Source organism: Myxine glutinosa, chromosome 1 (genome assembly GCF_964187855.1).
Source record: "Myxine glutinosa chromosome 1, kmMyxGlut1.1, whole genome shotgun sequence".
NCBI classification, from domain to species: Eukaryota; Metazoa; Chordata; class Myxini; order Myxiniformes; family Myxinidae; genus Myxine; species Myxine glutinosa.
In genome coordinates, this window is record NC_136261.1 from 382,381,068 (window position 1) to 382,451,144 (window position 70,077).

Here is a 70,077-nt window from a genome sequence, read left to right on the forward strand (position 1 = left end):
TATTCAAATTCTTTATGCTTGAAACATAGGAAGTGGATTCTTATATAGATTGATCATGATGTTTATAGATGTACATTTTTATTCAGATTCTTTGTTCTTGAAAAATATACTTTATGGATGACTGTAACTATGTCTTGTCACATTTTTAGTATTCTAAGGTAGGGTGGGCCTCCACTACTGAAGGCTGCCCAAGGGCCTCCACATGTCTAAATCCGGCCCTGGTTGTTCTGGTGCAGCACCGGCCAAGGGCAAACACGAACTTATGTGATTGGGTATGTTCGTTCGTGGTTTTGTTTGGGGTGTTATTACTTTCACCACCGTACGGGGATGGAGGTTTTGTTTTCATTCCTTTGTCTGTGAACACGATATCTCAAAAAGTTTGGACGGATGAAAACAAAACTAGGCGGATGAGTTGGGTAAGTGACAAGAACAATCCGATTAGATTTTGTTTCCGGTCCGAATCCAGATCCGCCCATCAGTGGATACAAAGTGTAAACTGTTCAACATGGTGGAGGTTTGCACCCAATCAAGTGCTGTTCTTGTTGTGGAATGTGATTCATATTGTTGATGGGGTTTGTTTGGGTTTGTGGGGTGAATATGTGGGTGGTGAGGTGAGTTCATGTAGTGTCAGCAACCATGTCATCCCCATCCTGGACCTCAATCTTTTCATCTCCCCTTTCTCCTGATCCCCCCATAAACCCTCCTTAAACGAACCATTTTAATTACAGGTTACCGGGTTTCCTCACCTCCTCTGTCCCACTTTTTTGTTTGTTCATTTCCTTTGTTTGTGTCCAAATGTTATCCCACTGTCAGTATATTGTCCTTCTACCCTTTATCACCTCCCTCTTCCATGAACCTCCATCTTGTGCAGATAACAAATGAATGCATTTCTCACTGAACCCTGATCTTCATTTGACTCAATTTGACAATAATCTTCATCCATATTTATTTACTCCCAGCAGTTCAACTGTTACCCACAATCCCTCTGTTTTGCAATTCTCTCTTCCCATTAAAAGCAAGAGTTTCATGTTGATAATCCACCATGGCAAGGGGCACTTCCTGTCTATATCGATGATCCTGGAACCTTTTCTATTACATCATTCTTCCTTTTTAATCCATTTAACGTACACACATGTCCTGTCCTGTTCCTGAGTGCCCTGTACAGCCACACTGCTCCCACAGAGGGACCAAAGGTTAATAGTGCTCTCTCTGGTCCATGCAGCACCGATGTACACAAATGTCACCTCATCTGTGAGATCATTTTCAGATGTACTGTTGGATTATTCTCATCTAATAACTTGTTGCCTTCTGTCGACTATTTATCCATTTATTCCGAGGACCAAGGCAATCACACAAGCATGACAAGAAAACTCACATATTCAATCTCCACTCCCCCTGCATGTCGGGTTGAAATGTCCATTGTACCAATGTTATGATACCAGGTGTACCTTTAGAGCTTTGTTTTACTCACTCTCATTCAGTCATAGATCAGGTTGTGCACTCGTGAAATCACATTGTAATCTCTGTTTCTGTGTTTGTCGACACAAGTATATTGTCATGAGAACCTGGCACTCTGTTCTGTTACCTGTATTTGTTATGATCTAGTGCATCTTCTGATTGGCTTCTTATCCAGATTGTAGTTTAATTTACTTGGAGTGTAAATAATAAAGAGCAATAACCCTGAATGATTTTTCCAAACCAAATTGTTATTTTTGTTAATATACTTGCTCTCTCATTAATTTACGTTTTTCTAATTCTCGATCTCCATTTGCAGGTTTCAATTAAATTCTGCTTCACACTCTTCTCTGTCCCCAAGGAGATGGCTTCTTCTTATGATATTGGAGATATTTTGGAGATACTCACGTGCCCAGTGTGCTTTGACCTCTACAAGGAGCCCGTCGCTTTGCCATGCGGCCACTCGTTTTGTCGTGTGTGTTTAGAGACATCCTGGGAGAACGGGGAAGAAGACAAATGTTGTGTTTGTCCACATTGTCGTGAGGTTTTTCCACAAAAACCAAAACTCAAAAAGAATTTGATCATTGCCAACTTCGTGGAAAAGATGAAGTTTAAAAAGAGAAAGGTTGAGTTGGGGGTTGACGTCCGAGATACAGAACTTGGAGATGTGAATTCAGAGGGCCCTGAGAGTCACTGTCAGCTTTGTTATCGAGAGGCAGCCAAGAGGTGTGTACCTTGTGCGATCCTCTGCTGTGAGCAACACCTGAAGCCTCATAAACAGAAAAGGCACAAACTGGTGGATCCAGGAGTGAATATTGAGGAACTAAGATGCATTGAGTACGGAAAGCCAATCCAACTCTACTGTAAGGATGATGGGAGCTTGATATGTGTCACTCGCACGGGTGGAGAACATCAGAACCACAACGTTGTTGCTGTGGAGATTGCTCATACTGAACTAAAGGTGAGTAAATCAGTGAACGTGGTTATTGTTTGTATTGTGTCCATATAATTTTTATATATTACGTTTGTGGGGGTAGATTATGGAATCCCATCGTGCAGATAGGACTGCATAATTACAGCATGGACCGTGGATGCGTAGGAGAAATCTCGATGTATTTAAGTAGGGAAACTGTTGCTTAAGATTGTTTATTTGTCTCTACATGAGGGGTGAAGTTGTGATACATAGTAAGGGATTAAGGCTAGTTTCCCCAGTATGTGGTTTCCCTTTGTCACTTTCCCAACATTTTTACATTTACAAGGCCGGCCATAAAACTCCGTTACAACAACAACCCTCCCCTGCAAGTCAGGCAGAGCCGGTCGGCAACTAAACCCCGCCTCCAAAAGATTGTAACCGGCAGGCCATGACCCGGGCTTCGTCATTGGTTGAGGAGACATGGGAGATTCGATGGAGCCCGTCCATTGGACAGTGTGACATCAGGAGAGAAGCTTTGAGTAAGAGGAAGAAGAGCACGTCTCTTGGGTCTCTCTTGGTAGTTCTTTGGGGATATGCTCGAGGAAGAGGAGGGGGCACCATCTTTCTCTGTTCGTGTGCTGAGGTAGTTTTTGGTGTGCGCTTTTGAGAGCAAGGAGCTCTTAGCTGCGGTGGCGGCTATTGAAGGAGGTTTTGGAGATTGCTGGGCCCGTGGTGTACTGAAGGCCGTGTCATTCTGGGGAGAGATGCAGAGAGAACAAAAGAGGGTCATTTTCACAGCTTGCTCGATGGCTCTGTGCGTGTCGCCGTCGTTGACCGGCACCATTTTGGGTGCTTCGACGTGGGAGGCATTGGGACTGGACCTTCGCCATCACCTTTACAAAGGCTGCACAATATAGTGGCTGCACAATATAAAAAGAACATTTATTTTATTTTATCTTTACCCTTGTCCGTATTTGTGACTGATGGAGGATCCTCAGTGTAGGAATTGCAATTAGTTTACTTCAACATTTATTTCATTTTCACCTGTTTGTTCTATTTTTATTAAATCACTAGCTGAATGCACCTGACGTTGCCCGGGTTCTTATTGAATGAATTTAATCTTCTGTACATAGGTCTGACGCGAGCCGTCTGATAGGTCTGATGCTCCAGTATCAGTTAGTGCTCAACGATTCCTTGTTCTTTCTTCTGTCGGACCCCGTGAGAGAGTTCTGAAAGCATGTGTTGCAATCAGTCAGATATTCCTATTAAGTGCATGAGTTGTACTTCAAGATAATTTTGTAAGAAGAAGAAGATTTATTGCGAAATGGGCCCAGCCCGGCCAAGGCGGCCTCGACCGGCCACCTAGCCTATAACCTTCCCGGGCCCCATCCCGACATTTTTGGTTCTTGTTGAATGAATTTACTACTATAATTCAGCTTTTACTCGCAGCCATAGAAGATTGACTACTATAATTCAGCTCAGCTTTTAATTGCGAAATGGGACTAGCCCGGCCCAGGTGGGCCTCGACCGGCCTCGCCCCCTCGCCCCCTCGCCAATAACCTTCCTGGGGCCCGTCCCGACATTTTTTGTTTCAGAGGTTTCCTCCTACCTTTCACCGTTCAGGAGATTAGCGCATTCAGGAGATTAGCACATGCAGACAAACAAACAAACAAAAACTTTCTTTTATATATATAGATTATTGTGACATTTTTCATTTGTTGTGTTCATTTATTCATTGTGGGTTCAGGAATAAACCCGTGTGCTTTGTTCAGGTGAGCACTTTTCTGCCTTCCATACTGAGCGCGCCATAAAAATAACCGCCAAGAATTCAGTGTTTTCCTCGGGAGTAAAAACAATCGGTCATTCGTCACCCAGTGGTCTTAATTACTGGGTGACATGACAATATGTAGGAGCCTTGTGTACCGGCCTGAACTTTTTTCAAACTTCCGATGGGCAATTATCCATTTCTGATAAGCTTGTTACGTCATGGGAGCAAAATATTCCTCACAAATGTGAGATTTCTGGGAATGAGTGTCTCATCTGAATTATTTATCATGTGCTGTTGTTAATCATTCACCTGTAGAAACCGTGAAACCGTGAAACATGAATAAGCTTTTTCAATTGAACAATTGATAAAAAATAGGTAAAAAGTAAAAGATAATTTCCCAAAGGATTCAAAGGTATTTTTTGCATAAAAAGGTAATTTTACATCAACGTAATAAGAGTTCAAAGCCCACCAAAAGAAGTTTATTTTGGAATAAGGAAGAATGTTCATGGCCCTGAGATACTCAATCTTCGAACTTGTACACAAATGAAGGCTAAATCACCACGATTAATCATCAAGATTAATCACGGAATTTCATAAATGTAAAAAGGTGTTTTAATAAAGCAGAAGGATGCACTTACTCCCCTCCTCACTCGCCCCATCTACTCAAAAACACACACATAATTCTGTCCCCTCATGTTCATGTTCACGATTTTTCACTTCTGTTGTTTTTTTATTCTGTGCAGGGTGTTTTGGCTGCAAAGTATCCTCTTCTATCGGAGTCAATGCAGAGTGTTGCATCCCAATTACAGCAGGTTCAGGAAGAGGAACAGAAAACTGAGGTGGGGATCACCAAGGAATGGAAGTTCTTGGAAAAGGGTCATTGCCCCCCCCCCCCCCCCCCCCCACCCATTTCCATTTTTAAAAAAAGAATTCACTCGAGGAAGGTTCTCGCTTATGCCATTATGTTTCTCTTCTAATAAGTACAGTAATGGTTGTTTTGTGATTGGATGTACGATAACAAAAATTCTAGAAGTGAAGTCACTAACTCTGCAAACAAAATGAAGCAAGTAACGATTAATTAGTCAATTAATTCTATAAATAAACAACCTAACAACTCGACAATAGTATGTACATGGTATGCATGTTTGCATGTGTATTTCTGAGTCAACGACCTGGCCAATGTGTTCCTGCTCCAAGTTTTGCAGTTTTCTGAGACCCATGGGCAGATCATGTGTGAGAAAATAATTTCCCCAAATCCGTAGTAACCCCCCCCCCCCCCCCCCGGCCTCCCCCAACCTTACGTTGTCACACCACCCCCGAAGAACAGGAGACTACACCTAAGTTAGGGTGTTTATTATCATTCATTTCGCTTTGTGGGCACCTTTGTAGATATAATCACTTCTGTCTGAAAAGAAATCGCCCTGTAAAAATGCAAATTGCGAATAATAAATAATTTCACTAAAATAACAAATACACCAATTAATTAATTATATATGCAGTCGAAAGCCTCTATTCGCCGTTCTGTTCTGCTCGTCGTGGGTTCCGCGTATTCACGGTTGATAAAATGCGACCTGTTTCACTATTTGCGGTTCTTTTTTCTATTCACGGCTGTGTTCCGCAAGATCGTGTTTTTGTTTTCCTATTCGCGGCCGTGTTCCGCGAATGCGTGGTTTTTCAGGGGCGTAAAAAAAAATGAATGAGCCGCTAGCTTGACGAATTAATAAAACCCATCTTTCACCAGTCATGCATAAAGCAGCTGGACATACGCAAAATAAAGTCTTGTACGAGCCGCAAACTTGACCTGCTTATGCATTCGCTACCGTGTGCTCGTGTTTTCATGGCTTTCGCAGCCACGAGGTTTAGCTGCACTATAATCGAGAGTTTCATGGGATGTTCCACCAGCTGCATAAACAAGTCAACCCCATGAATGATAGAATGAAAACGCTTCATTAAATCTATTACAGTTTGTAATTTATGGTAAAGCATCATCAGAGATTTTGCTTGATGAAAATGCTTCAGGGGATGTTCCACCAGCTGCTGCATAAACAAGTCAACCTTGCGAATTACAGAATGAAAACTCTTCATTTAAATCTATTATTGAAATTATCAGATCGGCTCAATATGGCATCATCCGATAATATCCCCCACAAACAATGTGCAGAGTATTCACTCCTCCCACAGCTACCCACAATGCCCGCATTCCAACATATACAGACTGTGTCTTGGGCCTCAATCATTCTTCTCGTCCCGTTGCTTTGACCTGCGTTTTTGAGTCCTGCTCTGCTCCTCGTTTAATCATGGCTCCCAAGTGCAAGACCAATGCATGGCACAAGCAGAGCGAGTTCATTCACTGCAAGCAGGGGATGGTTCCATTGTTTCAAGGAGCAGTATGGTCTCAAAAATGTGAAGCTCACAGGGGAGCGTGCCTCCGTGGGCCACGAGGCGGCAAAAGCATCCCCTGCTCAACTCGCGAGGTTGATCGAAAAGAAGGGATACCTCCCAAAGCAGGTGTTCAACGCGGATGAGACCGGCCTCTTCTGGAAAAGATGCCCACGAGAACTTTCATCTCGAAGCGCGAGGACACAGCATCGGGATTCAAGGCTGCCAAGGACAGGGTATCCCTTCTCCTCTGCGCAAATGCAAAGGGGACTTCATGCTGAAACCCATGATGTTATGCCGTTCCCTGAACCCACGTGCCCTCAAGAGCAAGAAAATGAAAGCTCTGCCCAAAACATGGGGAGGGCCAACAGGAAAGCCTGGGTGATGGCAGCAATCGTCCTGGACTGGTTCCATATTTGTATCATCGCTCAGGCGGAGGGTACATGGCGGAACAAATCATTGCATTCAAGGTTCTCTTGATCCTGGACATTGCTCCTGGGCATCCCTCGGACCTGGACCTGGCTCACCCAAACGTCGTGGTGATCATCTTGCCACCCAAAAACACCTCCCTCATCCAGCCACTCGATCAAGGTGTGATTTCAATATTTAAAACATATTACACCCGTCGGAACTTTCGCTGCATTTTGGATGCGATGGAGTCTGACCCAGTGACCCAGGGCTCACCATCGGGCAGTGTTGGAAGGAATTCAACATTGCCCACTGCATCAGCGCCATCAACGAGTCACTGAATGAGGTGAGAGCCTCCACCATCAACGTGTGCTGGCACAACCTGTGGCCACAAGCAGTCAAAAACGTTACTGGCTTTCCCAATAACATGAAGGAGAGGCAGGAAATGGTCAGATTGGTACGGCAGGTGGGAGGGGAAGGGGTTGATGACATGCAGCCTGAGGAGTTGCAGGATCTCATTGCCTCACATGGCGACAACCTCACGGAGGAGGATTTGGAGGCCATTGTAACGGTTTCCAAGGAGGAGGTGGGCAGTGATAAGGAAGAAAGGCTGAGGTCCAACCTCACAGTCCAATTCCTGGGCGAGTTGCCGCAGGACATGCGGGTGATTGTCGACCGGTTGGAAGATGCTACCCAGTCATGGAGAGACACCAAGTTGAAGAGGGGCTTGGATGATTTGCTTCTCCCCTACAAAGAGCTGCATCAAAATCTGCGGCAATCTAAATCTCCATTAGCCATTTCTTTCACCCTGCTTCCTCCACATCAAGACGATTAGCATCAAGTCCTGCCACCCTCTCAGCATCCTCACCAACACCCTTAACTGCTCCCTCTCCTGCCTCGCCCTCAGTGCACGACGTTGCAGCACCATCATTTGGGTCATCCTCAGAGTTCAAGGAATTGATGAGATTTTAATTAATCACCATCATCATCATCATCATCATCATTTGAAAAGTTCCATGTGTTTGCAAAATAACAAGAGAAAAATGACCACAGTGTGGTCACCAGCTGCACGTGTGGAATCTTGAGGATATCTGTTGCAATATGCGCTACCAAATTCGACCAGTCATTAAATTAAACTCATGCACTAGCGTCTTTTTGTCTTTCAGTTCTGGTCTTGTCTTTTGTTTTGCCACGCAACATGCTTCATCAACTGATTACATATAATGTATGGACGTGAATGTTATTTCTGTTAATGTTAATGTTAATTCATTAATGTTATTTATTAATGTTAATTCTGGGTGGCAGAGGGATAATTTGAAACGGGCTTAGTGGGTAGGGGAAGTCCGAGTGTATGCACATACAACAACAACACAACAGGCATTTTAAGGCCATTTTCCCTGCAAGAGCGGGGGTTAGCCTTGCGGTCCCCATGACAATGTTCTCCATTTTGCCCTATTTTCTGCATTTTGCCCTATTTTCCGAGTGTATGCACATGTGCTATTCAAAAAGGCACCCCAACAACAAGAATAACAACGCGGTCCTCTCATAGAGCTGCTCGTCGCAGCTAAAAATGTGAAATGGTACATGATGGTGTTGTTTTTTTCTTTTTTTTTCTTTCATGGTGCAGTATGGTTAAGCTGGTGAAGCACTTTTAATAAACTGTAAGTGCATTCCTTCAATAAATGGGAAATAGTACCTGGTGTTGTCGTTTTTTTATTTGAAAGCATTTTTCATGAAACTGTAATCATGTGCATTTGCGGTCGAAAACATTTTAAAATTTAAAATTTTTCCTCTATGAATTGGGAACCACCAGTAACCTATCAGCTATCCCCCTGCAGTAATAATTGGCATCTACATTAAAAATAAATATGTTGTAATCCTTAAGTGTTAATTTTGACTTGTTGGAGGTTGAAATCTCCCATTGGATTCCATAAGCTTTGTCGATAAGAGTGCCCACTTAATTTCACCTTCAAACCCCACTCCTGGTACCAGTGATCTGATCCTATCCAGTCATAATCCATTGTACCTTTTGTTAGTTTCTACATTTTATCTGAAAATTTATTCTTGATTTTTGAATAATTCAAACAATGATTCCTCCCAGAATTCAGGCAGAGATGCTGAGGACAGGTTGGAGGGGAAGCGAAGGTTGGCGTGCCAATTTGTGAATGAATCTGTGGATCTGATGAAGAGTGAAATCAACAAGAGGAAAATGGAGAAGCTTTCAACTCTGGCCCACTGCAATCGGTGCTGGCGGTGTTGTCTGGTCAGGCGTGGCTTGCTCAGGAGACGCCTGGCACGATGGCCTGCTTGAACCAGTAGTTGGTTGACTAGCCTTCTGGATACAGGCACATTTGTCAGTTGCTGCCACTCATCCCAAAGCCGATTAGCTGACTTGGTACGGCCATTGTGGACTAACCGGTGCAGCTGGCGATCATCCCTCCTTGTAGTTCTGCGGGGACGTCCTGGCCTCGGTATTGGAGTAGGGACACCCCTCTGAGCATTTCGTTTCAGGATCTTTGACACCTGACCTTGAGTGATGCCATACTACCGAGCAATAGCACGCTGTTTCATGCCGTAATTTCGTAAAGCCACCACTCCATGACAAACAGCATTGTCGAGTTGACGGACCATCTCCAGAGGAAGCGGCAATGACTTTTGGGGACACGCAGCAGTTGTTTTCCACTAATACGGAACGCAACAACCCTTGTATACCCGACTGTGAAGCCAATCATCAAATGCACCTGTCAGTACATTTTGCCACGCCACCTGTGATTTCATCCTGTTGTTGACTTCTTGCTGCGACAGACAATCAGTGACATGGTTCTTTCAACAAATAAATCACCAAAGTGTACAAGAAACTCACCAGATTGATATACTGAGTTACGAAAGTAAACCAAAGTCAAGAAAAAAAAATTCCATATTAAATGCCAAGTCTGTATATATCGATGTATAGCATGAGGGCATGGCAAGTGTGAGGGTTCTGTATCAGGGGTGAAGAAGAAGCCACCATCTGGAAATGTACGATGCTGATTATCACTGTGTTATATGGTGATCAATAAAGCCTCCATCTTCTAAACTGTGACTCATCGTCATCTTATTGCAATGTATAAGAATGATGTATAAGACTGTTTCAGCAACAGGAAATCTCCGGATTTTTTTGCCGATCTTTAAAATCATTATTTTACTAAAAGTAAAGTGTGTAATATAACACAACATGGGGTATCCTGTTCTGTGAACTCTCTTGTGTTGTGAAACAGTGAAACATTCATTCATTCAAATATCTTAATCTTATCCTTTGTTTTCTTCCTTTTCAGGGTTCCAATGACCTGCTAAAAAGGTGAGACTGCACATACTGATGTTTTTACCCCAGTCGGGCTTTAAACATTTGAAGATATTTATAATCCTCACCTTGTGGAATTGTTTTCACTTCACGAAAATATATTCACAAAAAATGTCAAACTCAGTCCCCTTGATGTTTTTATGTCCCACTTTATGTGAGTGTACGTGGAATAATCACTGTGGCTTGAAGGAAAGAAAGTTTATTCAAATCTTAACGTTTGCACCCACTACCTATTCATATATTTATTTAAGATAGAGATTCTCCATAAAAGAACCTCCGCTTCTGGCTTCTCACAAGGCAGACAAGGCCCGCTTTGCTCCTACAAGACTAAAAGCCACTCGTCAGATTAGTCTGTCCATCTGTTGTTGTTGTTGTTCTATTTTCTGCTGTTGTTTTTTATTTTCTTTGCTTATAAATGCTGTGTTCATTGCTGTTCTTTCTGAGTCCTGAACGTCGACATATATATTTGTTTTTTTGGTATACATTCAAGACTCAGGGTGGAGCTAGAACAGAACAGACCAGGATGAAACAAAACAAAAGGAACTATTGTGTCTATTGGTCGAGATATATTGTGTTCATTGATACACTCGAAGGCTTGAACATCCTTGAATATTCTGTTCTGATAATTTCTCATGTTCAACCTGGTCTTATTGCTTCTTGTCTGCATGTCCATCTGTGCTCTCTGCTCACCTTCTTCTCCAAATCCTTTTTCTAATTATTCCTCATATTCCCTTCTGAACCATTTCCAAAGAGAGTTCACTGAACACTGAACATACACTACCAGTCAAAAGATTTAGAACACCTCTATTTTTCCAGTTTTTATTGAAATTTAAGCAATTCAAGTCCAGTGAATCACCTGAAATGGTACAAAGGTAAGCAGCAAACTGCTCAAGGTTAAAAAAAAGTTTAGGTTAGCAAAAACGAGAAAATAATGTAAATTGCACAGTTATATTGTAAAAAAAAGAAGAAAAAAGCTTTCTTCAGGGGACAAGTGATGGGTTAACAACTTACAGCTGTTCTGTAGCAATGTAAGTAAATGAAGCATTGAAAGTTGCAAACAATTCCTACAGGTGTCCCAACCTCTGCTGATTCCTTGATTACAAACGCTCTGTCTGTATAAAAGCAGTATTGGAACAGACTGTTATTACACCCTCTGAAGCATTATTTGGACAATATTGCACTGCAGGAAGTAGTATATTGCTATCATAATGGCGAGAAAAAGGCAATTAACAAAGGAAGACAGACAGACCATTATAACCCTTAAAAGTGTAGGTCTTTCCTTTAGAGAAATTGCAAAGAAAGCCAAGGTGTCAATGAGTACAGTTTCCTACACCATCAAAAGGCACTTGGAAACTGGAGGAAACTCTGACAGGAAGAGCTCTGGCAGACCCAAAGCCACAACAGAACCACAAGACAAGTTTCTGAGAGTCAACAGCTTGCATGATAGGCGGCTCACAGGACAACAGCTTCAAGCACAGCTTAACACTGGTCGAAGTAAGCAAGTCTCAGTTTCAACTGTGAAGAGAAGACTTCGAGCTGCAGGTTTGACAGGTCGAGTGGCAGTAAGAAAGCCATTGCTAAGATGGCAAAATAAGGAAAAGAGGCTTGCTTGGGGCATGAAGCACCACCAGTGGACGACTGACGACTGGAAGAAGGTCTTATGGACTGATGAATCAAAATTTGAAATCTTTGGTTCATCACGCAGGGTTTTTGTACGCCGTCGAGTAGGCGAAAGGATGGTTCCTCAGTGTGTGACACCAACTGTCAAACATATAGAGGAGGAAGCGTGATAGTCTGGGGCTCTTTTTCTGGATCCAGAGTCGGCGACTTGCACAGAGTGACTGGCACCCTGAACCAAAAGGGCTACCACAGCATTTTGCAGTGCCATGCAATAGTTGCAATACCCTCTGGTATACACCTAGTTGGTCAGGGGTTCATCCTACAGCAAGATAATGACCCTAAACACACCTCCAGGCTATGTCCAAAGAACTTTCGAGGAAAAGAACAAGACGGTAGGCTTCAAATCTTGGAATGGCCAGCACAGTCTCCAGACTTAAACCCCATCGAGCTGGTTTGGGATGAACTGGACAGAAGGGTGAAAGCAAAGCGACCTACAAATGCAACACATTTGTGGGAACTTCTGCAACAGTGTTGGGAAGAACTTCCCGAACAATATTTGATTTCCATTGTAGAAAGAATGCCATGAGTGTGTTCGGCAGTTCTATCTGCAAAAGGTGGCTACTTTGCTAAGTCAAAAATTTAAATTAAATTTGTTAAACAAAATGATTCGATGATTTCTTTTTTATCTCCAATTGTTTATTTGTTCTATGCTTAATTTCAGAGTACATTGAGACATTAAACTGCATAAACTTCAATAAAAACTGGAAAAATCGAGGTGTTCTAAAACTTTTGACCGGTCGTGTACCTTGAAATTGTATCTTGAAAAAGGACGTGAAGAGTCTTTTAAACTCTTTGTTGGCGTTTCCAAGCACAATCTATATTTCTTATGAGCCTTGATTTTGTCTGAATCTCGATATTTCCCAACTCTGAGAGCGCAAGCGGTAAATTTGATTGGTATATGTATAATTACGTTAGCATAAAATATATAGAACAAAGTGTGAGAAAAAATTTAAAATTTAACTTTCACACAGGTATATTGTCATTGAAGACTTCGCTCGCATGCCTGTCATCGCATACGTGTAGTCCAATACCCCCAATGCCAAGATTGTCACGATTGTGATGGATCTGAAATACCTCAAGCTGTAGCAGGTTTGCCGAAAGAGAACCACGTTTCCGTAACAGCTTCAGGGTGAACATGTCGAAATTATGTGTCGTTACTTTGAGATCGTCCATTGAAGAGAATAGCGGACTGAAAATATGGTTGACGATTCTGTTGCCGCGTATAGATGAGTGTCCTCTTTCTATGGTGGGTGTACCATTTAGTCCTACTCTTGGACGCGGTTGAACTACCTTGATGTTCCGCTCCAGCGTCCAAGTACGGCCGGCGGACCAACATCTGGGCCTCCATTCCCAACATGATGAACAAGCTCGTCAGCCTTGGCATAGCCCCTTTTGAATAAAAATACAGATCAACACAAAAATATATTCTATCTCTTTATTAGTCCCATACCCATGTACACAGGAGGGGACTAGAGGTTTTCACACCGCCCCTCCGTCTGTCCGTCTGTCCATCCGTCATGCAAAGAACAGTTTTCTGGACTTTTTTTTCTAAACTCTTAATGCTAATGATTTCAAACTTGGTACATGGTTTCCTCATGATAAGTTACAGATCAAGTTCGAACTTCACGACGTTTTGATCATTTTGGACAATGTTATGGCACTTTGAACTTTGGGAATTTCCCCAACGGTTTACCGGAATTACCGTGGGAGTTGTTGTATTACCGTGAGAGTTGTTGTATACCGTGGGAGTTGCTGTATGTAGATGATCAGGTGTTGATTGAGGAAAGTATGGATGCACTGAAGGAAAAAATGAACAAGTGGAAAGAATGTATGGAGAGAAAAGGTCTGAAGGTGAATATAGGAAAGACGAAGGTGATGGCAAGTGGTAAAGCATGTGGTGAGGTGGAAAGAACTGGGAAGTGGCCGTGTGCTGTGTGCAGGAAGGGTGTCGGAGTGAATTCCATTCAATGTACAATGTGTGCTGAGTGGGTTCATCAAAAATGTAGCGGTCTGAGAGGGTCATTAACCAGTGTGGCAGCTACATTCAAATGTAAGGTGTGCACAGAGGGAGCTGCAGATGGAGGAAATGTTGAGTTGGATCTTGGAGGCGGCATGTAGCTGGAAGGTGTGAAAACATTTTGTTACCTAGGAGACATGCTGAATGGAGAAGGTGGATCACACTCGGCAACGGTTGCTCGAGTGAGATGTGCATGGAAGAAGTTTCGGGAACTGAGTGGCGTGCTGACGAGGAGGGGTGTGTCGTTGAAGGTGAAGGAAAAGGTGTATGCTGCATGTGTGAGAAGTGTTATGATTTATGGGAGCGAGACATGGGTCATGAATGTGGAGAAGCAACGAAGGCTGGAAAGGGTGGAAATGCGAATGGTTCGGTGGATGTGCGGAGTATCGTTGAGAGAGAGGAAGACAAATGATGAATTGCGAAAGATGATGGGAATAGAGCCTGTGATTGATGCTGTGAAGAGGAACAGGTTGAGATGGTTTGGTCATGTGTTGAGGAAGGATGAAAGTGACTGGTTGAGAAGAGTGATGGAAATGAATGTAGAAGGAAGTAGAGGACGGGGAAGACCAAGAAAGACTTGGCTAAAGATGGTGGAAGAAGAAATGCGGGCAAGGGGGTTAACAAGGAGAGATGCAGCAAATAGGGCTAAATGGAAAAGATTGTCATGGGGACCGCAAGGCTAACCCCCACTCTAGCAGGGAAAATGGCCTTAAAATGCATGTTGTTGTTGTTGTTGTTGTTGTTGTTGTTACCGGAATATAATTTGCCAATGCCGGTCGGGGACATGTATTGCAGCGCAATACTCAGAATGCTTGTTTTTAATTATTTACCATTCCTTTACAGATAACTTGTTTTGATACGTAAAAAATGTATTATTTTCACAATATTCTCTCCAAAAATCTCTTAAACTGTTTTTTCCTTTTTATTCCAAGGCTCGAGACTTTGTCAGACTTTAAATTGGTGAAGACACTGCTCCCAGTTCTGGACTTCTCGAAGGAGGAGAAGAATTTGGACGTGCTCATCAATCTCAATAAGAACTTCCCGGAGAAGATAAAGAGTGAGTGACACAATCTGGATGTTTTGTAAAGAAAAGAACAAGGGAACACAAAATGTGACACAAATGTGGAAGGGAAACAGGAAGAGGAAATTTTAGAAAAGGAACAAATGGCAATGGTTTTTTTTGTATTCCATATCATGGCTCAGGAAGAATGATGTAACAGAGGGCAAAAAGCCGACATGGTTTCAGTGGGGCGACAGGTGGATGCAACAAACAAGGTAACCAACGAACAAGAGAAAACTAATGATTGGAGGGGAGGAAATATCCTCACCTGAAACCACAAGGCATGGTAGAGGTAGTGTTCACAAGGGCAGAAATATTTGCAGGTGGTGATGGGTGATGACACAATATGTTGGTGGAGTGAAACATGCACTTGAAGTCCCTAGAAGGAAAATTTAGATTGAATCCTCTCCGGAAAGTAGTTCCACAAATCGGATAAAGTAGTGATTTTTTACAGCAAATAGAGATTTTGGGAGTTTGACTGGAAGGGGTTTCTGTAAGAAGGGGTTCATCCCTGATAAACTCGGGATTGTTGGAGATCTAAGAGAGCAGAAGGATTAAAGACTGGAGGAAATGGAAAATAACAGAGGGTCCACCAACTTCTGCAATGTGAGAGCAGCAGTTCTTGTGTTTTGGTCTTGTCATGCGAGATGACAATATTTATAGTTTTAGATTCTAAGAGAGACACGTGAAGTGGAGGGGCAAGCCCAGAAGATAGAGAATTACCCCATTGTACTATGGACAAAGCCTTGTCGGTCGTGAGCAATTTAATTACTCTGCGCACACAAAACGAAAAGTGGGATTCAGGAATTGCTTCATGTCCTTCCGTCTTTTTTTTTTTTTTTTTTTTTTTTGTATACAAGATCGAGGCTCGTGAAAGAGCGAACATTAATCACACAGAAAGATAAACAGACACATAAAACAAATAACATCGGAAGCGGTAGACAAGATGGGGAGAGAGTGGGAAGGACACAAACACAACATTTGAGAGCAGGGACCGAGAGACATGGAGACATCGAGAGATCTGTGGGAGGGAGAGGGCTTTGGGGGGGAGGCATGTGAAGGGGGGGGGGGGTGGGAGAGGTATAAACATATGGACACTGCCAGGATTTCCAGGAAAGAAGTTGGAATTTCAAACAAGGTGGATCTGGGGTGAATTAGTGGGGGTAGAAAAGATCAAGGTTATGGATGGGGGAAGATAAGAGATGGTGGTGAACAGCTGTTTTAAAGACCTGGAGGGAGGAGAGGGATTGAAGGGAGTGTGGGAGTTTGTTCCACAGGTGGGAGAAAAGAGGAATGAAAGAGTGAAGGTGAGCAGAGAGCCGAGATTTCGGCAGTTTAACCATCAGAGGGTTGCTGGCAGATCTTGTGCGACCTGTAGGAATATGTGGGGGACAGAGCACAGAGAGCTGGGGGAGCAAGGCCGGAGAGGAGTCGGTAGAAGACAGAAAGACCACCTACCTGCCTGCGGTGAGTGAGTGAAAGGCCCTCAGAGATAGCTTCATCGCGGGAGATTCCAATGATTTTGAAAGCTTTGGATTCAACAGCGTGAAGCCGAGCCAGGTGTGAGGCAGGAGCACCAGCCCATAGGGGAGAACAGTATTCCATTGAGCTGCGGATGAAAGCCTTGTATGTGGTGAGGAGCTCAGGTGTGCCGAGGAAGGACTTCGCACGACGGAGGATGCCCAGTCAGCGACTGGCTTTGGAGGCCAGCTTGGAAATGTGGTTTTCCCAAGAAAGATCATGGCAGATAGTGAGACCCAAAAGCTTGAGCGACAGAACTTCTTGGAGAGGATTGTTGAGAAAGTGGATGGGAGGGTTGTCCAGTCGATCTTTTCGGAGAGACATAGTAAGAGAGTGAGATTTGTCAGGATTGAAAGACATGTTCCACTTGTTTGACCAGTCTGTGATTTTGTCCAGGTCTTCAGAGAGTGAGGAGGCTGCAGACTGCCGATCTGAGGGAAGAGGAATGGAGCGGCAGAGAGTGGAGTCATGAGCAAAGAGATAGAGAGGATTTTCCAGAGAGTCTGAGAGATCATTGATAAAGACCAGAAAAAACACAGGGCCCAGCACACTTCCTTGGGGAACTCCAGCCTGAACAGGAAGGGGAGATGAGAGAAATCCATTCAGGGCCACACGTTGACTACGACCAGAGAGGAAGTCCGCAAGCCATGCATGGAGATTTCCATGGATACCATAGGAGGAGAGTTTGGTGAGCAGAGCTGGGTGCCAGACCGTATCAAAGGCCCGTGATATGTCAAGGGAGACAGGTCTGATTTCCTGTTTGGCATTGAGGACATCCATCCATTGATGAGACAGCAGAAGCAGCATGTCCAGAGTAGAGTGACCTGGTCTGAAACCAAATTGATGATCAGAGATCAAGCCATTGGAGAAGAGGAAAGATTTCATATCCGAAGCAATGTTGGATTCCATGACTTTGCTGATAATTGGGAGCAGGCTGATTGGTCTGTTGTTGCAAGGATCTGTTTTTGCACCTTTTTTGTGTAAAGCGGTAATGTTAGCTGATTTCCAGGATGCTGGCAGATGACCTTGAGCAAAAGATAGGGTGAAAAGAACAGAGAGAGGGTGAGATAGAGCGGCAGAGCAGGATTTTAGGACCCGTGGGCTGATGCCGTCTGGTCCAGTTGCAGAATCAGAGTCGAGGTTTGACAAAAACTCCTCCACCTTGTCAGGAGAGAAGGACACAGAGTCCAGGAGCAGTTGGGTTCGACTGGGAAAGGTGGGAACAGAGAGAGATGGGTTTGGGACTAAGGATTTTGAGGCGAACACAGAGTTGAGGCATTCGGCTTTGTCACGTGCGATGTCAACTGTGTGGCCATTTGAGGTAAGGGAGGGGATGGAGGGGGAACAAACACCAGAAACGGATTTGACCAGACGCCACCAGGATTTGGAGGAAGGAGACAGGTTTGAGAGTTCATTCTTGAGTGAGGAGAGATAGTGCTTCCTGGCACTCCTGTGGGTAGACACACCCTTGTTCCGAGCTTGGTGGAAGGAACTGAGATTGCCTTCAGTTGGATTAGCCTTCCAAGAGGCAAAGGCAAGTTGTTTCAGGGCAACTGCCTCACCACAAGATTCAGTGTACCATGGATGGGAGGAAGGGTAAGACAATTGAAGGCGAGATGGGATAAATCTGTGCATGAGAGAGATCAGTTTGCTTTGGAAGAATTCCCAGGAAGAATTGATGTCAGAGGCAGTGGAGATGGGAGACCAATCCAGACGATTGATGGCTGCTTGAAGACCGTCCCAGTCGGCCTGAGTGAAATGCCAGACTCGTCGACGCTGAGGAGGCTCTCTGAGAATGGCCAGAGAGAAGTCCACTTTGACAAGCACATGATCAGAAGAACCGATTGGAGCAGAAGAAGAGCAGCAGACATTAGCAGGGAAGTTTGTCATAACCAAGTCTAGAAGAGAAGATACTCCATTGGCTGAGATCCGGGTCGGGAAATTGACAGATTGTGTCAATCCCAGTGAGTCACAGAAGTCCTTTGCTGAGGTGCCATGACTGGTGAGAGAGGAACCCACACCCAACCAGGTGGCATGATGACAGTTGAAGTCACCACATATGAGGAAGAGAGAGTTGGGATGAGTGGATAGAAGTTGGTCCATGTTGTCAGACAGTGAAATGTAGATGGAGTCATCACTGTTTGGGGGACGGTACAGAACACATATGAACAAAAGGTGGGAGCGGAGAGGAAGCCGTAACCAGAGGTACTCCTGCGGGTGAGGAGGAAAGAGGGCAGTGCAAGGAGAGTGAGGAAGAGAGTTTTTGACAAAGATAGCCACCCCACCACCAGGCCGAGGCTCAGGTCTATCATACCGGAGGAGGGAGTAACCAGGAAGAGATATTAAGGAATCAGAGACATCTTGAAGGAGGAAAGTCTCTGTTAAGCAGATCAAGTCTGGATTGTCAGAAGCAACCTGTATGGAGAGATCAGTCAGGTTTGAGCGAAGGCCCCGGATGTTTGAGGTCCATACCGTTAATGAAGAGAGAGGGGGAGCATCGGGTACAGGACAGGGGAGGGGAGGAGTAGGGTAAGATGAAGGATGAGAGGGGGTGGTAGGGAGAGCAGTTGATAGTGTGTCAGATGTTGCAGAAGAGTTCCAAGAAAGGGAAGGATGAGGAGGATGAAAGGTTTGATGGTGAAGGGATGAGGCACAGTGAGGGGTTGTTTGAGGGGGGGCAGAGGAAAGTAGAAGGTTTGGGGGGGTGGAGGTATGAGATAGAAGGGAGACGAAGTGGGGAGGAGGCAGCTTGGAGGAGGAGGGGGCAGGAGGGAGAATTGGAGAGGAATGGTATGGGGGGAGAATTGAATGGGAGGGATTGGGGGGGAGTTTTGAAGGGGAGGAGTGAGGGGGGAGTTTAGGAGGGGAGGGGCAAGGTGGGAGTTTTGGAGGGAAGGGGCAAGGGGGAAGTTTAGAAGTGGAGGGGCAAGGGGGGAGTTTAGGAGTGTAGGGGCAAGGGGGGGATTTGGAGGGGAGGGGCAAGGGGGGAATTTAGGAGGGGAAGGGCAAGGGGGGAGATCAGGAGTGGAGGGGCAAGGTGGGGGATTAGGAGGGGAGGGGCAAAGGGGGAGTTTAGGAGGGGAAGGGCAAGGGGGGAGTTCAGGAGTGGAGGGGCAAGGGGGTAGTTTAGGAGTGTAGGTGCAAGGGGGGGGGATTTGGATGGGAGGGGCAAGAGGGGAGTTTAGAAAGTGGATGATTAATGAAAGACGAACATTGATAACAAATTGGGTTTGTTGTGATTTTCAAGTTAGCAATCCGATTCAGAACGATGGAGGAGGGATGGAATGAATGTGAATTTAGACCATGTAGTGAGGGAGACGTATAAGATATTGAATTTCTTTTTTATGAAGTGGAATGAGTTGGAGAGGAAATTGAGAAAAGCCTTTTAAATAGGAAGAAAAACAGCGTGTTGTAATATACCACTGAATAAAACACAGAAGGGGAAAGGTTAAACATATTTAAATAATATTTAAACAGAACTATGAACAATCTTATATGCACAAAAATACCAACGGGGGTAGAGCCGAGAGGGACCACACGAGTCACGTGAACAGGGCAAACGGTGGATGGCAAGGAGATAATGGGGGTGGGGCGAACAGCACACCTGGACAGAAAATACAGGATGAGACAACAGTACACGTGGAGAAAAGAAAATAAATGTTTTTGTTTTTATTGTTTTTTTTTGGGGGGGGGGGTGGGGATTTAGAACGTTAGACAGAGTATTATGTTCGGGGTAGAAGGGAAAAAACCAAGAGCCAAGCAAAACACGCTTAAGTTAACAAAACACCGACGGCGACGGGGGTACAACTACAAGGCCACACACGAGGAGCAGAACACGATTAATTAATTATGAGTTACAGGAAATTCAAACCAAAACTAACTATAATCAAACAATATCGCATGGACGATAAAATAACGAGTTGAAATTTGACAATCTATCTGGGGAAATGGGGGAGAAACACGTGGTCGAAGAACGAACAAACGAATAAGAATGAATAAACGAATGAGCACAGAGAAGGTAATGTCTTTTTTTTTTTCTTTTTTTTTTGAGTTGAGATTTACATAAGGAAGTAGGCTTTGGGGTGGAAAGACTGGGAAAACAGAGAACGAAAGTTATTGGATCACAAACGACAGACCGCTGAGAGAAAAACAAAGCCTCAAGGTTGTACAGTGTACACTGTACAAGGCCTCAAGACGACACGAATTAACACGATTTTCAATACAGGTATGAAAGATTTGCACCGAAAATCTTTGTCGGGACAATATACGTACATACACCATAAAATAAATACAGTTTTAACGAAAATACAAAATGGGAACAATTACTTAACTTCGATTTCGATGGAGAGCGTGTGGAGCTGCGAAAAAACGAACCCTCGCCAGCAAGACCGGAAACGGAAGTCTGTCTGTTTAATTAGGTTATGGTCTTCAGTTTATGATCGAGGAACAACTTTAAATTGAATGTTGGATTTTGAGCACGAATCGGTTCATCAATCAGAAGACCAGCTTTCATTTTACCGTACTTTGGATTTTAATCCATCCCGATCGCACATGCACAGAGAGGAGTGAGACAATATTTTTACTTTGCCTGCCTGGCAGTCAGACAAAATTGAAAATAATTCCAAACAGGAAATTTACTGTTTTTAAGGATGTTATAAATCGCACAAACAACCGGCATGAATAACTAATTTAACGTGTTAGACTTGGGTGATGTAATAAACACGAGTTAAAACGGTGGTAAAATGCAGAATTGGTTTATTTATACATCTTTAAACCTCCTTAAACCTTTATTCAAATTGAATTAATTATATACTTGAACACAAGAACACAAATCGCCTTCATAATACTAACAAGAACCATGATGTATATCGACAAACAGCAAGAGATTAATTTTGGTCATTACTCCACTCAAGCGTGATGTCACAACATGGCTGCACCTGGTGTGTTCAGTTACCAAGTATATAGTTACCAATGATGGAGGCTTGCCAAGCCAGCCATTACTTCACGATTTTGAATGGTGTGCTTGCTTGAGTACTTAAACTTGGTGGGCAGGTTGGGTGTGCGAGCGCTCCACAAGAAACTTGGTAACTGAATACACCCCTGGTGTTCGTGTAGCTGGATGGTCGTTATTAGTGGTTAAGCATTGGGAATGTTGAGCCTGGTGGTAATTCAGGGCTGCCTGGTGAACGAACAGTTCCAGTTCCATTGAAGGCGTCAACTGGGGCCGTGTTGTCGCCTTCTTCCTGTTTGGTGTCGCGCTGTACGCAGTCGGCTGCACGAGCACACGTGGACTCGCTTGCTTCGTGCAGGTCTGATTACATGGAGAACGACCATTATCATTGAATCTTTTGTAACAGTGGATGGTTTCTTCTGTTCTGTTCTGGATGGATTCAGACGAAATTTGGTGGACAGTGTTGTGGCAATATTTGTGTACATACAGTCAGAGGAGGCTATATATATATCAGGCGATATAAATCAGGTATAGAGGAGGCTGTTTCACAGCACCACTTGGTTGTCTGCGACAAGGGTGAAAGGTGTGAGGAGAGCTCGGCGGGTGAAGTACCAACCGAGAATGAAGGTGTGGAGGTTGAAAGAGATGACAGTAAGGAAGGCATTAAAAGAGAGGCTGAGTAGGGTAGAGGATGATGTGGTTGAGCTTGAACGTGGTTGGATGTCAATGAAAGATAGTCTGTTGGGAGCCGTTGGTGAGGTATGTGGATGGACAAAAGGACCACCGAGGCACTTGGAAACATTGTGGTGGGATGAGGAAGTTGGAAAGAGGATTGACGAGAAGAGGAAGAAGTTCAAGGAGTGGCAGAAGGCGAAGTGTATGGGAGCAGAAAAAGCAGAGCATGAAAGTTATAAGGCAGCCAATAAGGCTGCAAAGAAAGAGGTAGCAAAGGCGCAAGAGGCATGTAGGAAAATGTTCGGAGAAAGCTTGGATTCGGAAGAGGGTCAGAGAGCGGTATTCAGGATTGCAAAGCAGATATCGAAAGAGAGGTGTGATGTGATGGGGGTGAGTTGCTTGAAGGATGAAGTGGGACAAATCGTTGTCGACCCAGATGGAATTAAAGGAAGATGGAAAAGATATATAGAAATACTGTTGAATACAGAGAATGAATGGGATGGCAACATAGAGAGTAACCCAGTTTTAGGACCGGCAGAGAAGATAACTGAGAAGGAAGTTGAGGAAGCGACAAAAGCAATGAAGAGCAGAAAAGCGGGAGGGCCGACAGGAGTTGTGGGAGATATGTTGAAGGCAGCAGGATGATGGGGTGTGAAGAGAATGGCAGAGATCTGTAATCTGGTGGTGAAAGAAGGCCGCATTCCAGTGGATTTGGAACTGAGTACCCTCGTCCCTCCATACAAGGGGAAAGGTGACCCTCTGGAGTGTGGCTCGTACCGAGCGATAAAGTTATTGGAGCATGGAATGAAGGTATTGGAAAGGGTGTTGGAGGGGAGGATAAGGAAGAAGGTGAAGATCGACGAAATGCAGTTTGGATTTATGCCAGGAAGGGGAACGACAGACGCACTCTTTATTGTGAGGCAGTTGCAGGAGAAGTACATGGAGAAGAGGAAGAAATTGTTTCTTGGGTTTGTTGATCTGGAGAAAGCATTCGATAGGGTTCCACGCGAAGTATTGACATGGGCATTGAGGAAGTTACAAGTGGAGGAATGGTTGATCAGAGTTGTGATGGCAATGTACAAAAGAGCGCGCACAGCTGTAAGGACGAAGGACGGGAACAGTGGTGAGTTTGAGGTGAAGGTGGGAGTGCATCAGGGGTCGGTACTAAGTCCGCTACTATTTGTAGCTGTGACGGAGGTGCTGGCTCAGAACGTAAAGGAGGGTTTACCGTGGGAGTTGTTGTATGCAGATGATCTGGTGTTGATTGCGGAAAGTATGGATGGACTGAAGGAAAAGATGAACAAGTGGAAGGAATGTATGGAGACAAAAGGTCTGAAGGTGAATATAGGAAAGACGAAGGTGATGGCAAGTGGTAAAGCATGTGGTGAGGTGGAAAGAACTGGGAAGTGGCCATGTGCTGTGTGCAGGAAGGGTGTTGGAGTGAAATCCATTCAATGTACAATGTGCGCTGAGTGGGTTCATCAAAAATGTAGTGGTGTGCAGAGAGTGACAGAGTCATGCACAGAGTGGTCTGAGAGAACCAGTGTGGCAGCCACATTCAAATGTAAGGTGTGCACAGAGGAAGCTGCAGATGGAGAAAATGTTGAGTTGGATCTTGGAGACGGCGTGAAGCTGGAAGGTTTGAAAACATTTTGCTACCTCGGAGACATGCTGAATGGAGAAGGTGGATCAGACTCGGCAACGGTTGCTCGAGTGAGATGTGCATGGAAGAAGTTTCGGGAACTGCATGGCGTGCTGATGAGGAGGGGAGTGTCATTGAAGCTGAAGGGAAAGGTGTATGCTGCATGTGTGAGAAGTGTTATGATTTATGGGAGCGAGGCATGGGTCATGAATGTCGAGCAGCAACGAAGGCTGGAAAGGGTGGAAATGCGAATGGTTCGGTGGATGTGCGGAGTATTGTTGAGAGAGAGGAAGACAAATGATGAATTCCGAAAGATGATGGGAATACAGCCTGTGATTGATGCTGTGAAGAGGAACATGTTGAGATGGTTTGGTCATGTGTTGAGGAAAGATGAAAGTGACTGGTTGAGAAGAGTGATGGAAATGAATGTAGAAGGAAGTCGAGGACTGGGAAGACCGAGAAAGACTTGGCTAAAGATGGTGGAAGAAGAAATGCAGGCAAGGGGGTTAACAAGGACAGATGCAGAAAATAGGGCAAAATGGAGAATATTGTCATGGGGACTGCAAGGCTAACCCCCACTCTAGCAGGGAAAATGGCCTTAAAATGCATGTTGTTGTTGTTGTTGTTGTTGTTGTTGTTGCATACAGTCACATGAAAAAGTAAGTACACCCCATGTAAAGTTTTGACTTTTTCAACATATTTCAACATACAGCTCTTTGATCTTCATTTCAACAATATTGATCGATAAAGGTGATATAATATAACAAATATCATGAAACATTTACACTTTGTCGTCCATTGTATAATTTAAATAGACAAATGCAAATTTCACATGTGGAAAAAGTAAGTACACCCCTCCATTTATCACTACTTCAAATACCTAAAATTAGAATCAGGTGCACCAGCTCAGGTGCAAATGATTAGAACATCGTTAGGGGGGATGTTGGAGGAACCTGTCTTATTTAAACCTCAGACATTTAGTTTGGTTTGCTCTTTGTTGTTGAAGTGTGCGGCGTCACCATGCCTAGATCAAAAGAGCTCTGAGGACTTCAAAAAGAAGGTTATAGATGCCTATGAGTCTGGGAAGGGATTTAAAAAGATCTCCAAACAATTTGAAATCAATCATTCGACTGTCCAGAAGATCATCTACAAGTGGAGAAGATTCCAAACAACTGCCAACTTGTTCAGGCCAGGCCACCCCTGCAAGTTCAGCCTGAGAGCAGACCGGAAGATGCTGAAAGAAGTCTGTAAGAACCCCAGAATGTCATCACGAGACCTACAGGTAACTCTTGCCACTGTTGATGTCAAAGTGCATAAGTCTACCATCAGAAAGAGGCTGCACAAATTTGATCTTCATGGGAGGTGTGCCAGGAGGAAACCTTTGCTGTCCAGAAGGAACATCAGGTCAAGACTAAACTTTGCCAATGAACACAAAGGCAAAGACCTGCACTTCTGGAACAATGTGCTCTGCACAGATGAGTCAAAGGTAGAGCTATTTGGCCACAGTACCAGAAGACATGTTTGGCAAAAACCAAAGACAGCATTTGACCACAAGAACCTGATACCAACTGTAAAGCATGGTGGAGGAAATATTATGGTTTGGGGCAGCTTTGCTGCATCAGGGCCTGGGCAGCTCACCATCCTATAATCCACTATGAATTCTTCATTGTACCAGAGGGTGCTCGAGGATAATGTGAGGCCATCTGTCGGAAAGTTGAAGCTCAACAGAAGGTGGACCTTGCAACATGACAATGACCCTAAACATACCAGTAAATCCACCAAGGAATATCTGAAAAGAAAGAAATGGAGGGTTCTGGAATGGCGAAGTCAAAGCCCGGATTTAAATCCCATCGAGATGTTGTGGGGGAATTTGAAACGAGCTGTGCATGCAAGAAACCCCTCAAACGTCGCACAGCTGAAAGAATTCTGCATGGAGGAGTGGGCAAAAATTTCTCCCAGGCGATGTCAGAGACTGGTAGACAGTTATAAGAAACGCCTACTTGAGGTTGTTTCTGCCACAGGGGGCAATCCCACCTATTAAAGCCAAGGGTGTACTTACTTTTTCCACATGCGAGATTTGCATTTATGTTTATTTAAATTATACAATGGATTTCAAAATGTAAATGTTTCATGATATTTGTTATATTATATCACCTTTATCTCTCAATATTGTTGAAATGAAGATCAAATAGCTGTATGTTGAAATATGTTGAAAAAGTCAAAACTTTACATGGGGTGTACTTACTTTTTCACTTGACCGTGGAGAAGAGCTTGGAGGTGCAAGGTTAAATGGCATTGGGATTTGTGGATCTGGAGAAAGCCTACGACACTGTCCCAAAAGATATGATGGCGACACTGATATGTGTGGGAGTGCCGGAGGCAGGAGTGAGGCTGGTGGAAAGGATTTACAAGGGAACAAACTGAAGAGTTTTGGTTGGTCCTGGGATGTCGGAGGAGTTGAATGTGAACATCGGTTTGAGGCAGGGAAGCACTCTCAGCACAACTCCTGTTTATCATGGTGATGGAGCTGATAAGCAGGAAGGTAAACATGAAAGCTATTCTGGGGAGGGTATTGTATGCGGACGATCTGGTTGGTTTGGTGGAGAGTGGGCAGGAGATGCAGAAAGTACTGGGGGAGTGGAAGGAGGCATTTGAGAAACATGGGCTGAAAATGAGCATGGAGAGGAAGGGGGTGATGTTGGTCAGGCAGGAGAAAAAATAAATGAATATCAGGTTAGAGGTGAAGGAGTTCAGACAAGCAAATAGGTTTGAGTGTCTGGGAGGAACAGTGACCGGGGAGTGAAGTCAGAGGCAAAAGTGTGGGGGTGGGTGGGTGCGAATGCATGGATGGTGCAATGGCTCACGAAAGATTTCGAGGAGATTGAAAGGAAGGGTTCTGTATAGTGGGTGATGCCGGCCTACCTTTACGGTCTGAAGATGGTGACACTGACAAAGACAACAGAGGAAGCAGGTTTGCGAGAACAACTGGGTCAGGAGGATTGCGGGAGTGAAGAGGGTGGGTGGAAGAAGAATGGATGAACTGAGGGTGGAGATCGGTGTGCAGATAAGCTTGACGGGGAGATTGGTGAAATTATGGCTGAGATGGCCTCGACATTTGGTGTGGATGGGGGAAGGGAGAATGACAAAGAGAGTGGATAGGTTGAGGGAACAAGGCAGGAGTAAAAGAAGTAGACCACGGTTGAGATGGGAAGATTGTGTGAAGAAGGATATCAGTAATGTGGGGTTGGTTGAAGAGTCGAGAGAGTTGGCCGAGGACAGAGGGGAGTGGAGGAGTATCGTGGTCAAGGCAGGGCAGGAGCTTGGTGCCATTGGACCTCGTTCCTTTGAAGGGAAAAGGAGGAGAAAAACATCTCAAAAAGTTGTGGATAAGTTGTGACAAAACTTGGTGGATGAGTTGGGTAAGTGACAAGAACAAGCCAATTCGATTTTGGTTCAGGTCCGAATCCAGATCCAGCCTATTGGTGGAATAGAAAACGTAAACTCTTTAGCCTGGCGGAGGGATGCGCTCTACCGAGTGCCGTTCTGGTTACCCTGCGCACGTGAAACGAAAAGCAGGGTTAAGCAATCAGTTCCGTATGTGTGCCGGAGTGTGCCGTGTCTGCATTTTTAAAATTCATTTTCTCAGCAACCGTTGGTCCGATTGACACAAAATTTTACCACAGGAGCGCCTCCATCGGTATAATTTTTTTTAACATAATTATGACGTCATCGGTAACGTGGTACGGACACCATCTTGGAAAAATGTTACACCTCTATCTCCCAAACCGCTCAATAGAAAAATGGAAATATGGCTCATTGTCAAGTACTCCGCTTGGAGACTAAGATATGTTAATGATGTGATCGGCACCTTAATTATGACATCATAATTCGTAAGTACAACGCTTGATTTGATCAGTATGAATTTTTTTCTCTGCAACTGCTAGTCTGATGGACACGAAATTTTCACCACTGGAGCACCTCCTCCTTTAGAATATTTTAAAGATTATTATGACGTCATAGGTCATGTGGTATAGGCACAATCTTGGAAAAACTTCACACCTCTACATCTCTGAAACCACTCCATGGAAAAGATTGAGACCTGGCACATTGTCAACTACTCTGATGAGGAATATGTTAATGATGATGTCATCGGTGCCTTCGTTTTGATGTCATAATTCGACAAACACAACACTTATCCATCCGATCATTATTTAAAAAAATTCAGCAACTGTTGGTCTGATGGACACGAAATTTTCACCAGAGGAGTGCCTCCTCCTTTAGAATAGTTTAATGATGATCATGACCTCATAGGTCATGTGTTACAGGCGCCATCTTGGAAAAAACGAAAAACGTTGCACATCTTTCTCCAAAACCGCTCTATGGAAAAAAATTGAAACGTGGCTCATTGTAAATTACTCCATATGGGGAATAGGTGTTAACGATAACGTCATTGGTGCCATAATTATGACGTCATAATTCGACAGGGACAACGCTTAGTCTGATCAGTTTGAAATTTATTGTGCATGATCTATGCAACAATTATATTAGAGAACAAGTCAGGAGACGACGATGGTTCACAAGCGAGCAGTATTCAATGACAAAGGAAGAAATATAACCGAAACAGGCCCGGACAGGCCAGGCCCGGAAATGTCAAAACGAAGGTGACCGACCTTGAAATGAGATAGAAAATAATGTATAATCAGTTATGAGGTTAGTTAGCTACACAATACCGAAAATTCGGTTCGATTCCGCCAACTTTGAAATTTTGACCTTTGTGACCTTCAAAGGTCAAAGGTCGAGGATTCTAAAATTTGTTGGAAAACTTGTATTTCATAATGTATGTGATAATATAAGATCGTGTACGACATTTCACCATTTGTTGGCGCATGTGTTTGCTTGGCGGATGTGTTAGTTTGGCGGATGTGTTAGTTTGGCGGATGTGTTAGTTTGGCGGATGTGTTAGTTTCGCGCATGTGTTAGTTTGGCGCATGCGTTTGTTTGGCGGATGTGTTTGTTTGGCGCATGTATTTGTTTGGCAGATGTGTTTGTTTGGCGCGTATGTTTGTTTGGCAGATGTGTTTGTTTTGCGCCGCATGTGTTTGTTTGGCGGATGTGTTAGTTTGATGGATGTGTTTGTTTGTTGGATGTGTTTGTTTGTCGGATGTGTTTGTTTGGCGCATGTGTTTGTTTGGTTGTTTGTTGGATGTGTTTGTTTGTCGGATGTGTTTGTTTGGCGCATGTGTTTGTTTGGCGCATGTGTTTGTTTGTTGGATGTGTTTGTTTGGTGGATGTGTTAGTTTGGCGGATGTGTTAGTTTGATGGATGTGTTTGTTTGTTGGATGTGTTTGTTTGGCGCATGTGTTTGTTTGGCGGATGTGTTTGTTTGGCGGATGTGTTTGTTTGGCGGATGTGTTAGTTTGGCGGATGTGTTAGTTTGATGGATGTGTTTGTTTGTTGGATGTGTTTGTTTGTCGGATGTGTTTGTTTGGCGCATGTGTTTGTTTGGCGCATGTGTTTGTTTGTTGGATGTGTTTGTTTGGTGGATGTGTTTGTTTGGTGGATGTGTTAGTTTGGCGGATGTGTTAGTTTGATGGATGTGTTTGTTTGTTGGATGTGTTTGTTTGGCGCATGTGTTTGTTTGGCGGATGTGTTTGTTTGGTGGATGTGTTAGTTTGGCGGATGTGTTAGTTTGGTGGATGTGTTTGTTTGGCAGGTGTTTTTGTTTTGCGGATGTGTTTGTTTTGCTGTTGTGTTAGTTTGGCGGATGTGTTAGTTTGGCGGATTTATTGGTTTGTTGGATGTGTTAGTTTGGCGGATGTGCTTGTTTGGTAGATGTGTTAGTTTGGCGCATGTGTTCGTTTGGCAGATGTGTTAGTTTGGCAGATGTGTTAGTTTGGCGGATGTGTTTGTTTGGCGAATGTGATAGTTTGGCGGATGTTTTGTTTGGCGGATGTGTTTGTTTGGCAGGTGTGTTTGTTTTCCGGATGTGTTTGTTTTGTGGATGTGTTTGTTTGGCAGATGTGTTTGTTTGGCGCATGTGTTTGTTTGGCGGATGTGTTAGTTTGGCGGACGTGTTAGTTTGGCGGACGTGTTAGTTCGGCGCATGTGTTTGCTTGGCGGATGTGTTAGTTTGGCAGGTGTGTTTGTATTGTGGATGTGTTTGTTTCATGGATGTGTTAGTTTGGTGGATGTGTTTGTTTGTTGGATGTGTTTGTTTGGCGGATGTGTTAGTTTGGCGGATGTGTTAATTTGGCGGATGTGTTTGTTTGGCAGATGTGTTAGTTTGGCGCATGTGTTAGATTGGCGGATGTGTTTGTTTGGCGGATGTGTTTGGTTGGCAGGTGTGTTTGTTTTGCGGATGTGTTTGTTTTGTGGATGTGTTTGTTTTGCAGATGTGTTACTTTGGCGGATGTGTTAGTTTGGCGCATGTGTTTGTTTGGCGGATGTGTTTGTTTGGCAGGTGTGTTTGTTTTGTGGATGTGTTTGTTTTGCAGATGTGTTACTTTGGCGGATGTGTTGGTTTGGCGAATGTGTTAGTTTGGCGGATGTGTTAGTTTGGCGGATGTGTTTGTTTTGTGGATGTTTGTTTTGCAGATGTGCTACTTTGGCGGATGTGTTAGTTTGGCGCATGTGTTTGTTTGGCGGATGTGTTTGTTTGGCAGGTGTGTTTGTTTTGTGGATGTGTTTGTTTTGTGGATGTGTTTGTTTTGCAGATGTGTTACTTTGGCGGATGTGTTAGTTTGGCGCATGTGTTAGTTTGGCGGATGTGTTAGTTTGGCAGATGTGTTAGTTTGGCGGATGTGTTGGTTTGGCGGATGTGTTGGTTTGGCGGATGTGTTGGTTTGGCGGATGTGTTAGTTTGGGGGATGTGCACCAAAAAAAAGTGCAAAAACCAAAAAGCAAAAAAGGTGCAAAAACAGATCCCAGCAACTACAGACCAATCAGCCTTCTCCCAATTATCAGCAAAGTCATGGAATCCATCATTGCTTCAGATATGAAATCTTTGCTCTTCTCCAATGGCTTGATCTCTGATCATCAATTTGGTTTCAGACCTGGTCACTCTACTCTGGACATGCTGCTTCTGCTTTCTCAACAATGGATGGAGGTCCTCAATGCCAAACAGGAAATTAGAGCTGTCTCCCTTGACATTTCACATGCCTTCGATACGGTCTGGCCCCCCTGCTCTGCTCACCAAACTCTCCTCTTTTGGTATCCATGGAAATCTCCATGCAAGGCTGGTGGACTTCCTCTCTAGTCGTAGTCAACGTGTGGCCCTGAATGGGTTTCTCTCATCTCCTCTTCCTGTTCAGGCTGGAGTTCCCCAAGGCAGTGTTCTGGGCCCTGTGCTTTCTCTGGTCTTCATCAATGACTCTCTGACTCTCTTGAAAATCCTCTCTATCTCTTCGCTGATGACTCTACTCTCTGTCGCTCCATTCCTCATCCCTCAGATCGGCAGTCTGAGGCCTCCTCACTCTCTGCAGACCTGGACAAAATCACAGACTGGGCAAACAAGTGGAACATGTCTTTCAATCCTGACAAATCTCACACTCTTACGATGTCTCTCCGAAAAGACCGACTGGACAACCCTCCCATCCACTTTCTGAATAATCCTCTCCAAGAAGTTCTGTCACTCAAGCTTTTGGGTCTCACTATCTGCCATGATCTTTCCTGGGAAAACCACATTTCAAATCTGGCCTCCAAAGCCAGTCACCAACTGGGCATCCTCTGTCGTGCGAAGTCCTTCCTTGGCACACCTGAGTTCCTCACCACATACAAGGCTTTCATCCGCAGCTCAATGGAATACTGCTCTCCCCTCTGGGCTGGTGCTCCTGCCTCACACCTAGCTCGTCTTCATGCTGTTGAAACCAAAGCATTCAGAATCATTGGAATCTCCCGCGATGAAGCTAACTCCAAGGGCCTCTCACTCACTCACCGCAGGCAGGTTGGTGGTCTTTCCGTCTTCTACCGACTCCTCTCTGGCCTTGCCCCCCCAGCTCTCTCTGGGCTCTGTCCCGCAAATATTCCTACAGGTCGCACAAGCTCTGCCTGCAACCCTCTTATGGTTAAACTGCCAAAATCAAGACTCTCTGCTCACCTTCACTCCTTCATGCCTCTTTTCTCCCACCTCTGGAACAAACTCCCTCACTTTATTCAATCCCACTCCACCCTCCAGGTCTTTAAAACAGCTGTTCACCACCATCTCTTATCTTCCCCCCTCCAAAACCTTGATCTTTTCTATCCCCGCTAATTTCACCCCAATTCCACTTTTTTGAATTACCAACCTCTGTCCTGGAAGTCCTTGGTGTCCTTGTGTTTTATATTTCTCCCACCCCCCCCCCCCCCCCTTCCCACGCCTCCTCCCCCCAAGCCCTCTCCCTCCCACACATCTCCTTGCTCTTAAATGTTGTGTGCTCTCAAGTGTTTGTGTGCTTCCCCTTCTCTTGTCTTCCGCTCCCTCCTTTTATATATTTTGTTTGTCTGGTTGATTTGTTTGTGAAGTAAATGTCAGCTCTTTCACGAGCCTCGATCCAGTATACAAAAAAAAGAAAAGAAAAAAAAAGTGCTTGGGGGATGTGTTTGTTTGGGGGATGTGTTTGTTTGGGGGATGTGTTTGTTTGGGGGATGTGTTTGTTTGGGGGGTGTGTTTGTTTGGGGGATGTGTTTGTTTGGGGGATGTGTTTGTTTGGGGGATGTGTTTGTTTGGTGGATGAGTTTGTTTGGTGGATGTGTTTGTTTGGTGGATGTGTTTGTTTGGTGGATGTGTTTGTTTGGTGGATGTGTTTGTTTGGTGGATGTGTTTGTTTGGTGGATGTGTTTGTTTGGTGGATGTGTTTGTTTGGTGGATGTGTTTGTTTGGCGGATGTGTTTGTTTGGCGGATGTGTTTGTTTGGCGGATGTGTTAGTTTGGCGGATGTGTTTGTTTGGTGGATGGGTTAGTTTGGCGGATGCGTTTGTTTGGCGGATGCGTTTGTTTGGCGGATGCGTTTGTTTGGCGGAAGCGTTAGTTTGGCGGATGCGTTAGTTTGGCGGATGCGTTAGTTTGGCGGATGCGTTAGTTTGGCGGATGCGTTAGTTTGGCGGATGCGTTAGTTTGGTGGATGCGTTAGTTTGGCGGATGCGTTAGTTTGGCGCATGCGTTAGTTTGGCGCATGTGTTAGTTTGGCGCATGTGTTAGTTTGGCGCATGTGTTAGTTTGGCGCATGTGTTAGTTTGGCGCATGTGTTAGTTTGGCGCATGTGTTTGTTTGGCGGCTGTGTTTGTTTGGCAGATGTGTTAGTTTGGCGGATGTGTTAGTTTGGCGGATGTGTTAGTTTGGCGGATGTGTTTGTTTGGCAGATGTGTTAGTTTGGCGCATTTGTTTGTTTGGCGCATGTGTTTGTTTGGCGGATTTATTGGTTTGGTTGATGTGTTAGTTTGGCGGATGAGTTTGTTTGGAGGATGTGTTAGTTTGGCGGATGTGTTAGTTTGGCGGATGTGTTAGTTTGGCGGATGTGTTAGTTTGGCGGATGTGTTAGTTTGGCGGATGTGTTAGTTTGGCGGATGTGTTAGTTTGGCGGATGTGTTAGTTTGGCGGATGTGTTAGTTTGGCGGATGTGTTAGTTTGGCGGATGTGTTAGTTTGGCGGATGTGTTATTTTGGCGGATGTGCTTGTTTGGCGGATGTGTTAGTTTGACGGATGTGTTAGTTTGACGGATGTGTTTGTTTGGCGGATGTATTTGTTTAGCGCATGTGTTTGTTTGGCGCATGTGTTTGTTTGGCGGATGTGTTTGTTTGGCGGATGTGTTTGTTTGGCGGATGTGTTTGTTTGGCGGATGTGATTGTTTGGCGGATGTGATTGTTTGGTGCATTGGTGCGAACAATGTAATAAAACTATCAAAAATCGACTTTACTAAATGTCGTGACCTTGTGACCTTGACCTTGGGGCGAAAATGAGAAATCGAGCTTGGTGGGGCTCGACCCTTGACATTGGCCTCACCAAATATGGAAACCTCTGTCAGATTCCACCAAACCCCTCGTAGAAGATGTAGCTTGAACTCGATTACCCCTAAAAAGACATCTTTTTCGGGCGTGGCTTCGCCCACAATGGGCGCAATACGCCCACTCTGGGCAGGTCACAACTCGATCATGATATCAACCTCCCACCCAAGGTGCATCATGATCGGATGATATCATCGGGTAGTTATGCTGTGGACAGACAGACACACACACACACACAAACACACACACACACACACATATACACACACACACAGCATCCCAGTTGGAGATGATTGAACTTTCTGAGGATGACAGACTCAAATGTGTCTTGAGAGAAGGAACCACAGGCACAGAGTTTTGGAAAATTGTGCCCACAGACAGATACCTCAGTGTCAAACAGGCTGCACTCAAGCTAATGTCAATGTCTGGAACAACTTACGTCTGTGAATCAGTTTTTTCTACGCTGAAACAAGTGAAGTCAAGACATCGCTCTGTTCTTACAGACACACATGTGAAAGAGTTGCTCCGAGTGGCCACAACTGAGTACAAGCCAGACCTGAAAATGATTGTGGAAAACTAAGACTGCCAGGTGTCCCACTAAGGTAATAAACGACCTATGAAAACTGTTAAGCTATGTATTATGATAATTATGACATAACCATAATACATATAATTATTAATTATGTCATTAGGCCTATAAGTTGCTGTTGTGTGTGAGCATGCAGGTGTTGTGCGGCTATTTACAATGGTGTGAGAGTTTTTTTTGGCTCTTTATGCTGGACTGGTTAGCCACCCCTGACATGGAACAAGCAATTACACATCATTAATTACCCTGCCCCCGCAAAGCGAAAGGCGGGGTTCAGCAATCGGTTGCGTACGTGTGCCGTGTCTGCATTTAAAATATTCATTTTCTTGGCAACCATTGGTCCGATTGACTTGAAATTTTACCGTGGGAGTGCATCTGCCTGTATATTTTTTTTCTGATAATTATGACGTCATATGTCAGTGGTACAGACGCCATCTTGGAAAAACGTTACACCTCTATATCTCCCAAACCGTTCGATGGAAAAAATATAAACATGGCTCATTGTCAAGTACACCCCACGGGGAATAAGATATGTTAATGATGCCATCGGTGCCTCCATTATGATGTCATAATTCGACAAGTACAATGCTTGATCTGATCATTATGAAAAAAAAATCCTCTGCAACTGTTAGTCCGATGAACACGACATTTTCAGAATATGAGCGGCTCCTCCTGTAGAATTGTTCTAATGATAATTATGACGTCATTGGTCACGTCATACAGGCGCCATCTTGGAATAAAAAACAGAAGATTTGGCTTGCACCAAGTCCTTCTCAAGACTGCAGAGGGTAAGTATTCTATGAATACCATCTAGTTTTGTTATGATAAAGGAACATTATGAACCAGAAATATAAGACTAATAGTATTTCCACAAAATATTCCACAAAGTTCTAATCTGGGATGTAAAGGGACAGGCCAGAGAGGAAGAGAAATCTTCTTTTGTGCTGAGAACAAACATGTTGCAGGTCAATGAGGTCATGAGTTGAGATTGTGAAGAATCAGGACATGAACTTGGTGTTTGTGTAAAATTTACCAGTGAAGTCAATGGTACTGATCATTCATTCACTGTTTTATTCTTCTTATGAACTGAAATTGTAAAGGTTCCTTGACTCATTCTCATGTTTCTTTATTCATTCAGATGTACATTGAATCATTCACGTGTGCCTTGAATCATTCACGTGTTCCTTGAATCATTCACATGTACCTTTAATCATTCACACATCTTTATTCATTCACATGTTCCTTGAATCATTCACATGTTACTTTGATCATTCACATGTTCCTGGTCCCATATGATGTTCAATTCAGTTGTTTGTGTTTTCTTCTGGATTCAAAGTTAACAAGAACTTTAGTTCTTCTTCCTCTTATTAATAAAGGTTCATTCTATCTTGTGGAGAAAACGAATCGGCAATCAATCGATTTAAGTACGGTAGAGGGAAGAGTAAGAACACTGTTGTGAAATTTCCTCAAAGAATCAATGAGAATTAAATTATATTTTAATACAAAATGGAGGTTCCATTTCTCTTCCTTCATATTTGTTGTATTTAGATATTTTGTGAAAAGATTTTTTTAAATCTTCATAAACATAAAAACAAGACAATTTCACTTCTTCTAATTTTTGTTCATCTTTACTCACTTCCACAGAAGGGATGAAGCATCTGGTGAACGATGAGCTGAATCAGAACAACTTGCGAAATCTTTGTAAGTGAAGGAGGGAGGGGGATGGGGGAAGTTGGGGAGAGAGTTCTTCTTCTTAACTCAAATTTCAAAAAAATTTAAATTCCATATTTCCTCCTTTTCATTGTTTCCTTTTTCTTCTATTTTATTTCCATCTTTATGTTTTGTTTCACTTTATTCCACCTCGTTATTTTCCAACTCGATTTGCCCTCTTGCTAAGTGTCGCAAGACCCAAAGGTTGTTTCTTGGAAGGATGTCCAACCAGGTGGTGGGGATTGTCCAAACGTGTTTATCTCACAGGTAAAGGAGAGGTGATAAACACAGTACAAAACAACATTGTACAAGTGAAACCAATAATTAATGGCTTTTCTAAACCCACCCCACCTCCTCTCTCTCTGACGATGTAATCGGAACAATAACTTGACAATTACTGGTTAGTTCTAGAAACAGAAGCCGGTATAAATTGCTTATTCATTCGAAATAGTTCACAATCCAGAAAGAACAAGATATTTCCCGATCTCTCACATAAATATCTCGCATCAACAAACATTTCAGAGTGATATGATATATAATAAATAATTAATACAAATCTTATCATAACCAGATGTGAATTAACCATTCACTGTACCAATACACCGCCTAACCGTCACCAGTAAAGAGGTTTATTGGTTTTATCTACTACAAACTCTGATACCTTGTTCACAGTTCTTGTGAGGTACACAGATTTATCTGTACTGTCGGACCTCGACATTCGCGGCCCATCAATCGCTGACCCTGCGTATTCGTGGTTTTTCACGGGTGTAAAAAAACATTTTTCATTGGGAACCGCGAGTGATTATTTAATTATCTATCTGTTGTTTAGTTTAAAGTCTTATGATTCCTTTAGTATGATTCTACATGCTGCTGTGTCTCCTAGCAACCATTGAAAATAATTTAAAATACCCTGATACTGTTTAAAATACCTTTAGTCTGTGTAATATACTGTTTTATTGGTAAGGCCAAGGCCGTCAGGCGTGCTCTCGCGAGATCACAGTCGATCCCATCAGAGTGGGAAGTGCATATGGTCATTCACAAAACACGGAACCAAACCACAAACATGGACCAGTAACTTAGCATTACATTGCAGTCCACACATGATTAAAGTGTGCTCCCCAAAGCGCGTCTTGATCCGGGAAATAGTTGCCATTTCAACAGCTCGAAGTGCATTGTGCATTCTTGAAGGAAGATAAGGTATCTTACGAAGATAGACGTTGAATTTAAATGGCATAATTTTAAATGTACTGGCATCGCAGTCCTTGTGTTACAATTTCAATTTATTTTAGATCCAAAATAAAAGTTAATTTATACTTGTGTACCATGAACCACTGAACCAGCCTCGCTGATCAATGCAAGATATACATTGTGGAAATCAGGGACGTGGAACCGAAGCGGGACTGCTGATAAATTTGGAAGAACTGAACCATAAATTGGAACAGCCAAAAGATATGAGTTCCTGGTTCCGCTTGGGCTTTATATTTGTGCTACGGATCACTTGCCAGCACCAAATAACCCCAGTTTTTTGACAGGTCGTGATGGCGTTCACTAAATGAAGCAAAGCTTTCAATTTCTTTCATTTTTTGATCTGCACAGTGAGCAATAGTGAATGAAAAACGTGTGGAGACAAACTGAAGGAACACACTGTGAAAACCTGAAGCGGCACCATGACTGTGAGTATGCAGCGGTGTGCCAAGCTGAGGATCGTGCTCCCGGCTCTTTGTCAACGAAATGTCCCTGACAGCAGCAGTTTATGATCATAAGGTTCCTCACAAAACAGAAGAAGGTCACCGGCAAAATCATTAAGGATTCAGGAAGGCAATACCACAGATGGTGTGTCGTAACATCATCCCACTTACATTTTTTTCAAGATCAGAGATTCCAGAATACTGCTGGGGAGTTGGCAAGGAAGTTGAGCATCTACTCACCAAGATTGTTTGTGAAATCCAATCACTTGCCTTTTTGAAGAGAAGAAACAAGAGCTGAGGTCACTCCGAAGCAGGAAACTTATTTTCACCACGATGAACTGTGGAACTCACTTGATGTAATCATACCTCACAATCAATGTTCAATCCCATGAAAGGAATCTCCTCTGTGTGAAGACTATTGCAGTGAAAGACACCAAAAGGAGACATAAGAGTAAGGACATGAAACGGCTCATCCAGAAAATGCTAACAGTAGTACACGGAAGCAAAATATTTTGAGCTTCAGTGTGGATAATGCTGACAATATGATCAAGACAATTAAACTTCCTGTCCATTGGGTTGATGAATCTGTCACTTCTGTGTGCATTGGTGCGATGTTATGCGCTACGCACACTCTTCAATTAGCTATCAGGGACGGATTGAATGGCAGGTCAAAACAGGCCATGATCTTAAAAAGCTCGACACGTTCGCAAGGTGAGATGTTGGCCGCAAGGTCAGATGTTGGCCGCAAGGTCAGATGTTGGTTGCAAGGTCAGTTGTTGGTCACAAGGTCAGATGTTGTTCGCAATACCTGCTTCCTCTGGAGAAGCAAAGAAAAGGTCTAACACTAATAATCGCCAATGAGACAAGATGGGCAAGTCTACATGCGATGCTTAATAGGCTTTTAGCTTTGGGCAAAGTTTGAGAGGAGTGGGACACTGCAAATCAGGAACTGCATCTTTCTGCATCCATCTGGAGCAATGACAAACAACTACGTGGTATGCTGAAGCATCCCTGAAACAGCACTATTAATTTTCAGGCAAAGGATTGGACTGCAGGATAATTTCTGAAATATTGGAAAAATCTCCATTGAAATCTACAATGAAAGAATAATCTCATGTCTGTTAATATCGCAACCTCCATGGAAAGACATTTTTGGTTGGGGTCTATGTTCATCCTCGTTATCTATTCCTGCTTAGCGAGACCCAGAAGCTCCAGGGAAAGGTAGGATTGAAGTACAGACTTGGCATTTAATATGGAATATTTTTTTTTTCTTGACTTGGGTTTAATTTCTTAACTCAGTGTATCAATCTGGTGAGTTTCTTTTACACTTTGGTGATTTATTTGTTAAAAGAACCATGTCACTGATTGTCTGTCGCAGCAAGAAGTCAACAACAGGATTATATCACAGGTGGAGTGGCAAAATGTACGGACAGGTGCATTTGATGATTGGCTTCACAGTCGGGTATACAAGGGTTGTTGCGTTCTGTATTAGTGGAAAACAACTGCTGCATGTCTCCAAAAGTTATTGCCGCTTCCTCTGGAGATGGTCCGTCAACTCGACAATGCTGTTTGTCATGGAGTGGTGGCTTTACGAAATTACGGCATGAAACAGCGTGCTATTGCTCGGCAGTATGGCATCACTCAAGGTCAGGTGTCAAAGATCCTGAAACGAAATGCACAGAGGGGTATTTACTCCAATACCGAGGCCAGGCGTCCCCGCAGAACCACAAGGAGGGATGATCGCCAGCTGCACAGGTTAGTCCACAATGGCCGTACCAAGTCAGCTAATCGGCTTAGGGCTGAGTGGCAGCAACTGACAAATGTGCCTGTATCCAGAAGGCTAGTCAACCAACGACTGGTTCAAGCAGGCTATCGTGCCAGGTGTCCCCTGAGAAAGCCAGGCCTGACCGGACAACACCACCAGTGCCGATTGCAGTGGGCCAGAGAGCACCGTCAATGGCAGCCACGACACTGGAATCACGTGATCTTCAGTGACGAGTCTAGATTTCTGGTCTATCGTCAAGATGGCTCCGTCCGAGTGTGCAGACAAGTGCATGAAGCCTACAACAAAGATTGTGTAGTGCCAAGAGTCCAAGCTGGAGGTGGTGGGGTGCCCGTTTGGGCTGCTTTTCATGCAGGGGGCAAAACTGACCTGGTTGTTCTGAATGGAAACCTGAACCAGTTCAAGTACAGGGCCATTCTGGAAGAAACATTGCTTCCATTTGCTCGTGCAGCCTTTCGAGGAAACTTTGTCTTCCAAGATGACAATGCACGGCCTCATCGTGCTCGCATGATCCAACACTTTCTTGCTGACCGTGGTGTCGAGCATATGGAGTGGCCTGCCATGTCCCCGGATATGAATCCGATAGAGAACATGTGGGCAGAATTAATGCGTCAAATCGACCACTTGTACCAGCAGCCGACCTCTGTGCATGAATTGCAGCAGGCTGTTGTCACTGCATGGCAAGCGATTCCTGTCCAAACCTTGGCAAATCTCGTGAACAGCATGCCTCAACATGAACGTGCTCTCCTGAATGCTCGTGGGGGTTACACGAAGTACTGAACTGTAATTTTAGTCCGTAATCCCAGTCGTAATTTAACTTTTGTTTTTGTTAAAAATAAAATTTGGCTAATGTGCAAAATAAAGAGATACTTCTGGAAAACGTACAGAAGTTTAACACAGTACTGTCCATGAATTGAGTTCGATATCAGTTTACATCACTTTCAAGGATCAATTTATTTGTTTCGAAATGTCAAATGTGGTTTTTGTTTCTTTTAAAGGTCACATTAACAAAATCTAGAATAATTTCAACATAATTCCAATGAACTTTTGGTTCGAGTCATCTTGAAAAGTAAGTTCACCCCCACAAAAAAATATTCGATATTAAATGCCAGGTCTGTATGTGGCTCTTTGGCTGACGAAGCTTGATGTGCACAAGGAAGCCATTGGCCATTGGGAGCACTTAACAATGTGACAAGTTTGAAAATTTTCCGACTAATCATTTTTCAATTATTTGAGTTCATCAAAGATAGCTGCCATACCATGTGACCTATGGCATCACAATTATCATAAAAACATTCTACATGGGTGTCGATCCTACCCTCAAAGTGTTGTCTCAATCGTACATGTGGTTGCTGAGAAAAACTAGGTTCAGCCCGTGCGGGCTGACGGACGGACAGACAACCCAAAAACATAATGCCTCCGGCCACCTTTGGGGGCGAAGGCATAAAAAAACAATTGACTCCCACCTTTTGATTAGTGAACCAATTCAGTGACTCGATATGCAAATTCCTGAAATTTCAGGTCATTCGGGTGAAAATTGGTTATCTTACGCAACCTTGCCCTTTGACCTTTTGATCGAAAAACAAAAAGCAATCGGCTTGTTGCTTTTGATTAGTGAACCAATTCATTTACCCGATATGCAAATTCCTTAAATTCCAGGTCAATCGGGTGAAAATTGGTTATTTTACGTAACCTTGGCCTTTGACCTTTTGATTTAAAAAAACAAAAAAAAAAACAATCGGCTTCTTAAAATTTCAGGTCAATTCGATGAAAATTGATTTTATGTGATGCTGCCCTTTTGCGAGGAGTGGGGCTGACTTTTGAGAAAATTCTTCATTTGTTATCTCCATAATTCTCATCACAAAGATTTGTTGAAAATTTGATGGCAAAACTGAAATGATAAAAAGTTATGGCCCAGACTGACACACAGAATTGATTACATTACCCCCGTCTCCTGCTGTGCAAGCATGTGCCGCTATGTAGAGGGGGTACAGGCATGTGTAGGGGGTGTAGGCATGTGCAGAGTGGATGGGGTGCAGACATGTGCAGTGTGGATGGAGTGCATAGGTGGATCTGGGGGAGTGGAGGGTACAGGGGGTGCAAACCCCCCTTTTCATTGATAAATTATCTTCGATAATATTGGATAAAGTCCAGTGGCCACCATTAAACTTTCTCCATGTTTGAGTCAATTATGCGTGTGTTTACAGGATACACACAGTGATAAGAGGTGCAGTGTTAGTCTTTTAATAGCGCATTAAATGTGTTTCCCAATCGCGCTGTTGGTATTTTAATGGAGCAAAAAATGTGTGTTTCCCAATCGCGCCGTTCATATCGTACTAAAATACGCAATTTGGCGTCTGTCTCATGATTTTTGATCGCGATTCATTCCGTCGTTATGTGTCCAATCTCAACCAAACTTGACAGGATGACTAAGGGTTCCACAGTGAAGGTTGTAGCGCATTCATTTGCTCCCCCCCTCCCAAAGGGAGTTTTCTCCCAAAGTGGGTTTTCTCCGCCATTGCCGCCAATGGGGATGCGTGTTGAGGTGTATATCCATGTTAATTTAGCTTTATTGTGGCGTTTTTATCAAGGCTGCTTCTAATAACAAAACTAACGATAATAGCGTAATATTAATGTTATTACATCAACAACATCACCGCTTTGCACAAAAAAGGTGCAAAAACAGATCCTAGCAACTACAGACCAATCCGCCTTCTCCCAATTATCAGCAAAGTCATGGAATCCATCATTGCTTCAGATATGAAATCTTTCCTCTTCTCCAATGGCTTGATCTCTGATCATCAATTTGGTTTCAGACCTGGTCACTACTCTGGACATGCTGCTTCTGCTTTCTCAACAATGGATGGAGGTCCTCAATGCCAAACAGGAAATTAGAGCCGTCTCTCTTGACATATCACGTGCCTTCGATACGGTCTGGCACCCGCTCTGCTCACCAAACTCTCCTCTTTTGGTATCCATGGAAATCTCCACACATGGCTGGCTGACTTCCTCTCCAGTCGTAGTCAACGTGTGGCCCTGAATGGGTTTCTCTCATCTCCTCTTCCTGTTCAGGCTGGAGTTCCCCAAGGCAGTGTTCTGGGCCCTGTGCTTTTTCTGGTCTTCATCAATGATCTCTCTGACTCTCTTGAAAATCCTCTCTATCTCTTCGCTGATGACTCTACTCTCTCTCGCTCCATTTCTCATCCCTCAGATCGGCAGTCTGCAGCCTCCTCACTCTCTGCAGACCTGGACAAAATCACAGACTGGGCAAACAAGTGGAACATGTCTTTCAATCCTGACAAATCTCACACTCTTACGATGTCTCTCCGAACAGACCGACTGGACAACCCTCCCATCCACTTTCTGAATAATACTCTCCAAGAAGTTCTGTCACTCAAGCTTTTGGGTCTCACTATCTGCCATGATCTTTCCTGGGAAAACCACATTTCAAATCTGGCCTCCAAAGCCAGTCGCCGACTGGGCATCCTCCGTCGTGCGAAGTCCTTCCTTGGCACACCTGAGCTCCTCACCACATACAAGGCTTTCATCCACAGCTCAATGGAATACTGCTCTCCCCTCTGGGCTGGTGCTCCTGCCTCACACCTAGCTCGTCTTCACGCTGTGAAACCAAAGCGTTCAGAATCATTGGAATCTCCCGCGATGAAGCTAACTCCAAGGGCCTTTCACTCACTCACCGCAGGCAGGTTGGTGGTCTTTCCGTCTTCTACCGACTCCTCTCTGGCCTTGCCCCCCCAGCTCTCTCTGGGCTCTGTCCCCCAAATATTCCTACAGGTCGCACAAGATCTGCCTGCAACCCTCTTATGGTTAAACTGCCAAAATCAAGACTCTCTGCTCACCTTCACTCCTTCATTCCTCTTTTCTCCCGCCTCTGGAACAAACTCCCTCACTCTCTTCAATCCCACTGCACCCTCCAGGTCTTTAAAACAGCTGTTCACCACCATCTCTTATCTTCCCCCATCCAAAACCTTGATCTTTTCTACCCCTGCTAATTTCACCCCAAATCCACTTTTTTGAAATACCAACTTCTGTCCTGGAAGTCCTTGGTGTCCTTGTGTTTTATACTTCTCCCACCCCCCCCCCTTCCCACGCCCCCCCCCCCCCTTCTCACGCCTCCTCCCCCCAAGCCCTCTCCCTCCAACACATATCCCCGCTCTCAAATGTTGTGTTTGTGTGCTTCCCCTTCTCTCCCCATCTTGTCTTCCGCTCCCCCTTTTTATATATTTTGTTTGTCTGGTTGATTTGTTTGTGAAGTAAATGTCAGCTCTTTCACGAGCCTCGATTCAGTATACAAAAAAAAAAAATCGTACCGTTTTTGTGAGAGCAACGGCCTCTACAGGAAGTAAAAATATTATAAACCACAAACATGTTTAATTACCTTTTAAAATCGTCTATAATGCTATTTAATACTGAACTTAAATACATTTGGAGGAATCCGGACTTTAGTCTGCTTATCTTATCACGTCGACGATCGCACCTGAGCATAGATCTACTGCAGTCTATATACCCTACAAGTGGAAATAACACGACCCTTCCTGCCGTTTCCGTGGAGTTCTTCTCATGAGTTTTCATGACGTTTTGCCAAAGCTGCTTCTCATGACAAAAGTATACCTGGTGTTGGCCTAATGGTTTGGGTGTTAGGCATAATATTAATTGAGGACCATACATGAGGATGTTCAGGACATCCTCACTGAAGTAAATGTTACTATTGGGAATTTTGAATGGTGTGGTACTGTCTGATCCTTTCAATGACCTGATCTAACATGTTATAATGTCTTGTACAGTCTGATCCATTCAATTACCTGATGTAACATGTTATAATGTCATGCATGTTCTGATCTAAAATTTTACAATATGCACAGTCTGATCCTTTCAATGACCTGATCTAACATGTTATAATGTCTTGTACAGTCTGATCCATTCAATTACCTGATGTAACCTGCTATAATGTCATGCATGTTCTGATCTAAAATTTTACAATATGCACAGTCTGATCCTTTCAATGACCTAATCTAACATGTTATAATGTCTTGTACAGTCTGATCTTTCAAATTACCTGATGTAACATAATGTAATGTCATGCATGGTCTGATCCTTTCAATGACCTGATCTAACATGTTATATCATGCATGTTCTGATCCTTTGAAAGACCTGATCTGACATGTTATAATGTTATGCACATTCTGATCCTTTCAATGACCTGATCGAACATGTTATAATATTATGCACATTCTGATCCTTTCCATGACCTAATCTAACATGTTATAATATTATGCACAACTTGTGGGAAACCCATGGGCAGAGATGTGTATGACATTTGGGCATCTTGAGTTAGATACTGCACGAAGTTTTTCACAAAATGGGTAAAAACCTCGCTCTCCTCTCCCCTTCTCACTCCTCTCCTTTCTCCACCCCTCACTCATCTCCGTTCCTCATTCCTCACTCCTCTCCATTACCATTAACTCCTCCCCCTTCTCTCCCTCCCCTCCACTCTTCTCCACAAACACATATGATTAGCTTTTTAAACAGTCGCTAATGGTGTTTACAACATTAAACAAAGAAATTTGGAGGAATCCCGACATCCATGAGGTAAGTGTACTGTGCCTATTACTGTAATCGATATACCCCACAAGGGTTGGAGGTGTGCTCATTTACCAATCAGCTAGCTAGCGCTTGCCAAGCCAGCCGTTCCTTAACGGTTTTGAATGGAGTGCTTGCTCGAAAGCTTAAACCACTTGGCGATCTCTCCACAAGAAACTTGGTAAATGAACACACACCCAATGTTCTTGAGACCCGACCATAGATCGACTGTAATCTATATACCCCAAAGATGAATGGTCCTTCCTGCAGCTCCTGTAGTGAGCGGGTGTACCAGTAAATGAAACTGTCGGTCAGTGGACTGAGCCGTCGTAATGACATCATAAATGTAATGACGTAACGGACACAAAACTGCCGCTACTTTAATATTGTTACGGACTGCGGAGAAGATGTTGGTTTGCCGAGCGGATGGCACCGCGGCCCTAACAGTTACCCAGACTAACCCGATTCCTGAACGTTGGCCGAATCGCGTCACAGATATTCAATGGGGAAAAGACTAAAGTGAAGGATGTGAAGAAGAAGAAAGACAACGGGTAAGGAATACAAATATAATTTATTTACTATTTACAAGACCAAAATAACCAAGGAGAAGGAAGGATAATAAAATAATTTACAGAAGAGGCAAGGCGACACAGCGAAACTTAGCTTAACTATACAGGCTTAATTAATACCCAGGGACAGAACAAACAAAGACAGACTCACGTGGGGAATGATGATAGGAATGGCAGGAGGTGGATGGCTGGAGTGAGAGGAAGGTCCACTGGAACTGGGTCACGGTCGGGCCGGGAGCGGCAGCTCTGTTCCTCCGCGGCCACGGTCGGCACTGCCGTCAACGCCCAAGCTGCGGTCGTGCGAGCTGCCGCGGGACGAGCTCCGCCGGTCGAGTTAAAGCTGCCTAGTGGGGCCAACGCTGCTTGGTGGAGTTTAAAGCTGCGGGTACTGCTCGTGGTACTCCTCTTGCTTGCTCTCAGAACTCCTTCTCAATGCTTGCTCTCAGAACTCCTTCTCTGCTTGCTCTCAGAACTCCTTCTCAATACTTGCTCTCAGAACTCCTTCTCAATGCTTGCTCTCAGAACTCCTTCTCTGCTTGCTCTCAGAACTCCTTCTCAATGCTTGCTCTCAGAACTCCTTCTCAATGCTTGCTCTCAGAACTCCTTCTCCCTCCTCCCTGCTTTGCGCTGCTTGTGTACTGCCAACTCTCTGACGCATCTCTCTTTTCACGTCTCTCTTCAAAGGCTTCCGCGCGCGCTCTTTATAGCGCCTCAGGCGATCAAGCTGCTGGTGTCCAGGACACGCCCATCGGTGAGCTCACCTCGGCCCTGGTTGGTCGCGCGACCTCCCGACCCCGCCCTTAGAGGAGGCGTTGGCAAGGCCACGCCTTGTTCCCGGCGCTGGGCCGACTCCTCCCACCTTCGGCTCCGAGATCACCTCGTGGCTAATGGAGTCTTGGGGTGAAATCAACAACCCACAGCTGTAGCAAACCTGACAAACTGCCCAGTGCAGTTGGCAATTGAGGCTTGGAGGGGATGTTGGCAATTGACTATAAGGGAATGTGAACGGAATCTACTCTTATTTCACCTGGTGCAATGGAGTGTCATCTTAATGAAAGACAAGGCCTTACCCTAATACACATAATAAGGAAATAAACTACTGAACAGGGATATTATGGTGTCCTTCATGTATGCTTTATGGAACTAACTACGGGAACGCCCTTTGACCTTTATACAACACTGGAGTAAGGAGGGCGATATTTTAACAACAATTTACACAATAACAACAACAACAAAAAAAAACCATTCTCATATCCACAACAATATGTAAAAGATGATATATTTTAACTTCCAGCATGTTTGCAGTCACGACGAAGGGATTGGTCTTACGGTTAGATTTACTATGATATTAACGGTATATTTCGAAAATGATATTACCATTAAAAAAAACCGAGGCAAATTCCTTACTTCTGCGATTATTAATATTAGTACCGTACATCACTTATCGTCGATTCATGAACCATACACTGCTTCAAACCATCAACTTTCCATTCACGACATTGGGATTAGAGTGTTATGGTTATATTTACGATATTATTATTACTATTATTATTATTATTATTATTACGAAAATGATACTACTGCAACGATACACTACTGTATGAAGAAACCTGGCCTTAATTTGTCCGAAGCGGTCTGAAGGTGAGGCATAACGCCTAAGGCCTATACATACCGTATTGTTGGAAGAGCCGTAACCCTGATGCTTTCGATATTTGATGATCATTTTAACAATCGATTTGTTTGTGTTTCACACTGAATGAAAAACGTAAAGGTGGAGCATGGAGATTGTGATATATGACAGGTTCGACGATATGTTCGGCCTGAACGAAATTGGAATCAAAATGGCGGAGTGTGGAGAGACAGCCACTGCACTGCCATAATGACATCAGACGTAATCTCATCACCGTGTCATGTGACCATATCCTCAGCTCTGATTGGTATACGTTTGAGGGGTCATACATACATACATACATACATACGGACGGACAAACACTTACAAACGGCTTTGCCCGATGGGCTATGCCGTAAAAAGCTGAATGTGTTTGGTTTCTGTCCGTTTGTCTAATGGTGTCTGCAATCATGTGTCGTGTCCGCAGATGGACGGACCCTGAGTCTGGACCCAAACTCTGCAAATCCATCGATCAAGATCTCCCGGGATCTCAGGACGGCGACTCTAACCGGGGCCGCCCATCACCAACATGAACATCCTGATCGGTTTGATCGTTATCTACAAGTTGTTTCCTCTGAGAGTTTCTCATTGGGGCGTCATTACTGGGAGATCGATATAAGGTCGAGTCGTTATTGGAGAATCGGAATCTGTTTAAACTCCATGGGGAGGAAAGGGGGAGAGAGCGGGTTGGGAGACAACCCCGAGTCTTGGTGCTTAATGGAATCTTTTAGAAAATACTCCACACGTCACAACAAACAAAGCACCGAGCTGTCCGTGCCGGGGAATCCTGAACGGTTTGGGTTCTTCTTGGATTGCGAGGCGGGAGAGTTGACGTGTTTCTGGGACTCACAGGTCCTGCACGTGTTCAGGTGGAACTTCATGGACCCCGTTAAGCCCGCTATTGGGGTTTGTGATTATGGTGGTTCTGTCCGGTTTTCCTCATTTTGATCATTTTAATCTTCATTTTGTACATTTTGTGTTTCATCATGAACTGAAGGTTATTTTTGGTTCAAATCAATAAAATAATTTACTTGTTCATGACGATGTGATTATTAATTAATGTTTATATTATAAGTACTAGGGCGTGCCCATACGTGCGTGCCCGTACGTGCGTGCCCGTACGTGCTTGCCCGTACGTGCTTGCAAAAGGAAAAAAGTTTTGAAACCACGTGCCAGAATTACGATTATTCGCAATTTAGTTTTAATGGCCAATTATTCAATTATCGCAAACGTATTTTGTCTTTTCGCAAGGACAAACAAAGAAAAGAGAAGAGAACAACAACAACAACAACAACAACAAAAAAAAAATTCGACACCACGTGTCAGAAACGACCACAGAATACGGAGCAAGAAAATATAGGCAAATGTGAGAGACCATAACTTGGGAAGCACAAATTCTCAATATTAAATTATTAACCTATCATCTTTAATAGAACTATAATAGACCAATTAAACTAACGGTTGTTTTTATTTTCTTGTTTTTGGCAAAGTTAACATCCAGAGAGGCTGTGTAGGGTAGGGTGGGGCAAGAGGCCCAGTAGGGGTCAAACGCCTACCCACAATATATACTAAACCACATGATGCAACGAGCCCCATGATGCCTTGCGAGCTTCCTTCCGCAAACATCCTTTCCCGCCACGACGGCGACACAGGCAGAGAAAACGGTACGTTTCTCAGATGTTTTTCTTTGTTTTCGTCCTGTTTGTTGTAAATTTCATACTTCATTTGTTCAGTACCATCATCTAAATAGCAGAAGAAACAGAACGTCTCTACTTTTTCTTGTTATAGGGATCTGTTAGCTATCTGTTGATGCCAGACTAAACTAGTTGCCTCCCTTGCTTTAAGTCAGATTTCCAAAGATAAGATTTGTAACAGATTGGGGGTCAAACACCTACTGGGATGTTGGGGCAAGACGCCAAATGTGCCCCTCATTCCACTGAATGTAATACCGACTTGACTTGAAATGCTAGAGTACTGCATGTCTCACTCTCTCTCTCTCTCTCTCTTTCTCTCTTTCTCTCTTTCTCTCTTTCTCTCTCTCCTATGCTAGTAAAAGTGACTATCATTTGAATATATTCCGCTAAGTTATGAATAAAAGAAATTATGATTTAGAGACTGAATCATTTTTAAACACTTGTCAACAGATACATGATGGTGAGAACATACAAAAGGAAGACAGAGAGGGGCAATTATGGCCAAAGCAACTTGTCTGCAGCCTTGACAGCAGTGAGCGAGGGACTTCCACTCATTCGTGCCAGCAAGGACTTTGGTGTTCCGGCACGTACCCTACGAAGGCACAGAGACCAGCAAGTAGCAGCACCTGGTGTGCTGAATTTTGGGAGATATAAGAACGCCCTTCCTCCTGAGATCGACGCGCAGCTGAAAGCACATGTAACGGAGATGCAGAGGCGACTGTACGGTCTGAGGATGTGGGACATGCAGCGTCTCGCGTTTGATGTTGCTGAGAAGGCTCAAATTAGCCACCCTTTCAACAGAGAGTCCCGGATGGCAGGAAAGGACTGGGTCCAGAACTTTCTCTCCCGTCACGACCTCACCCTCAGGCAGCCTCAAGCAATCATGTGTCCCTCAATCTGTGTTGAAGACAGGCAAGACCAAGGACCATCTCCCTCACCTTCTTCATCTGACAACGGAATGCAGGTGATACCGACGTCTGGTGATGGCCGATGTTTTTTCCGCAGTTTAATTATTGGGATGGACTCAAAGTTACAAACAGCGGAGAGATCAGAGCATGGATCATTGAGAAATCAGGTACTAGAGATGTTTGAGAAGAGTCAGGCAGATGGACTTCGCGCAAACGTTATTGCACACATGTGTGAAAATTATGATGACTTCAAAGACCTGGACGTCGAAACCATCAACGCCGACCTGCCCAGATGGCTCCGATACTCATCCATGGAGCATCGAATCGATGCCATGTCGGATCCATTGTCCCTGCCTGGCAAGCTGGAGATCACCGCCACCAGCAAAGTCCTTCAGAAACAAATCATAGTTTACAACTGGGATAACGTTGTGGTTCAACGTTATGGAGACGTTGACAGACACCACCAGCCCCTGATGGTGCAGTTCACCAGTGTTGGTCAGGATGTCGGGCACTACAACTGCATCGTTCTGCCCAGCCTGCAACCAGAGCGACTAACACCAGAAGTTGGAAGTGAGGCGCCCACGTCACAGCCACCAATCCCCCAGCCATCCACATCTTCTACCAGCACAATCAGGGAAATAATCCATGGGCTTTCTCCGCTGCCCAAAATATCAATCAAGAGGCCAAGAGCCAGAAAAACAGAGTCAGCAGCCGTGCTGACCTCTTCGCCATACAAGGCAGCACTAGAAGAGAAGCAGGCAAAGAAGAACCCCAAGAAAAACTCAGACAAAGAACAAAAGCAGAAGAAGAAGAGAGTGCAGCAAACAAACCCCACAAACGGCAAAACGAGGAAGCAAGGAGAAGAGGAAGAAACAAGTGAGGAGGAAGACTGGCCTTGTCTTATATGCTGTGAGGAGTACAGCCATGCCAGACCCAGGGAGGTGTGGGTGCCGTGCCAGTTGTGCCTTCATTGGGCACATGAACAATGTACGCCAGGACTGGCCCAGTTCCTGTGCCCAAACTGCGAGTCGGATGTCTCGGACTGACATGTGCCCATGACTGTTTGAATTTGACCAAGTCACAATTCATGACATTTTGTATTTACAGTGAAATTTCCTCGATGTAGGAGACTATGTTTTTCTAGTCAGACGTTAGTATTATCTTCTTTTTATGTAATTCGGAAGTAAGGGGCAAAACGCTCACTTCTCAGGGGCAACACGCCCACAGTAAGCGTTTTGCCCCAACCTGGTGGGCGTTTTACCTCTGGCATGGGACAAAGAAGCCAAAAAATATATATATATATTTTCACTTCTTGTTCTTTTTCGTTTTTTTCTATCTTGGTGTGCTTGTGCTATTATGTAGCGCTAATGTGTCCTTATTGTTTGCATTTACTTTTAGTTCTCTATAGCTGCAACAGGAGCAGATATCAGCAATCTTGCTTAATGGGGGCGTCTTGCCCCACGCTACCCTATAGGCCAATCCCCCCCCCCCCTCTATTTACATGAAATGGTTTGGTCCATTTGCAAAGCCAAAGCGAACGGCTTGCGAGTACGGTGACCATACCTTGGGAACCACTTGTCCGATTAATTTCAAACCTTGAAAAGGCACATCCTCGGGACCCCAGCAATATACCTGGCAAGTTTCAAGTATATCGGACCGGTAGTTGTCGAGAAACAGCGGTCGCATACAGACAGACACACACACACACACACACACACACACACAGAGATTGCTGGAATTATATAGAGACTAGGGCGTGCCCGTACGTGCGTGCCCGTACGTGCTTGCCCGTACGTGCTTGCAAAAGGAAAAAAGTTTTGAAACCACGTGCCAGAATTGCGATTATTCGCAATTTAGTTTTAATGGCCAATTATTCAATTATCGCAAACGTATTTTGTCTTTTCGCAAGGACAAGCAAAGAAAAGAGAAGAGAACAACAACAACAACAACAAAAAAAAAAAATTTGCCACCACGACCACAGAATACGGAGCAAGAAAATATAGGCGAATGTGAGAGACCATAACTTGGGAAGCACAAATTCTCAATATTAAATTATTAACCTATCATCTTTAATAGAACTATAATTAATAGACCAATTAAACTAACGGTTGTTTTTATTTTCTTGTTTTTGGCAAAGTTAACATCCAGAGAGGCTGTGTATAGGCCAATCCCCCCCCCCCCCCCTCTATTTACATGAAATGGTTTGGTCCATTCGCAAAGCCAAAGCGAACGGCTTGCGAGTACGGTGACCATACCTTGGGAACCACTTGTCCGATTAATTTCAAACCTTGAAAAGGCACATCCTCGGGTCCCCAGCAATATACCTGGCAAGTTTCAAGTATATCGGACCGGTAGTTGTCGAGAAACAGCGGTCGCATACATACAGACAGACACACAGACAGACACACACACACACACACACACACACACACACACACACACACACACACATTGCTGGAATTATATAGAGACTAGGGCGTGCCCGTACGGGCGTGCCCGTACGTGCTTGCAAAAGGAAAAAAGTTTTGAAACCACGTGCCAGAATTACGATTATTCGCAATTTAGTTTTAATGGCCAATCGCAAACGTATTTTATCTTTTCGCAAGGGAAAACAATTTAGTTGTAATGGCCAATTATTCAATTATCGCAAACGTATTTTATCTTTTCGCAAGGGAAAACAAAGAAAAGAGAAGAGAACAACAACAACAACAACAACAAAAAAAAAATTTGACACCACGTGTCAGAAACGACCACAGAATACGGAGCAAGAAAATATAGGCGAATGTGAGAGACCATAACTTGGGAAGCACAAATTCTCAATATTAAATTATTAACCTATCATCTTTAATAGAACTATAATAGACCAATTAAACTAACGGTTGTTTTTATTTTCTTGTTTTTGGCAAAGTTAACATCCAGAGAGGCTGTGTATAGGCCAATCCCCCCCCCCCCCCATCTATTTACATGAAATGGTTTCGTCCATTCGCAAAGCCAAAGCGAACGGCTTGCGAGTACGGTGACCATACCTTGGGAACCACTTGTCCGATTAATTTCAAACCTTGAAAAGGCACATCCTCGGGTCCCCAGCAATATACCTGGCAAGTTTCAAGTATATCGGACCGGTAGTTGTCGAGAAACAGCGGTCGCATACAGACAGACACACACACACACACACACACACACACACACACACACACACACACACACACACACACACACACACACACACAGAGATTGCTGGAATTATATAGAGATGATAACATTTATAAAATTTAATAAGTTAAATGTTTATCTCATTTGACGTGAAATGAACTTTAACCTCGAACTCTTCACTCTCCTCACCATACAATATGGATTCTTCTTCTTCAAATGTGTTTCATTCAAAGATAACTTTTAAAACTCGAGTTTAGTAGTAGTGGTCCATAATCCATATGTAGTAGTGGTATACCTCTCCATATGTAGTATCAAGTGGTTTAGTAGTAGTGGTCCATATGTAGTAGTGGTTTAGTAGTAGTGGTATACCTCTCCAACCTCCCCCCAAGGCCTCTCCCTCCCACAGATCTCTCGATGTCCCTGCTCTCAAATGTTGTGTTTGTGTCCTTCCCCCTCTCTCCCCATCTTGTCTATCGCTCCCCTTATTATATGTTTTATGTGTCAGTTTGACTTTTTGTGTGATTAATGTTCGCTCTTTCACAATCCTCAATGTTGTATACAAAAAAAAAAAAGTAGTAGTAGTTTAATATAATGCATGAATAATGTTACGTTTATGGGGGGAGGTTAGAGAATATCTTGGAAAGGTAGGATTACATTGGAATAGTCTGGACCATGTGACGTGCAGTAGCATTTCAATTAGTCCTGGCCCTGCTCATAACCCCGTTTACAACTCATCCGCAAGAGATTTTGAAACTTGATTTGAGTTAATGGACCACTTACCTTTAAAAATCACACAGGTGTTTCTTCGGAACCGGCTGCGAATGGCCGCCAGTAGCCATATTGAAAATAAAAATTTTGAACCACTCACCATAGAAGTATGTGTAATACCTTGTTTTATGGGTTTTTGGGTGTGGGGAATCCATTTGTGACATCATTTTCATGATTGAAGGCCAAGGTCACATGCTAAGGTCAAGGTCAGAAATCACACAAAACGACCAAAATCGCAGTTTCACAGACATCGAGAAGCAGACTATCAAAGTTTGATGAGTGATACAATTACTGTTGTTTTGCAACTTAACTGAATGTGGGAATAAGTGTAGGCCATGTAGTTTTTTCAAATCTTGTTTATTTTACAACTTCTCATTTTATTTGGCTCACAATATCGTAGGCATACACATTGTTCACTTATGAATTGGAACATTTTAATCATTCTTCAGAAAACACAATCTGAAAATTACAAAAAAAAGCTACATTACAGTGCCATATAATACCTGCATATAAGCCATATTCCTTATAATTATGACTAAAAATGAATGGTATATGAGTCAGATGCCCAGACGAGAGAGCTACGGTGGGAACTTGGCATTTGTTTATTTATTCACACAGATGGGCTCAACAACCTTCTTATGGCAGTAAATCACACGTAACTTCTGCTGCTTTGCAGGAGCAACGCTTTGAGTTACACTTCCCACTACAGCCACACAGGGTCAGAATTTTGGTGGGGATCGGCTTCAGAGACTTAAGGGGCAGGAGCATGCTGTCTTGGTTGATCCAGCCATAATGAATAGGGTCAAACTGACTGGCATCAGCTAGCAAGGTCAAGGCATTCTGGGTCACGTATAATTCCCTCCTCAAATGTCCCCGGGTGACGCTGGATGTGGGTGGTAGTTCTTCTAGCCCTACCACTGAATGCCTGTGGACGTCGAGTCTCAAGTGGTCAAATGCAGTTGCAGTGGGTTTGCTTCTCGCACCGGCCCATACATGGACGAGGTATTGTTCCGCCTGATGTATGTCCACTTCAGAAAGAACAGGAGACTCTCCAAAGCTGGAGAGAAACCTTGCAGGTATGCATACGAGGGCTGCATGTTTTGTGCCCACCTTGCTCAGTGTATCGTCCCCAGTCGTGACATGCGCTTTGATGAGTACACTGCATAATTCGTCTCCTAGCTTGAGGTGCAGCACATGAAGTGGAACCATACGTGGTGGAAGTGGAAACAGGGTGTCCCCAGATCATCAAAGACAGAAAAAAATGGGGCCCTCTTTTTCACAAGTTGATACAGATTTGAAAAGTATGGTCCATCAGCATAACAACACTTGTGATAACACTGGTTCTGTTTTTTTCTAAGACACCCTTAATCTAGAAAGTTAGTTAATCTTAGTTAATCTAGAAAAGAATCGATTTTTGTGAAAAATAATATATACCTACCACTCGGAGTGGATGACTAGGGGCGATCAGTGAGCACAATGTCGACAGAATCAGACACGTCTATGCGGATACACATATGCATGAAACACCTGCAGAGTATAAAACAACCTTAGCCAGTGGCAAGTTGGTAATGAGTAATAAAATTGCAATGGTCTTAACATCCAGAGCATAACCTTGACCTTCCATCAAAGCAATCATATAGGCAAAGTATAATTTACAGCACAAACTTTTAAATAGTGAGTTATACTTGATACTCTGCTTCTCGATGTGTGTAAAACTGCGATTTTGGCCGTTTTTTGTGATTTCTGACCTTGACCTTGGCCTTCAATCATGAAAATGATGTCACAAATGGATTCCCCACACCCAAAAACCCATAAAACAAGGTATTATACATACTTCTATGGTGAGTTGTTCAAAATTTATATTTTCAATATGGCTACTGGCGGCCATCTAGGATTTTCACCCCTAGCGGCCATTCGCAGCCGGTTCCGAAGAAGCACCTGTGTGATTTTTAAAGGTAAATGGTCCAATAACTCAAATCAAGTTTCAAAATCTCTTGCGGATGAGTTGTATTTGGGGTTATGAGCAGGGCCTGGACTAAATGTAATAAGCAGGGAAAATGTATATTAAGGCTGTATTTACATATGCATCATACAGGGGTTGATGCCGTGTTAATTAGTAGTAGGGATTTTTTGTTTTTGTTTTTTTGTATACAAGATCGAGACTCATGTAAGAACTAACATTAATCCCCAAAAAAAAACGGACACACAAAACATACAATAAAGGAAGCGGGAGACAAGATGGGGATAGAGAGGGAAGCACACAAGTACCGGGTGGCCCTAAAAAAAACCTCCCACATTTCAAAGGTAAATGAAAAAAAAATGGTTAAAGATAATCAAGATATTATTTGCATACATGAAACTTCATTCAATACAGTTTTTATTCATCATGTTTTAAAGATGACATCCTCCAAATGGTGGCCGTCATTGTCTATACACGCTTGGAGGCGATTTCTGAAGGCTGCCATGGCTCGACGGGTCATGTCGGGTGGAACAGCGGCTATCTCCTGCTGAATAGCAACCTTAAGGGCTGCAAGAGTTTGGGGTCGATAAGTATGCACTCGTGATTTAAGGTAGCCCCACAGAAAAAAAATCACGAGGTGAGGTCAGGGGAACGGGTCGGCCACCCAACTTCGCCACGCAACGAGTTCACCCGATCCGGAAACATTTCCCTCAGCACTTGCAATGATCTTCGAGCTGTGTGTGCCGTAGCTCCATCTTGCTGAAACCACACATCGAGTTCTTCAAGCTCAAGATGTTCGAGTTGTGGCCTTAGAAAGTTTTCGAGCATATCAATGTAACGGTCACAAGTTATGGTAACAGTTACACCACCCTCTTCAAAGAAATAAGGACCCACGATGCCAACATCGGCAACAGCGCACCACTCAGTCACTCGATCGGAGTGCAACGGTCTTTCGTGTGGCATGCGAGGGTTGTCTTCAGAGCAATAGCGACAAAATTTGTTTGTTTACAGAGCCACTCAAATGAGAATGAGCTTCGTCACTGCACAAGAGAACAGCATCTTCCGGAACACGTTGCAGAATGTTCTCGCATAACTCCCTGCGGCTTATCCAGTCTCTCGCATTGAGTTCTTGCACAACCGTCATTTTGTATGGATGGAAGTGGAGGTCTTTGTGTAAGATTCTCCTTGCAGTTTCCCGGGATATCCCTTCAGCTAAAGCATGCTTCCGCACAGAACGTCTCGGAGACTGCACAACAGATCGCCTCAATGCTTCAATATTCTCAGGCGTACGACCGCTCCTAGGTCGACCAGGTGATTTTCTTTTTGGCCCCCGTCGCACCGCGGAGCGAAAGGGGGACTATGGTTTTCCCCTCCGTCCGTGTGTCCGTCCATCCGTGAGTGCGTGCGTAAGCGAAGGACCGCATTCGAATTTGGTGTGTGCGTGCAACCCACGTCAAAATCCAAGATGGCCGCCGCCATGTATGTCTGATGCCATGTATGTCTGAACATTGTGAGCTGAATATCTTGAAAAATAAGCGAAGTACCAACTTCTAATCTGGTGTGTGGATGTATCTCGGCATAAGGAAGAACGCTATTGAAAATTGGGTCGCCACGTCAAAATCCAAGATGGCTGCCGCCATGTATGTCTGAACCTTGAGGTGAATATCTTGAAAAATAAGCGAAGTACCAACTTCTAATCTGGTGTGTGGGTGTATCTTGGCATAAGGAAGAACGCTATTGAAAATTAGGTCGCCACGTCAAAATCCAAGATGGCCGCCGCCATGTATGTCTGAACCTTGTGAGCAGAATATCTTCAAAAATAAGCGAAGTACCAACTTCTAATCTGGTATTTGGGTGTATCTAGGCATAAGGAAGAACGCTATTGAAAATTGGGTTGCCATGTCCAAATCCAAGATGGCCACCTCCATGTATGTCTGAACCTTGTGAGCAAAATATCATATCATAGCATGTTTTCTGCGTCTTCCACTTTGTCAACTCACATCACTTCCCCGACGGGGGACCGAGGCATAACGCTTGTTAAAGCTGAGCCTGTTGCCCTGAAATTCTCAACCCACTGCAAGATGGTTTTCCGATCTGGAACGTTTTGGTTCCGTGGAATACTGAAACGTCTTCGAAAGACCCTCTGCATGGCGATCACGGAACGGTTGTTTGTGAAGAATGCTTCAACAGCGAACGCACGGTGTGCTCCCTACCACGCCATGTTGGCGACAGAGGACGGTTGGGGTTGGGCGACCAACAGACCCTAGCCCCGCCCCTCCCGCCTCACTACTGCCAGTGCTACAGCCTTTCGAAATGTGGGAGGTTTTTTTGGGTCACCCTGTACAACAGCAGAGAACAGGGACATAGGTAGATCTGTGGGAGGGAGAGGGCTTGGTGGGAGAAGGTGGGAGAGGTATAAAACACATGGACACTGTTAGGACTTCCAGGAAATAAGTTGGTATTTCAAAAAAGTGGATCGGGGGTAGAAAAGATCAAAGTTTTGGATTTATTTATTTGTATACAGGATCGAGGCTCGTGAAAGAGCTAACATTTATCACACAAAAAATCAGACACGTAAAGTATATAATGTGGGTAGCAGTAGACAATATGGGGAGAGAAGGGGAAGCACACAAACACAACATTTGAGAACAGGGACATCGGGAGATCTGTGGGAGGGAGAGGACTTGGGGGGGGATGGAGGCGTGGGAAGGGGGAGGAGGTGTGGGAAGGGGGGGAGGGGGGCGAAGCATAAAACACAAGGACACTGCAAGGACTTCCAGGAAGGAAGTTGGTATTTCAAAAAAGTGAATCTGGGGTGAAATTAGTGGGGGTAGAAAAGATCAAGGTTTTGAATGGGGTAAAATAAGAGATGGTGGTGAACAGCTGTTTTAAAGACCTGGAGGGAGGAGTGGGATTGGAGAGAGTGTGGGGAGTTTGTTCCAGAGGTGGGAGAAAAGATGAATGAAGGAGTGAAGGTAAGCAAAGAGTCTTGATTTTGGCAGTTTAACCATAAGAGGGTTGCAGGCAGATCTTGTGCGACCTGTAGGAATATTTGGGGGACAGAGCCCAGAGAGAGCTGGCGGAGCAAGGCCGGAGAGGAGTCGGTAGAAGACAGAAAGACCACCAACCTGCCTGCGGTGAGTAAGTGAAAGGCCCTCGGAGTTAAATTCATCGCGGGAGATTCCAATGATTCTGAAAGCTTTGGTTTCAACAGCGTGAAGCTGAGCGAGGTGTGAGGCAGGAGCACCGGCCCAGAGGGGGGGGAACAGTATTCCATTGAGCTGCGGATGACAGCCTTGTATGTGGTGAGTTGCTCAGGTGTGCCAAGGAAGGACTTTGCGCAACGAAGGATGCCAGTCGGCGACTGGCTTTGGAGTCAAGATTTGAAATGTGGTTTTCCCAGAAAAGATCATGGCATATAGTGAGACCCAAAAGCTTGAGTGACAGAACTTCTTGGAGAGGATTATTCAGAAAGTGAATGAGAGGGTTGCCCAGTCGGTCTTTTCGGAGAGACATAGTAAGAGTGTGAGATTTGTCAGGATTGAAAGACATGTTCCACTTGTTTGACCAGTCTGTGATTTTGTCCAGGTCTGCAAAGAGTGAGGAGGCTGCAGACTGCCAATCTAAGGGATGAGGAATGGAGCAACAGAGAGTGGAGTCATCAGCAAAGAGATGGAGAGGATTTTCAAGAGAGTCAGAGAGAGATCATTGATGACGACCAGAAAAAGCACAGGGCACAGAACACTGCCTTGGGGAACTCCAGCCTGTACAGGAAGGGGAGATGAGAGAAACACATTCAGGGCCACACGTTGACTACGGCTAGAGAAGAAGTCCGCCAGCCATGCGTGAAGATTTCCATGGATATCATAGGAGGAGAGTTTGGTGAGCAGAGGAGGGTGCCAGACCGTATCGAAGGCATGTGATATGTCAAGGGAGACAGCTCTGATTTCCTGTTTGGCATTGAGGACCTCCATCCATTGTTGAGACAGCAGAAGCAGCATGTCCAGAGTAGAATGACCTGGTCTGAATCCAAATTGATGATCAGAGATCAAGCCATTGGAGAAGAGGAAGGATTTGATATCCAAAGCAATGACAGATTCCATGACTTTGCTGATAATTGGGAGCAGGCTGATTGGTCTGTAGTTGCAAGGATCTGTTTTTGCTTTTTTTGTGTAAGGCAGTAATGTTTGCTGATTTCCAAGCAAATGGCAGATGATCTTCAGCAAAAGAGAGGGTGAAAAGAACAGAGAGAGGGTGAGATAGAGCGGCAGATCAGGATTTTAGGACCCTTTGGCTGATGCCATCTGGTCCAGTTGCAGAATCAGAGTCGAGGTTTGACAGAAACTTATTCACCTTGTCGGGAGAGAAGGACAAAGTCCAGGGGCAATTGGGTTCAACTGGGTAAGGTGGGTGCAGAGAGAGATGGGTTCGGGACACAAGATTTTGAGGCAAACACGGAGTTGAGGCATTCGGCTTTGTCACGTGTGATATCGGCTGTGTAGCCATTTGAGGTAAGGAAGGGAATGAAGGGGGAACAAACACCAGAAACGATTTGACCAGATGCCACCTGGATTTGGAAGAGGGAGACAGGTTTGAGAGCTCAGAGATCCTGGCTCTCCTGATAGGCCATCAGCCAGACCCCCACAATAGGGTCCATTGGTACCAAAATGAGGGAGTAAGCCTAATATTGATTTTTGGATAGGTCTTTACCCCTAGAATATGAAAATATGTGATAGCAAATTCAACCATGTAGCTAAATGGGTGTTATCACCTCATTTTCAAAATGGCCGCCAACATGCATGTTTTTCTTTTAAAAACACCATGTTTCATATTCTTGTAGGAATTTGTAACAAATAGCATTGCGTTTTGAGATGTTTAAGACTTTACAACTCTCTTAAAGTATGAAATACATCATCTGAACTTTAATCCAAGAAGATAGAATCCAACATGGCGCCCAATTTCACAAAATGGCTGCCATCATAGCAACAACTTTATGCACAAAATATGCACGAAAATAACTGGCATTCAGTAGATTTGCAAGTATACACATGGAAAAAAGTATCGCACCACCACGTATTTTCGACATCGTGGAAATGTATCAATGAATTTTTGCACCTTTTCATTGCGGTGTAGGGTAATCTTGTGCAACATTTTGTCCAGATGTTGGAACGCAATGAAGAGAACAAAATTGGGTGACACATTCCTGTTTAATGTGATTGTAACAAGGCCATTCGCAAAAGGGCGTTTTTGGTCCAAAATCATGCTTGACAAAAGTTTCAGTGTAAACCAATAATGCAACATGTTACAGGGGCCAAAAACTAAAGTTTGGCGCCAAATCAATAGATGACCATCAATAGCCTCTGTAAGCACCGCCACAGTCAATATCGAGTGTAACCACCATTAGCTTGGATCACTGCCACAACACGTCTTGTCATTGATTGAACGAGACGTTGAATCTGGCGCTGTGGCAGTCTGTTCCATTCTTCATGCAAAGCCTGCTCAAGTTCATGCAAGTTCTGTACAGGAGGTTCCCTCCGACGTACTCGGATACCCAGAAAATCCCATACATGCTCGATTGGGTTAAGATCTGGGCTTCTTGCTGGCCATGGTAGTGTGGTGACTGCTTCTTGCTGAAGGAAATCAATAACTGCACGGGCTCTATGGGGTCTGGCGTTGTCGTCCATGAAGATAGGCCTGGTTAGCAATGGGTGATCGTCAAAATGAGGAACAACAATTCTGTTCAAGATTTCTTCTCGATACCGTTCACCATTAAGATTGCCTCTAACTGTCACAAGCTCCAACTTAGTCATGGGACAGACATCCCCATATCATTATGGAGCCTCCACCAAACGGAACCTGCTCCATAATGTGTCTTTGAGCACGTACTCTTCCATCAGTATGGAATAACAGAAAGCGACTTTCGTCAGACCAATGCACTTTCCTCCAGTTGGCTAAGTTCCATCGTCTCCGTGCTCGACACCACTCCAACCGAGCTTGCTTGTGCTGTCTTGTAAGCAGTGGGCGTCTGATAGGTCTCCGAGCGTAATACCCAGCAGAATGCAGGACTCTGCTGCTGTAGATGATCATCTATCCATTGTGTAAACTCTGCCCATACCAGTCGCATCAGAGCTTCATAGTTACATTTGTGGGTTCTAACAGCACGATTGTATTGTTTTCCATCAAGGACTCTGTTGAGCGAACCCTCAGCTACTATCCCAGATTCGATGCACAACTCTTTCAATCCAGCATCACTGAATCTCTTTCCAATTATTCCAAGAAAGTTCATGATGGTATGGAATGTTCCCATTCTCAAGAGGATATTGCAGAAGCGATCTTTGTGTTTCCAGGCTATTTCAGCAGCTTTTGCATACAGCGCTTGATCCATGACAACTACAATTGTCTCTAGCGAAAGAATCTGCCTGATGTGCTCTGATCGTTTCAGGATATCGAATACTGTAGTCAACTCTGTTGCTGGTGCATTGATAGTTGGTAGATATCCAACCACATCTTCTGATATTGGCACCTCATCTCTGGTTTTGATATTGAACCCAGTCCAACTTGGGAGTGTCTGCTTGTCAGTAGTTGTTTGTCTTGCTACGACCCATAGTAGATTCTTGCTTCTGGCCTCTTGGGATGCTTTTCTGGCGTCTAAGACAAAGTTGTCATTATTCTGGAGAGGCTGGGGACCCACACGTGCACCAGCTACATATACTTCTAGCTCTTCGGACTCCATATTAAGGGTCCTCTTCTTGAGTTTCTTAGCTGGTGGAAGATTTGGTTTGGGAGGAGGAAGCGGTCCATAGATCTTGGATTGCACTGCTATTCCATTCACGTGATGTGATGTTCCCTTGCCTGTTAGTGTTTCTTCAAGTCTGTCTATTGTTACGTGGTCCTCCCGGTGACTACCTGGTCTCGGTGACCCCCGGACCGTGAGAGGAACTCCGCCAGAAAGATTTATTATGTATGCGCTTTCGTAACGCAATCAATATGAATTCCAACCAAGAACGAAAACCCCACACCAAGGATCCGGAATAATCAATGATATATTCCCCGAGCAATCAACCATCAACAATCCACAATCAACAATCAATCACCAATGTGATTACGATGGCCATCTTATATATGTGTGTGTGTGTCCCCTTTCCCCACTCCCGACCCCTTGGGTACTCACGACCCCTTTTGTCTCTGTCCCTCACAATGTCTCTGGGCACCTCTTGACCAAGATGATGGTCGGCTTCTCCGCACACGGGCGGTTGAACGGACCCTTCCTGACGTGCTTTCACCGGGCACGTCCCGTACCGGGAACAACGGCTGCAGCTCGCACCTCCTGGCCAAGCAAAGCGGGTAATGTAAAGCAGGCAAAGCAATACGCGGCTTGCCCAGCGCGCGCGGCCCAAGGTGCGACCCGTACGCGGCCTTGTAGACGGCGAGGCGAACTGTGCCAGCTGCTTGGTTCCGTGCACGAACCCACAGTGACTTGACGTGTCAAAGGGTAGTTACACGTCCCGGTAACTCCTCTCGCCAGACGGGCTTTTAAACGCCGATTCTCTTATGTTGCTCAATCGATACCGCTCGCGTCTGAGCTCGGCCAGGAAGAAGAAGAATCGTCGCGTCTCCAGGACCTCGTGTCTTTTCTTCTTCCGTTTCCGGTCTCCTTTTTCTCAGAAGGGCTCCTGACCCTTTAATCACAACAACCTTTAATCGACTACACATTGATAAGCAAAGCCCGGAATAGTAATTCACATACATTCACATAAATATGTAACACTCCCCCCCCTTCAAGAAAGAAAGTTTGAACCCAGCGAAAACTTTATTTGCCGGCCAACTTGGATAAACAAACCAGATAACTCACCCCCCCCCCCCCCCCAACTCATCAGTTCCCCCCGGGCACAGTCATCACTTAAAAATAAAGCAACAAAATTTCACACGATCCCCTAGATTAATTCCCTCTGGACCAAGCGTCAACCACTTCTGGTTTCTCTTGAATGACGGTTAAGAGGTGGTGACCAAAGCCCCCAAATTTAAACCTCTCTATAGCACTTTTTCGGGAGGCCCAGTGGAATATTCCCTACATGGACGCCTTAAGGAATGTGGAGTTCATGGTTAGTCCGGGAAGGAAAGTTCATTACATGGACGCCTTAAAGAACGTGGAGTTCACGGTTAGTCCGTGCAGGAAAGTTCACTACCTGGACGCCTTTAAGAACGTGGCGTTCACGGTTAGTCCGTGTAGGAGCCCCGGCTCGGCGGCTCCCCTGTATATAGTGCTTCAACTTCTCCAGACTCCTACCCGTTACGGTGGGACCCCTTGTCCCAGCCGTTACCTGACTGGCGGTCTCTTTCTCGGCCCGTGCTCTGACCTTCATTCTTTCGGCAGGTGCCGTAACTCTGGGAGCCTCCATAGTAATATCGGCTGCTGCCAACCCCAAAACTACTGCCAAGTTGTCCTCTTCTGTAGACCTCTCGACGCCTACGAAAGGCCTTCCCTACTGTTATGGTCCGACCATCCAAATCCTTACCATTCCAATTCTTCTCTGCCTCCCTGGCGTCTCTTGTGCTTGCAAACGTGACAAAGCCGAACCCTCTTGACCGTTGCGTTTCCCTGTCTTTTACCACCCGCACTTCCACCAGCGGCCCATATCTGTTGAAGACAGAGGTCAGAACTTCTTCCTCTGTGTTGAAGTTCAGTCCCCCGACAAATAACTTGGAGCTTTTGTCGCCATCCCGAGCTGGTGGGGTGTTATTTTCCCTGCTGTGATCTTTACCAACCCTCGGGTTACCATAAATTTGCCCCCCGGCCAAATCATTTCCGATAATCACAGATACTCCCTCTACAGGAAGCGTGGCTTGTAAACCGACGGTGACCGGTCCTGACACCAAATGGGATTCCAAATGGATGACATGAAGTGGGGCACTAACACAGCCACCGATCCCTTGTAACCGAACACTATCACCAGTTGCGGTACTCTTGGACAATGGCAAAATGCCTTCAAGCATTAAGGATTGATGGGCTCCTGTGTCCCTCAAAACCCTAACCGGTCTTGGGTTAGTCAAGTCTCCCTTGAGTGAGACCAACCCATCATAAATAAATGGTTGGTAACTCTTCTGTGGGCGATTTCTTACGTTTGCCATCGCATTCGGAGTTGTACTAGTCGGACTCCGCTCTGGGTCTTCCCTTTTCATGAGGTAACAACTGGACATCAAGTGTCCAGGTTTCTTGCAAAAAGCGCAAGTAGGCCCGGAGGAAAAACTCGTGGTCTGCCTCGGGCCCCCCGAAAAATAAGTTTGTCTTGGGCCCGCAGCCCTCTGATTTCGAACAGGTGGGGTATCCGCGTTGTCCCCATAATCCTCTCGAGGCCGCCGCCATGTATTGTCGTTCTCCGCACCTGCTGTTCCCCACCTCCCCTGCGGAGATCGAGGCGAGGAGTTAGGTTTGTGGACCCCTATCCGGTGTGTTAAGGCATAATCATCTGCCAGGGTGGCTGCATCCCACAACTTCGGTACTTTCTTTTCCTGCAGGTACACTTTGATGTCCTCGTGGACACACTGTTGAAATTCCTCCACCAGCATCAGGTCACGCAATGCTTCGAAGTCGTTCCCGACTCCTTTTGACTCACACCACCGATCAAACATATTTTCTTTCACTCTGGCAAACTCCACATGGGTCTCACTCTCCCTCTTCCTGGCATTCCTGAATTTTTGCCGGTAAGCTTCCGGAACCAACTCATAGGCTTTGAGGATGTGCTTCCTCAATACCTCATAATCTGCACATTGGTCCATTGGTAGCGCCGAATAAATCTCTTGAGCTTTTCCCACCAGCACACTTTGCACTAGTATGGTCCAGGCCTCCTCCGGCCAGTTTAACTGTCGAGCCACTTTCTCAAAGTGTGGAAAAAATTTAGCGACTTCCTTTTCACTGAAGGGTGGAACCAGCCTCACATGTCTACCCACATCCCAGGTGTTCTGGCTAGGTGTCGACCCCGTCAGCAAGGGTGGTACCTCTCCCCGTTCTCTCATTAGCTCCAGCTCCTTGAATTTAATTTCTTGCTGAAGCTCCATGTCACGTTCCTTTAATTCCCTTTCCGCTTTTCTCTCCTCTGCTTCGAGGTCCCTTGCAGCTCTCCTCTCCTCTGCTTTTCTCCCTTCTAACCTTTCCTGGAGTTCTCGTTCCACTCTCCTTTCCTCTGCTTGTTTCTCTTCTCTCCTCTCTGCTGCTTTCCTTTCTTCTTCTGCTCTTTCCTTTTCTGCTTTCCTTTCTTCTTCTGCTCTTTCCTTTTCTGTTTCCTTTCTTCTTCTGCTAACCTTTCCTGGAGTTCTCGTTCCACTCTCCTTTCCTCTGCTTGTTTCTCTTCTCTCCTCTCTTCTGCTTTCCTTTCTTCTTCTGCTCTTTCCTTTTCTGCTTTCCTTTCTTCTTCTGCTCTTTCCTTTTCTGCTTTCCTTTCTTCTTCTGCGATTTCCTTTTCTGCTTTCCTTTCTTCTTCTGCTCTTTCCTTTTCTGCTTTCCTTTCTTCTTCTTTTAACCTTTCCTGGAGTTCTCGTTCCACTCTCCTTTCCTCTGCTTGTTTCTCTTCTCTCCTCTCTTCTGCTTTCCTTTCTTCTTCTTTAATCCGTTCCTGGCTCCGTAATTGCAACTCCAGTTTCCGGAGCTCAACGTCTTCTGGTTCTTCGGGTAGCCACTGCCAGGCTAACTCGTCCCATGTTCCTAATCCCACCATAGACTGTATCACCGTGGTCTGCAACTCTGCCTTCCTCAAATTAGTTCGGACCTCCAAGTTAAAATGTTTGGCCAATTTCAAGAGGTCCGCTTTTAGTAACGCTCGGAACTGTGCCTCACTAGGTGTTACCGCAAATTTCTGTGCAACAAACGCCATGGTGACTATCGTTAACACCTGTTAACCTTCACCCAAGACTTTACCACAATTTCTCAAAAATTTACCAATTAATAATTAATTAATAAATTTTAATTAATAAAAACTATTATTTTATTATGTTATACAATTTTAAATCCCGGACGAGCCCCCAATTCTGTTACGTGGTCCTCCCGGTGACTACCTGGTCTCGGTGACCCCCGGACCGTGAGAGGAACTCCGCCAGAAAGATTTATTATGTATGCGCTTTCGTAACACAATCAATATGAATTCCAACCAAGAAAGAAAACCCCACACCAAGGATCCGGAATAATCAATGATATATTCCCCGAGCAATCAACCATCAACAATCCACAATCAACAATCAATCACCAATGTGATTACGATGGCCATCTTATATATGTGTGTGTGTGTCCCCTTTCCCCACTCCCGACCCCTTGGGTACTCACGACCCCTTTTGTCTCTGTCCCTCACAATGTCTCTGGGCCCCTCCTGACCAAGATGATGGTCGGCTTCTCCGCACACGGGCGGTTGAACGGACCCTTCCTGACGTGCTTTCACCGGGCACGTCCCGTACCGGGAACAACGGCTGCAGCGCGCACCTCCTGGCCAAGCAAAGCGGGTAATGTAAGCAGGCAAAGCAACACGCGGCTTGCCCAGCGCGCGCGGCCCAAGGTGCGACCCGTACGCGGCCTTGTAGATGGCGAGGCGAACTGTGCCAGCTGCTTGGTTCCGTGCACGAACCCACAGTAACTTGACGTGTCAAAGGGTAGTTACACGTCCCGGTAACTCCTCTCGCCAGACGGGCTTTTAAACGCCGATTCTCTTACGTTGCTCAATCGATACCGCTCGCGTCCGAGCTTGGCCAGGAAGAAGAAGAATCGTCGCGTCTCCAGGACCTCGTGTCTTTTCTTCTTCCGTTTCCGGTCTCCTTTTTCTCAGAAGGGCTCCTGACCCTTTAATCCCAACAACCTTTAATCGACTACACATTGATAAGCAAAGCCCGGAATAGTAATTCACATACATTCACATAAATATGTAACACTATGTTATCCCACGCCAACTGCGTATGGATATGAGGTTTGATGGATGTTGGAAGAGCAACTTGCTGGTTGAGTTCTGTTGCTAACTTTTCAACACACAGGGCTGTGTCATTCTCTTCTAGCTGGTCATAAGACACTCCATGTCCGAACTTGTTCAGTGTGCGTATGATCTCGATGTTGCCAGTGAGAGTTTTAACTGCGTACGAAAGCATCATATGTTTTGGTGGTTGGTGCTTTCCACGTGTCACAGCATATATCATGTCCTGACTAAATGACTGGACCAGGGTGGTTATCCTAGATGATTGAACCTTACTTGTCGGGTCTCCAGTTAGCAGCCCAATGAGAAACCGCTCCAGCTCATATGGAATAGGTGTTACATCCTCAGCATCTGATGGATGGTATGGCCAGGGTGTGGGTTTCATGTCGTCTTTGATTTTTGTACGAATTGTCGCTGATGTTTGATCTATGATCTTGTTGGAGTCTTTCACTTTGTTTTTCCATATTTTGAGTTCCCTTTGCAGACATTGATTTTGCAAGACAGCATCTTCCAATGATACATTGTCTGGTACCATCACCAACTTTCCCTTGTCATCTGGAAATATCTTCACCGAACTCCCCAGCTCATATTCAAGCGTTCTATGAACATGTTTCTTTGTGGACTGCATTAGACAATCAATCCCATCAGACAGCATGTATTCTTCTAATTTAGCAGTGAGTGACATGACTGGTATGATGGTCTTGTTTGGGAATACGTCTGTTCTGATATAGGTGAGAAGTTTTGCATATGCTTCTTTCTCGATCCTCTGATACTGTGCAAAATCATCTGTGTCATCGGGTCCATCTGCACCTTCAACCTCAGGCTGTATACATTCTCTGTTGTAATTCCTGTAGCATGAGAAATGGTAACACGCTTCTGCTGCCACAATATCTCTACTGGTAAGCGCTATCATATCCTTGTCATTTTTCTTTATTGCACATTTTCTCAATCTTTCATCTGCTCTGAGTTGAACAACTTGTGAAAGTTTTTCACGTGTATGAGACCCCTTCACATACTTGTCTCTGCGACAGAAGATGCACTCCGTATCATACACTCTTTTCTCTACTGATGATCTCCTACATGGCCTTTTGGGAGCGCTGCTACCTCCTGCTTCAGATTCAGTGTCTGCATTGGCTTTCCTCTTTAGCATGTTTAAATCTCGTTTCATGGTGAACAGGCTCCTACATTTTCGGTGGTAGAATATTTCTGGCACTTCATTGCCCTCAAGCCCCTCGGCAATATTGATGATATGTTCATGGTTCCTAACCTTAGCCGCTTCCAGTAATGTCAACCAAGATGTGTATTTTTGTGGGCTCACCAGATGATCATCGTCATCCGATCTTGTCATGTGTATAACGCATTCTTTGCTTTCTGTGGCGCTGTTCATTTTGGAAAATTAGTAGACCTCATCACTTGGTGTGTACTATTATTTCTATTCTAATCGTATAGCATCTACTTTCTATCTACTCCGTTGCTCGTTGCTCCGACCACCGTTCCTACAGAAAAAAAGCAAACAAAACAACAACAACGTTAAATTTTGTATGTAAAGTGGCGGCCATTTTGAAAACGGGTGATAACACACATTTAGCTACATCGTTGAATTTGCTATCACATATTTTCTTATTCTAGAGGTAAAAACCTTGTCAAAAATTATTATTAGCCTTACTCCCTCAATTTGGTACCGGTTGACCCCCATAGCTGATAGCCTATGAGGGTAGACACACACCTGTTTCGAGCTTGGTGGAAGGAACTGAGATTGCCTTCAGTTGGATTTGCCTTCCAAGAGGCAAAGGCAAGTTGTTTCAGGGCAACTGCCTCACCACAAGATTCAGTGTACCATGGATGGGAGGAAGGGTAAGACAACTGAAGACAAGATGGGATAAATCTGTGCATGAGAGAGAGAGCAGTTTGCTTTGGAAGAATTCCCAGGATGAGTTGATGTCAGAGGCAGTGGAGATGGGAGACCAATCCAGACAAATTGATGGCTGCTTGAAGATCATGCCAGTTGGCCTGTGAAATGGCAGACTCCTCGACGCCGAGGAGGCTCTCTGAGAAGCTCCAGTTGAACTTTCAGAACTCGAACATCGATCGGAGACATCCGTGGATCGGGATTCGGGAATTATATTTGTTTTGATAAATGATAACGAGATGAAAACGAGTTTGTTTATTAAACGGGGAGATCAGAGAGAAAACGGGTTTAAAATAAACGTTATCATCACATTTAAGGTTTTAAACCCCCCGCGGAATGTTACCTCATTT

At 44.4% G+C, this 70,077-nt stretch overlaps 1 protein-coding gene across 1 annotated transcript; it reads left to right on the plus strand.

The window, feature by feature from the left end:
- The first annotated feature begins 1,780 nt into the window (after window positions 1-1,780).
- Window positions 1,781-48,338, plus strand: LOC137419455 (E3 ubiquitin/ISG15 ligase TRIM25-like). The gene is made up of 7 exons (XM_078784027.1): window positions 1,781-2,416; window positions 4,880-4,975; window positions 6,519-6,896; window positions 7,210-7,587; window positions 10,238-10,260; window positions 12,932-13,032; window positions 47,818-48,338. The coding sequence occupies exons 1-7, from the start codon at window positions 1,820-1,822 to the stop codon at window positions 48,336-48,338; spliced, it is 2,094 nt and encodes a 697-aa protein (XP_078640153.1). The 5' UTR covers window positions 1,781-1,819.
- Window positions 48,339-70,077: the final 21,739 nt, after the last annotated feature.

What these genes read in the sequence shown, in the direction of transcription:
- LOC137419455 (XM_078784027.1), top strand. Translation starts at nt 1,820, where the DNA reads ATGGCTTCTTCTTATGATATTGGAGATATTTTGGAGATACTCACGTGC. An exon ending in AAGAGGAACAGAAAACTGAG is followed by an intron (nt 4,976 to 6,518) that starts GTGGGGATCACC and finishes CATTGTTTCAAG; the next exon opens with GAGCAGTATGGTCTCAAAAA. An exon ending in AGTTGCCGCAGGACATGCGG is followed by an intron (nt 7,588 to 10,237) that starts GTGATTGTCGAC and finishes CTTCCTTTTCAG; the next exon opens with GGTTCCAATGACCTGCTAAA.